This window comes from Setaria viridis, chromosome 5 (assembly GCF_005286985.2).
Source record: "Setaria viridis chromosome 5, Setaria_viridis_v4.0, whole genome shotgun sequence".
In the NCBI taxonomy this organism is placed as follows: domain Eukaryota; kingdom Viridiplantae; phylum Streptophyta; class Magnoliopsida; order Poales; family Poaceae; genus Setaria; species Setaria viridis.
The window spans coordinates 26,844,332-26,904,967 of NC_048267.2; the positions used below are offsets into that span (position 1 = coordinate 26,844,332).

Genomic DNA, 60,636 nt, shown 5'->3' on the forward strand with positions numbered 1-60,636 from the left:
CCGACAACGATTAGACGTACTTAAGCTAGTTTAAGTCGGATAGTTCCACCACAGCTGGTATCAGAGCCATAGGTTGGGATAATCTATAGATATTACTGTTTAAATTTGAGACTCTATTTTAAATGAAGAAAATGTGAGTCATAGGTGGCAATATTATTAATTGTTTGGTTGTTTTGGAGATGCTAACTGTTTGTTGCGTGTTTCTAGTGTTGTTAGCATTGTTATTAGGGAGATTTTGCTATGCCGCCAATTTTTCTACGAGTGGGTATATGTGTCTGAAAGTGCGTAGGAATCGTTGCATCATAATTGCATTGTATGTTTTTAAAACTTTTGGGTTTGATGAGCGCCGTTAGAGCTAACCCCGTTTCTTGCTAGATGTTCCAAGAAGGGTACACCGATCAAGATGGTTGGACCAGGGGACACTATCTAGATAAACCGGGTTTTACACAGTTATTATGGAAGACTCTGTAGGATGTAGGATTCAAAAATCCTCCTAAATATTATTGGAAGGAGGATACTTGTTACAAGCAATATTGTAATGTATATGTACATATCTTGGATGAGGATTCTAATCCAAACTGGCTACTGGATGAAGTAATGGAGTAGGGTTTTGAATTCAACGACACTATTGAGAGGGCAGCCATGACCGCCCTGACTGATTTATGTGAGAAGAATAAGATAGAAGTGAGATCTAGTCCTGCCCGGTATTATCCAATCAAAAATCATGATGACGGCACTTGGAAGCACAGAATAAAAGCTTTGAAGAATTCTTCTAGAGTGGAGCATGATGTCATTGTAGTTGCCTTCTATGATTATATGACTGCAATGTATAATCTTCATCAATCATGCCTGAGGGAATATTATAATCAAAGAAAGAGAAATGAAGAAGCCAAGATGGATGTGTGGGGTGTAAAACATGATATGGAGTTGAGCAAGAAGGTGGCGCTTGCACGTGAACATACTATGGAAAGAGCCATGAGAGAGCAGTCCAGGAAGATAGATGAATATGAAGAAAAATTGAAGGCAGCCCAGGAATACATTGATATTAGCAAGAACACCTCTGAGATGTATCGGGAGTCTGTGGAAGCGAATGTGAGTCGATAGGAGGTCAAGAAATCTTAGCAGTAGGATGAAATACTTTCTCTCTGATTGGCAATGAAGAGATGCAGGCTCAAATGTTGGCACAAAATTGGGCAAATATTCCACCTCCACCGCCAAAAGAGCCACAACCACTAGCCCCTGTAGCAGAAGAAGAAAATGTGGATATTGTGGGTGGTAATGCGGATATGCCTCAGCCAGCAGCTCTAGAAATAGATTTGCATGCTCACAAGAATTTGGAGGGTTTTGATGTGGAGGTGGAGGAGAATTTAGGTTGCATTCAGATGGAGCAGCATCAGTTTGCATGGGCCAATGCAAATGCTGATGGATTTGATTCGGAAGGACATGGTCCCCTAGGACAAGGGGAGGCCAGAGGCAATGATAATGAAGAAGAGGAGGAATAAGAAGAACTGAAGGAGATTCAAGGGAGTTCTGGTACGGACAGTATATCCATGTCATCCTTGTCCTCTTCATCTGATGAGCAGAGCTCAGAGTTCGGGAGTGAGAATTCTGTTAATCAGCCACCACCTCCCGAAGTTGGACCTACTATTCCTCCAGGACAGGCTTTGATGACCGTGGACCACAATATGTTGCACGCTGCGATGGCACGTTTGGGGGTCAATGCCGCATAGTTGGACATTCATCCCTATTTTTGTTGAAGGATGAATGCTAGTTTGTATATATGTAGAATAGGCAGGTCGAGGGTGTAAGATAGTTGGGGATGTTTCTGTATGGTTGAACTCTTGCCCATGTAATATAAATAAGAATGTAAATAAGTATGGCTTGCATGTTGGATGTGATGTTTATATTGACATGCATAAAGTATGTGCATACTTATGAAGAATATTGACAAGCTGCTGAACAGACATTAGTAACCTATTAAAATTTTTGGCAAAATGTCGAATCATAAGGGATATCAAGCTTCTGGGTCGGGGGCCAATGATGAAACTCCACCACCGGCTCCCACACTGGCAGATGCAATTGCCAGTCTTATGAACTCAGGAGCCGAGCAAGCTCGACTGCTAAATATGATTGTCTAGAACATAGAGAATCCGAGGGGTCGTAGGGATCCGGAACGAGGTGTTACCTACACCCATTTCTTGGAGACTCTTCCCCCTATTTTCTTGAAGGCCGAGCACCCAATTGAAGCGAATGAATGGCTTCAAACGATGGCACTCAAAAGACAGAGTTTGACAGAATCCAGCTCCAAGGTGCTGCCGAAACCTGGTGGACTAGCTACCTAGCAAGGCAGCCTGCTGGAAAGGAGACTGTATGGGAGGATTTCAAGGTCGCCTTCCATGCTCAGTTCATGCCCGAGGGTGTTATGAGAATGAAGCTGGAGCAATTCCTAAGGCTTCAGTGGGGGAACCAAAGCTTGCTGGAGTGTACCAGTGAATTTGATCATTTAGGCCAGTATGCTCTGGAGCATGTGAGTACAGAGTCCAAGAAAAGAGATTACTATCTTTAGGGGTTCAATGCAAAGATGCAGGATAAGTTATCCACCTGCACCTTCGCTAACTATAGCTCTGTCGTGAGCGTGGCCATCACCGTGGAGGATAAGATGAGGGTCCTGGACGAATCCCTCAAAGGGGAGGAGTCCTTGAAGAGAAAGAACATTTCTTTCGGGGCCTCAGGGAGTGCTACCCAGCGGATGAGGTTCATCTACCGAGGACCTCCCTAACCATCTTACAGGCCCTCATTCCAGCAGAGGCTACCTTAGCCATGGGTTGCAAGAAACCCAATGAATGCTCATCACCCGGTAAGCTCTCAATTCTCAGGATTTCGAAATCCCACTACTCCAGGAAACCTGAAGCCCTGCTACAATTGCAAAAGGCCAGGTCACTTTGCTTGAGATTGCCGTTTCACCAAGGCTGGGGGAAATATGAATGTGAAAGCTCAGACATCGGGTCAAGGGTCCGGCTAGAAACTTGTCACGAAAAAGTTCTTGAATGCCAAGACTAGGCGGGTTCACTATATGAATGTCGAGGAAATTCTCGAGGGTGAACCCATCATGGCAGGTATGTTCTTTATCAATGATCACCCTACCATGGTCTTATTTGATTCTGGTTCCTCACATACTTTTATAGGTAGAAACTTTGTGAAGCGATATCAATTAGAAGTTCACACACTGAACATTAAATATGCTATTCAAGCCACTAGAGCCACCCAAAACACCAATCAAGTAGTTCGCAATGTGATCTTAAACTTAGAAGGTAATAAAGTTGGTGCACTTCATTTGATTTTGGAAGACTAAGGAATAGATATTATCTTTGGGGTAAATTGGATGAAACAATATAAGGTTTATATTGATGTGGACAATCGGATCCTTAGTTTGAGAGATACACAAGGACATCCGTTCAAACTCCAATTACCCACCCGTCAAAGTTTGGACCAAATGGTTAAGAAAACTAGAGCAGTGACTCTAAAATCTATCCCCGTAGTCAACGAATTTGAAGATGTTTTTCCTGAGGATCTTCCTTGTCTACCGCCGGATAGAACAGTAGAGTTTACCATTGAACTAGAACCTGGTACCGCCCCTATCTCTAGAAGGCCTTACCGGATGCCACCTAAAGAACTAGTAGAATTGAAAGTTCAATTGCAAGGATTGCAAGACAAAGGTTTCATCCAGCCTAGTACTTCAGCTTGAGGCTACCCAACAATCTTTGTCAAAAAGAAGGATAACACTTTGAGGTTATGTGTGGACTATTGTCCTTTAAATGTCGTAACCATCATGAACAAGTATTCATTGCCACGGATTGACTTGTTATTTGACCAATTGGCCGGGGCCAAGGTCTTTTCCAAGATTGACCTCTGGTCTAGTTATCATCAAATTAAGATCAGACCTTAGGATATTCCCAAGATGACATTCTCAACCAGGTACAGATTGTATGAGTACTTGGTCATGACCTTTGGATTGACGAATGCCCTAGCACATTTTATGTATCTTATGAACTCCGTGTTCATGCCGAAGTTGGACAAATTCATGGTGGTTTTCATTGATGATATCTTAGTATTCTCTAAGAGTGAAGGAGAACATGTGGGGCATTTGCGTATTGTTTTGAATAGACTTCGGGAACATCAACTATATGTCAAATTTAGTAAATGTGAATTTTGGTTAAAGAAGGTCCCATTCTTTGGGCATGTCTTGTCAGAAAAAGACATTGAAGTGGATCCCGGGAAGGTCAAGGATATATTGGATTGGAAATCACCAACATCTGTCCATGAGGTGAGAAGTTTCCTTAGGATGGCTAGGTATTACTGAAGGTTCATTTCAAAGTTCTCCACGATTTCCATGCCAATAACTAAGTTACTAAAGAAGGAGGTGAAGTTTGAATGGAGTTCCGGGTGTGAAGAGGCATTCCAATTGCTGAACAAGTTGTTGACCACAGCACCAGTGTTAGCCCAACCTAACCTGGAGAAGCCCTTTGATGTTTACTGTGATGCCTCAGGAACTGGTTAGGATGTGTCCTCATGCAAGAAGGAAGGGTCCTTGCTTATGCTTCTCAACAGCTGAAGCGACATGAAGAACATTACCCCACCCATGATCTGGAACTTGCTGCTGTGGTCCATGCATTAAAGATATGGCGACATTACCATCATGGAAGTGACTGCAACATTTTTACCAATCATAAGAGTTTAAAATACATAGTCACTCAATCGGACTTGAATATGAGGCAGAGGCGATGGTTGGAACTTATCAAAGACTACAAGTTGGAAATCCATTACCATCCTGGTAAAGCTAATGTAGTGGTCGATGTTCTGAGTAGAAAACATCAATGTCACTGCATCACTGTTCAACCCAGCCTCAAGATCTTGTGTAAAGAATTAGAAGACTTGAATTTGGAAATAGTGATGCAAGGTACGCTTCAGAATATTACATTGTATGATACTCTAAAGGAAAGAATAGTAAAAGCTCAAAAAGAGGACCAAGGGACGGAAATACTCCGAAAGCAAATTGCTAAAGGCAAAGTTTCTAGTTTCACCCAAGATGAGAATGGAGCACTGTATTTCAAAGATAGAATAGTAGTTCTCGAGGATATAAATTTAAGGAAAACAATTTTGGATGAAGCCCATCTATCCAGGTTTGCTATTCATCCTGGAAGTAACAAAATGTACCAAGATTTAAAACAAAGATTCTGGTGGGCAATGATGAAGCAAGAAATAGCAAGGTATGTGGCTGAATGTGATACCTATCAAAGAGTTAAGCTAATCCTTCAAAAATTTGCTGGTTTACTCCAACCTTTGGCAATTCCCACTTGGAAATAGGAAGACATTTCCATGGATTTCATAGTAGGATTGCCTACTACTTCAAAAGGGTATGATTCTATATGGGTTATCATTGATTGACTCACTAACCTAGCCCATTTCATTCCTATCAAGACCACATATCGCATGCTAGCTTATGCGGAGCTATAGATTTCTCGGATTGTATCCTTAGACGGGGTACCCAAGACAATCACTTCCGATCAAGGTTCCTTGTTTGTTTCTAGATTCTGGGAACTACTGCATGAGGTAATGGGAGCTACACTTATCAGAAGCTCCGCCTACCATCCTCAAACTGGAGGTCAGACAGAGAGGGTCATCTAGATATTGGAGGATATGCTAAGGGCTTGTGTCATTACCTTCTCAAAGAAATGGGATGAGTGTTTGTCTTTTGCAGAATTCTCCTACAACAGTAGTTACCAAGCTAGCATACAAATGGCACCATTTGAAGCTTTATATGGCCGAAGGTGCAGAACACCTTTGAATTGGTCAGAAGCCGGAGAAAGAGCACATCTGGGGTATGATTTGGTTATGGAAACTGAAGAAAAGGTTCGAAAGATCCGTAAGCATCTTGAAATAGCTCAATCTCGGCAGAAAAGCTATTATGACAAAAGGAGACAACCCTTAGCCTTCAATGTTGGAGACTTTGTGTATCTCCGTGCGTCTCCAATGAAATGAGTGCAATATTTTGGAGTTAAAAGAAAGTTAGCTTCAAGATATATTGGGCCTTATGAAATTCTGGAATAGAAGGGTCCAGTTGCATATAAGCATTGCCGGATCAACTTGCCTCCATACATAATGTATTTCATGTATCTCAGCTTAAGAGATGTTTGAGAATACCAGAAGAGTCATTAGAAAATCAAGAATTAGAACTAGAACCAGATCCGACTTATGAAAAGAAGCCCATTAAAATTCTAGATCAGAAAAAAAGAGATACTCGTAATAAGAGTATCAAGTTTTACAAGGTTCAATGGAAAAATCACACCAAAGATGAGGCTACGTGGGAACAAGTAGAGAGTTTGGAATCTAAGTACCCCGAGCTTTTTGATGGAGCCTGAAATCAGGTATATAGACATGAACAAGTAGTTTGCCCAATTTCTCTTATGAAGATGTAAAAGGAAACTTGTATGACGCATTTTCCTTTCCACTCTCAAGAAAGAGTCTAGCACCCTGAATCTCGGGAAAAGATTCTTTTAAGGAGGGGAGGCTGTAACAACCAGGTTGTTAAAATCTTAAGGATGATCATTAATGTGTTAATGGTGAAATTTGGATGGTAATAAGGTATTATGGGCCAAAGTCAAATTTGACCAAAAATGCAAATTCAAGATTCAAATCTAAAGAAATTTGACAAAAATATAAAGTCAAGCCTTGAAGATATTTAGAATTCAAATACATCAAGTTTGAAGTCCAAATCAAATCATGGGCATCTCAAATTTATAGTCAAATATGGGTTGACTTGAAATCACTATTCACTGTCTGAAAAAGTGCAAGTTTGAAAATAGAAACACCCAACCAACTTTGAAATTCAATTCTAAAAGATTTTTCATTGAAGCTAGGAGATATTTTGGAGCACAAGTGGACTCTGATCTATAGTGAATCTATTGGAGCTATTATTGGCCAGAGAAAACCAAAAATTCATATTTTAAATGGGGTTCAAAGTTTGAAAGTTGTGCAGTTTCAACTTAACTGCTAAACTGAATTAAGGATACAATGTTAGGTATGCAACTTTGAAATGCAATTATGGAACATTTATCATATATACATTGAAAGAATTTGGATCCCAAGTGGACTATGGTGTCCAGCAAACATTTTTAGCATGTTGTCGGACAAATAAAAGAAAGGATTTGAATTTTTCCGGGAACCCAAAGTTTGAATCTTGCACTGTTTGGCTTAACTGACGAAACTGAAAGTCATAGCTGTTTCAGTCCAAGAAGACGTGATCCTCTACAACTTTGCTTAAAGGAAATTCAGGAGCTTGAATTACAAATCGGGCACAAATTGAAGCTGAACTTTCGGGTGAATTGGAGAAAGAAAAAGAAAGAACAGGGCTGGTCGGGTGCCACACAGCTGTTTGCTGTTGGTGGCAAGAGCGGTGCCGTTGTGCCACACGCCAGTAAAGACAAGCAACACGCGAGGAGGTGGCGCTTGGGAAGGCGGTAATTTTTCATATAAAGTACCGCTCTCGCCTACGGTGTTATTTGTTTCACCGCATGCTCTGCTTTTCATCGCGCCCCTGGTCGCCGTTCTACTCCGCCATCGTCCCGCCACCGCCAGCCAGTTCACTCCGCTAGAGCCACCATCTTGAGCTCCTTCAGCCCATCTCGACATTCCTCGTCCAGCCACGGTCCCCATAGCCTCAATTCACCGCCACCTTCTTCCTCGGTTCCACCGCTGCTCGGGTCTGGTAAGGGCGCCACTGTGGAGATGCCTTGTGCTGGAGTTTTGGTCATGGTCCAAGGGTTTGGGTAGGTCACGCTTGAGCTCTAGATGGGTTAAGCCGTGCTTGTTGGCTTGGAGCCTAGTCGGCTTGGTCGGAACCCTTGCGCTGCCGTGCGCTATGCTTCGGCCATGGCCGCTGCCGTGGAGAGCATTGCTCCGGCCATAGTTAGCTCAAGTTGGAGAGCGTGCTGGGTTGCTAGGGTAGTGGCAGAGGCTCCAGTGTCGCTTGTTCCCGTAGGGTTGCCGCCGGCAAGCCTTGCACTGCCGGTCAGTCGAGCGTCGCCGCGCCGCCGTCGGTCTTGTGCTATTTGTTGTCATCGTTCATCCAACCACCACTAGAACACCATCAAGGGGTACGGAAGGATGTCACGAGTCAAGTGAGGGTGTCCCCGTCACTAGGAACCTCGCCGGCGATGAGCTACCACCCTTACCCACCGGCCAACTCTCGGTCAAGGCTGGGGGTTTGGTTTGTTGACTCGGGCCCGCGTGTCGGCGTGTCGGGGGTAGGCTGTGAGTGAGTGAGAAAAGTCAAAACGGGGGGGGGGGGGAGTTTCAGAAGCAGGGTGGAAAATTGCAAAGGTGTTGGTCGATAACGGAAGCTCAGCGCATATCATTTTCACAAATACATTTAGAGAAATGAAAATTGATCCTCATCTGCTATAGCTGACAGAAGTGCCATTGCTTGGCTTCGGAAGAAGGCCGGTTAGAGCCTTGGGGAAAATATCACTATTGGTGTCATTTGGAAACCCAGACAATGCCAAAACAGAACACATAACATTTGACATTGTCGAGATGTACTATCCATACTATACTATCCTTGGCAGAGGGTTCATCAACAGGTTTGATGCAGCAATAAGGCAGTTATTCCTATGCATGAAGATCCCAGCCTTGAAAGGGGTAATCATAGTCTATGGAGACCAGCTCTCGGTCTTGAGATCATTCAAAGCATTGTTTTCCTTCTTCAGCCTCGCGACCTCAGGTTCGATTTCCAAAACCTTTGTGCTACGGCTAAGTGTGTCCTTTTCCTTCTCTTGAAGCCTCTCAACAGCAACCTTACTAGCAATTACAGCCTGCAAAAGAGAAACAACGAAAACCAAATAAAAAACTAAGAAAAACTATGGATTGATAAAACAACTGAAACCTCGTTACTTGCCAAAACAAAACATTATATCCGAGGGTATCTATTATCCTGGCCAAGTGATCAGGGTCAAAACACCACAAGGGCTTCTCGTACTTTGTCAAAACAAAGAGCAGCATATAAGCAGGCAAGCAAAACAAAGAACAAACAAATCAAGGAATAATAAAAATACTAACTTTCATCGTCAAATGCGTTGCCTCATGCATCATCTTCAATAGAAAGCCTAGCTATCGCAAGGACCTGAGGGACTTTATCTTTTTCACTGGCAAACTTTATCTTTTTCACTGGCAACCTGGCCCTCCTCAGGAACCTCGTCAGTATTGGCCTTAGCTTTCCCCAAGGCCGCTTTTGCTATTTCATGTACAACATGGAGTGAGTCCTTAGAACCCCACAACAGCGGTGGATTGTAAGGATCATCATCCTAACCTAATCTAGGCACATGAACAGACAATAGTTTCTCCCTAAGATCGGTGCCAAAAGCTTTGTTATAGCCGGCGACAAATGGAGGCAAAGCGGAACCCTCGGGTAAAGGGTGATCCCTGAGAAGCAGCGAGGGTTCGCTATACACCTCTCCAGCTGCACCAACAGTATTTTGCAATTCCATCGAAAACTTAACAGAGGCACCGCTGGAATCAACAAGGTCTAACTTAGGCAAAAATTTGGCTACATTTTTACCTGTCTCAGCAGGCACTGGATCAGGCTTGTCCATCTTGGCAGCAGTAGCAACCTCGAGGTGTACCTCTTTTAGAGGAGACTTTGCTTTAGCTTTAGGGCGCTGAGATGACGCCAAAGACAAGTCCTCATCCAAAAATCCCTCATCGTCCTCTTCATCCTGGACGCTAACGATTCTAGCCCCCGTTTTCTTGCCGGCCTTCTTCAACTTCAATCTGGCAAGGGCTCCAGTAGCTTCAAGCTCTAGCTTCGTGGCTTCCGACTCAGCCTTGGGATAATGCATTGGAGGCACAGAACTCTTGACAACCCTGGGTTTCTTGCCAAAAATACTTAGCTGTTGGTCAGTAGAGGAGTCCTGGCCAAGTAGGCCTTTCTTCTTGAGAGCTTCGAGGGTAGAGGTCTTGGACTTCTTAGTGACCTCAACCACAAGTAAGGAGGTTGAATCCTCATGTTTCTTCTTCTTTCCTTTACCACCATTCCCACAAAACTCAACGGAGTCAGTCATGCCAACCTCGCGCATCTGCTTGGAGGGCTTGCAAGGTTTGGCGCGAGGTTCGACCTCTATACCCATTTCTTAAAAAATATGGTTCACTCGGAGATCGTGCGTAACAAACTTGCGAGCAGATAAAAATTCACGAATTTCTGGTTTAGGCACAATGTCAGCACCGGGAGGCCTAGCAATACCCTCAGGAAATATCCTTTGCTGACATAGAAATCAATCATATTCTTTGAAACCAAAGACCGCCCGAAGCGCAGGGTTGGAGGGAAATTGTCCTTTCCAGCCATTAGCTTCGATGGATCAGCTTCGACGTTAGAACGTCTTCTCCGCTGTCACTTTCGCAAGAAATCAAAACCTCACCAGCCTCCTGTCCCTCGGCAGCCTTCGGCTTGTTCCTCAGAAAATAATGCACGCATTTGAACAAACCAAGGAGTAGTTAACACTTAACAGGGGAAAAACACAGCCCCTCCTTTGATTATACGTGATAAACGAAAATTAACATACCGAGGTCTGAAATTCTGTAAAGTGCATGTATCGATCATCCAAAGTACCTTTCTCATGAACCCATCAATAGCGTTGGCTCAATTCAAGGCTAAACGACTCTTGAACTTATTCCGTGAAACAAGTAGAACATCATCATGGTCAGACGAGACCTGTGTCCCTTGACAGACTGACTAGCAAATGCTGCAGCTCATGTATACAAGTCTAAATGCAAATAATCCTCACGGCACAATATCTCACTAAAATATAGGAGCCTTTTATTACTGAATTTGATTAATGATGTTGACGCAGAGAATATACAGACGGAGAGTCGTCACGTTGCACAGGTCACTATCGCCATGGCCTATCACACAAGTCACGTCTGTCTACTGATCTGGAAAAAGTCCCATTTGGGTTTGAACCTCCACCACTACTATATAAACCCCTGCATTGCAACTCTTGTGCATGATCAAGTTTGAGCATCAAACCATAAGTGGGGAGGGAGAGAGAGAGAGAGTTCATAGCCTACATCCCCAGCAAAAAAAGAGAAGAAATTAAAGAAAGTGATAGCCTATCCACCTAGTAGCAAATCCACAACACATTACAGAAGCAATGGCCCCCTGGACACAAAACGCGAGCGCCAAGGCTTTGCCAAGCTGTGTATCCAGTGTTATTCGTGAAGACAAGAGGATCCCGAAAGGGTACCTCCCCATAGTGCTTGTTCACGACGAGGAAGGTGGCGCGGAGACGAGGGTGTTGGTGCGTGTCAAAGATCTCAAGGAGCCATGCATGGCTGGGCTGCTGGAGATGGCCGAGCAACAGTTTGGGTACGGCCAACAGGGGGTGCTAAGAGTCCCCTGTGATGCACAGCGTTTTGAGCATGTGGTTAACATGGCACGCAAATCCAAAGCAGCTAGATAAATGATCATTGCTGCGAAACATAGATTGATCATTTAATTGGCTGTAATTACATATTCTACTTATTTATCTTGGACGCATATGTTACTGATGTAAATCCACCACAAATTTCACGTTTAAGAGATGAAATGGACATATATGAGGCACATGTGTGTGTGTTATCCTCTAATGTTTTGTTCTTGCCGTTGGCTATTCGCTGGTGATATTGAATTGGGCAAGGAAAGGCTGACTGCCTGACTTTAACTAACTCTTAGCTTCCTTGGCCAGGAATTTCCTTTTTATTCTACGATATTGTGACCGTTAACAAAACCGTCACAAAAAATCTGCCCGTATATAGGAACAAACTGAGCGTGGCATGTCGTGTTTATCCAAAAAAATAAATTAAACTATCTGAAAAATTCAAATATCTCACGATCAGTTGTGGGTAATATTGTATCATGAAGCATCTTGACATCTTAGATGATCTCTTATAAGGATTTCTTCAACGATTTCCTCAGATTTTTGCACCATTGCATCCAGATCATGTGGATCTCTTCTCTGATCCACCTTACTGCACCCAAGCCAGCAGATATTGCAGACTCTTGAGCTACACCCAACTGCATTTTCCCCGTTGTAAAGGGAGACTCATTATTTTTTAAGAACTTACAAGTATTTTTCCCTTCCCAATTATATCTATTGGTGTTGAATTCCTTTGAGACCAACACGGCGCCCACCATGTTCTCAGCCCAAAACAGCCCACGATGCCACTACCAAAGAAGAAGAAGACCACACCGCAGGAAACCACCGAGGGTGAAAGAGAGCAAGAGAGATGGCTCGTTCCTATAGATCAAGACAACACAGACACCCTGAAAAAAATAAAAAGAATCGAGGCTAGCTTAAGAACAAGAATGTAACAACCAGGTTGTTAAAGGCTTAAGGATGATTATTAAAGTGTTAATGGTGAAATTTGGATGATAATAAGGTATTATGGGCCAAAGTCAAATTTGACCAAAAATGCAAATTCAAGATTCAAATCTGAAGAAATTTGACAAAAATATGAAGTCAAGCCATGAAGGTATTTAGAATTCAAAGACATCAAGTTTGAAGATCAAATCAAGTCATGGGCATCTCAAATTCATAGTCAAAGATAGGTTGACTTGTAATCACTATTCACTGTCTGAAAAAGTGCAAGTTTGAAAACAGAAACACCCAGCCAACTTTAAAATTCAATTATGAAAGATTTTTCACTGAAGCTAGGAGATGTTTTGAAACACAAGTGGACTCAGATCTATAGTAAATCTGTTGGACCTGTTATTGGCCAGATAAAACCAAGAATTCATATTTTAAATGGGGTTCAAAGTTTGAAAGTTGTGCAGTTTCAACTTAGCTGCTAAACTGAATTAAGTATGAAAACATTGTCAGGTATGCAACCTTGAAATGCAATTCTGAAAAATTTATCATATATACATTGAAAGACTTTAGATCCCAAGTGGACTATGGTGTCTAGCAAACATTTTGAGCATTCTGTTGGACAAAGAAAAGAAAGGATTCGAAATTTTTCCTGGAACCCAAAGTTTGAATCCTGCACTGTTCGGCTTAACTAATGAAACTGAATGTAACAGTTGTTTCAGTCAAGAACAGTGTAAACTAGCCAAATTTTGCTTGAGATTTTGGAAGATTTTGAATATAAGGCTTGGGATTTAACATGCAAAATGGAATCCCTGATATGTGAATTACCTTTGGCAGTAGTCATTGGATAAGAAGAAGTGAGTTTGTATATTGGAAATTGGATCCAAAGTTGGAAACAGAGGCTGTTTTGCAAGTTTCTGACAACCTGAATGAGGTGTTGATTGAGCACTGTACTGACAGAAACCTAGCTCGACTCTGGGGCACAAATTCAAGGTGATGGAGTGATCTTTTGATCCCGATGCAAATCAATCAAATGTAGAACACATGATCCTCTACAACTTTTCTTAAAGGAAATCCAGGAGCTTGAATTGGAAATCGGGCACAAATTGAAGCTGAACTTTCATGTGAATTAGGGAAAGAAAAAGAAAGAACAGGGCTAGCCTGGTGCCACACAACTGTTTGCCGTTGATGGCAAGAGCGGCGCCGCCATGCCACGCGCCAACAAAGGCAAGCAACACGCGAGCAAGCATGTCGGTAGGAGGTGGCATTCGGGAAGGTTGTAATTTTTCATATAAATTATCGCTCCCTGCCATCGGCGTTATCTTTTTCACCGCGCCCCCGGTCGCCGTTTTGCTCCACCGCCATCCCGCCACTGCTAGCTAGTCCACTCCGCTAGAGCCACCATCTTAGCTCCTGAGCCCACCCCAACAGTCACCGTCCAGACACCATCCCCACAGCCTCAGTTCACCACCACCTTCTTCCTTGGTTCCAATCGTCGCTCGGGTCTGGTATGGGCGCCGCTGTGCAAATACCTTGTGCTGGAGTTCTGGTCGTGGTCCAAGGGTTTGGGTAGGTCACACTTGAGCTCTAGATGGGTTAAGCCGTGCTTGTTGGCTTAGAGCCCAGCCGGCTTGGCTGGAACGCTTGCGCCGCTGTGCGCCGTTCTTCAGCCATGGCCGCCGCCGTGGAGAGCATTGCTCCAGCCACGATTAGCTTGAGTTGGAGGGCGCGCTAGGTTGCTAGGGTAGTGGCAGAGGCTCAAGCATCACTTGTTGTCGTAGGGTCGCTGCCGGTCAGTTGAGCGCCACCATGCCGCCGTCGGTCTTGTGCAGTTCATTGCCGTTGTCCGTCCAACTACCGCTAGAACACCATCAGGGGGTGCAGAAGGATATCATGAGTCAAGTGAGAGTGTCCCCGTCGTCGGGAACCTCGCCGGCGACGAGCTGCCGCCTTTACCTGCCGGCCAGCTCCCGGTCAAGGCTGGGGGTATGGTTTGTTGACCCGGGCCCACGTGTCGGTGTGTGGGGTGTAGGCCGTGGGTGAGTGAGAAAAGTCCAGAAGGGGAGGGGGGAGTTTCGGATAATGTTTGTTTTAGATTTAGAACAAATAGATTTAAATTCCTGTTTTCATATATAAATCATTATAATTTATAGAATTGTCCAAATTTAGTGAAACAAATTTTATTAGGTGTATTTTATTTTCCTTTATGCATTAAAAATTCTTAAAACCTAAGGTAAAATAATAAAAATTTAAGTATTTATTAATGCCTTTGATTAAGGTATTTAAATAAATACCTAATCTTTATGAAATGAATAAAATTCTGAATAATGTTTATTATTTACAAATAATAGTTAATCCATAGGATTGAAGATTTTCAGATTAGAAATTAATTATAATATTTTTGTAAATAAAAGAAAATGCTTAAGTTAGGTAGTTAAAAGAAATTAAAATTGTGAGTTAATCTTTATGGATAGTTTAGTGTTAGCTTGCAAATTTATCATGAATATAAGTTGTATAGTCTTTTGTTTCAAAAAGTTTGCATCTCTAACTAATGCATGCATCCTATCGTAGACATAGAAGCCCCAGAAGTGGATTTCTTGGAAATCTTTGAAGAACCTCAAGAATTCGAAGAGGTTGTTGAATTAATCCCTTGTGTGGAAGGATCTTCCGAGGATACTAACTTTTTTGTGAATCAAGGCAAGCCCTGGTGCATCTAAGCCTATCTATTTTTAGAAATTATTATTCATGAGTCCAATTATTGATTATTTCCTTATGAATGCATTAAATCTAGGAATTATGGCAACCCATTCTTGTGCATGATCCCAGTTTGTTTATAGGACGTCTTTGCCACCTGTTCAATTAATAAGTAAACATCCTATGCTTAGCAATACTTAGATACTCTTAAAGTAACTTGTGTTACTCAACCCTTAAGGTAAATTTGTCATACATGTTAATCAAGGAAATTAGCATGGAAATTTGGAAATGTGGACAGAAGCTAGAGATGGTAGTTCTGTCTACTAAAGATTAATCTGGTTAATGACCATTCGTTGTTTTATCCAATGATCAAGTAATATTACAAAGTTTCTTACTGTCTCTGGAGATCAGGCCAGACGTGGGGTCCCATGTGGGGGTGCATCCCAAGGTTCGGGTCATTATGTTTCCGATCTTTGGGTACGGCTAATCGAAAGGTCATTATGCGCAACCCGATCAGTTGTGGATTGCTGGTGATCAGGTATCTCCTGTAGGATGTAAATCAGTCCGAATCGCTGCAATCCCTTATTGTTATTTTCAGAAGCACAACAGGGACAACCGAAGAAGAAGTCTCGAAGAACTAGGGTATTTACGGGTCTCGTAATACCCTAGAACAAAACTTAGTTGTATAATTATTTGCCCCTAGACTTGTTTGATGTTCAAAACTCCTAGCAATGGTTTAACTTGCACTGTTAAGTTTGTTTCAATCGATTTGTAATAATTTGTACCTTCGGTAGGTATGTAAAAATGTAATATTTGTTGATGCTTTCCCTTCGTGGAAGCGATCCTGATGTATGGCTAGGATTCACGTCATGGATGTTTCAAGGCGTCCTAGGGACACTCGACAAACTACCAGGCTTACATTGTTTTAAGTGTGTTTCGTATAATTGTTGTTTCGACAACGATTAGAGTGCGTTTCGTATAATTGTTGTTCCGACAACGATTAGGCACACTTAAGCAGTTAGAAGAAAAGAGCCAAGGCGGAGACCTCGAACCAGGCACAAGAAACGACCTACTTGGGGAGGCAAAAAAAGAATTAGCCTTAGTGTTAAAGTAGCTTGAAACACTGAAAAAAGAAACTGAAAGATTTGCTCAAGAATTGGCAGCACAACGGCTAGCGGCTAGCAAAATAGCAAAAACTAAATCAAGCAAAAAAATAAGCTAACGGAACTGCAAGAAGAGTTGGATGAACTGCAATACTTGCACACCACGCCACCACAACCACCACTTCTAGGACAACAGCATGTCATGAACACACACCTATCCCACATGCAAATCCCAACCTCATTAGGCACAACGCCCTAACGATGACAAATGCCTATGTAATAGTTGATAAAATCTCTCCATTCTCCTTGGGCTTGCAAACAGCTCCGTGGCCTACAACCTACAAAGCGGTCACGCTGCCAAAATTCAATGGGCAAAACAACCCTCGCTAGTTCCTCATGACCTACAAAGCTGCTGTAGCATCTGCTGGAGGAGATGATGTGGTTTTAGCCAAGTCCCTAATCATAGCCTGCGAAGGAGTAGCGCTAAACTAGTACTCACTACTTCCAGCGCAGTCAATCTACAGTTGGATAGACCTCAAAACCAAACTAATACAAAATGTCCAAGGCTTCCATCGAGCAACATCAGAGCCGAGCGACCTGTTTCATTGCATCCAGAAAGATAAAGAACCCCTAGCCAATTATGTCAAAAGATTTGTGCAACTAAAATCGCAAACCCCAGATGTGGATGAGAGTGTAACCATAGCAGCTTGCATCAGAGGGCTAGCCCCAGGACCAACAGCTTCGCACCTAACAAGGGAAAAGACAAAAACCATGGAAGCCTTGTTCGCCGAGCTAGAAAGGTATTGCAGGTCGGATGAGGATCACAGAAAAAGAGTGATGGAAAGAAACCGCCAAACACAATCTCAAAAAGACCAAAATTGGCAAGCCTCGAGATACAATTTTGCACAACATCAACAACCATACCCAGCTCAACACGTGCTACCAATCGAGGGTGCTCAATCCTCCCAACAACAAAACCAAGATCATGGTAGACACCCTCATCAACAACAGCAAGCAAATTATGGCAATGAGCAAAGAGGCGGTCACGCCGGAAGAGGAAGAGGTCAAGGCAGAGGGCCTCTGAGGCTACACAACCAAAACAATCAACCTTGAATATTTTATTGCACTTTTCACGGCAAGCAGCTAGATCATGCAACCGACTTCTGCCCAAAAACAAAAAAGACATTCGAAAGAATAGCTGAAGAAAAAAGAGCTGCCGTGGCACCCAAAACCATCCACCATACCTCTTTCTAGCCACAACAACCATACATCCAAGCTTCTCCACATACAAACCCAAATACTAACCTCGCAAACTTTCAATCTACCATGATGTGGCAACATTCACCACAGTTCCAACCCCTTACTCCGCAAGCCTCGCAAGCTGCGAGCTTCGCACCTTCCAAGCCTCTACACGAAATACCGCTACCCCTACCAAACCTACCAAATTAAACACCTAAAGCTGAGCCTAACAATACACAAAACAGCAACCCTAAAGCCTTACCCACCTATAGCATGATAATGCCAATATCTAGAGGATCCTCACAATCAAACACACGGAAACCAATTCAAACGCCCTGCCTACCTACAACATGATAATGCCAATAGCAGGAGGATCTTCTCTTGAGTTTGAAAATAAAAGGCAAAAGCAAAGCTACTTTAGATAAGTAAATTCCATCATCCCCGATGGACCACCAGCCAAGCCGAAATGGGCACACATGCCCATTTCCTTCATAGAAGAGGACTTCAAACTGAAAACAGCCTCGCATAATGATGCAATGGTCATCGAGGCTATCATAGCAGGGTGGAAAATTGCAAAGGTGTTAGTCGATAATGGAAGCTCAGCGCATATCATTTTCACAAATACATTTAGAGAAATGAAAATTTATCCTCATCTGCTACAGCCGACAGAAGTGCCATTGCTTGGCTTCGGGAGAAGGCCGGTTAGAGCCTTGGGGAAAATATCACTGTTGGTGTCATTTGGAAACCCAGACAATGCCAAAACAGAACACATAACATTTGACATTGTCGAGATGTACTATCCATACTTTACTATCCTTGGCAGAGGGTTCATCAACAGGTTTGATGCAGCAATAAGGCAGTTATTCCTATGCATGAAGATTCCAGCCTTGAAAGGGGTAATCATTGTCTATGGAGACCAGCAAACAACCAAGAATATTGAAAAAGGCGCAACCTTGGGCCAAAAAATTGTACATCATTTAATAAGTCCTGACGAGGCTGAGCAATTGGAAAAGAAAAAACCATATGTCGAGCCTAAGAGACAAAGAAAAGGTGAAAGTAAGCGCTAACGGCGAAACCAAAAGAGTGCTGCTATGATTCCATTCTAGACAAAGCTATGATAATTGGGGCTAACCTCAAGCCTAAAGAAAAGAAAACGCTAATTGAGTTCCTAAATAAAAATAAGGATGTCTCCCATGGTCCACAAGTGACCTGCAAGGAGTCGACAGAGATATAATTGAGCACAAGCTAGGAAAAAAGAGGAAGGAAACCAAAAAAACAAAAACTTCGAAAAATATCAGAGGATAAAATACAAGCGATGAAATCAGAGGTTCAAAGACTAATTGATGCAAATGTTATACGCCTAGTCATGTACCCAGAATGGTTATCAAACACGGTCCCAGTCAAGAAGAAGAATGGCAAATGGAGGATGTGTATAGATTTCACTGATCTAAACAAGGCCTGTCCAAAAGATGACTTACCACTAGAGAGGGTTGACAAAGTAGTAGATGACGCTACAAACAGTGAAATATTGTCACTACTTGACATGTTCTCAGGCTACCACCAAGTCCGAATGAAAAAAAAGATGAGAAAAAACAACTTTCATAACCCCATTTGGAACTTACTGCTTTGTAAGAGTGCCCGAGGGGCTCAAGAATGCAGGGGAAACCTTCTGAAGAATGATAGCAATAGTCCTGTGCAAGCAACTCTGAAGAAACATCTAGCTTATGTGGATGACATTGTTGTAAAAATTGACAAACGAGAGAATCATATTCTTGACCTCACATAAACTTTTGCTAACATGAGGGCAGCAAACCTAAAGCTGAATCCAGAAAAATGTGTATTTGGAATTTAGTGAGGCAAGATTTTGGGATGCCTGGTCTCAACAAAAAGCATCAAGGCTAATCTGGACAAAATTTAGGCCCTTGTCGACATTAAAGAGCCAACCTCGGTAAAACATGTGCAAAAGTTGATAGGGAGAATTGCAGCTCTTAGCAGGTTCATCCCAAAAGCTGCTGAACGAAACATGCCTTTATTCCAGGTGTTGAAGCTCCAAGAAATTTGAATGGATGGGAATAGCAGAGCAAAAGCCTTCACGTAGCTAAAAGACTACCTAACAAACATGACAAAGCTATGTTCGCCTGAGCCAAAGTCCCCCTTGCTGCTATACTGCCAGCCTCGAGCTCCATAGTCAACGCTGCTTTGGTGCAAGAAAAAGAGATCGATGGGAAGTCAAAACAAACACTAGTTTATTTCGCATCGGAAGCGCTATCAGGCTCAAAGCTATTCTACTCGGACTTAGAGAAAATTGCCTATGCTTTAATCATGGCAGCACGCAAGCTGAGGCATTACTTCGAGGGTCACAAAATAGTGGTAGTCACAAACCAACCGCTTCATGATCTCTTTAAAAATAGGGAAGCCTCAGGAAGAATAACAAAATGGGCATCAGAGTTATCTGAGTTTGTGGTGGATTTTGAAAAGAGATGCGCAACTGAATCTCAAGTTCTAGCCGACTTCATAGTAGACTGGACATCTCCATTTATTAGCCAAACTGAGATTGAGACTCTTTGGATCATACACTGTGATGGGGCCTGGTGTGACAAGGGGGCTGGAGTTTCCGCTGCCATCACCTCACCATCAAGTGTCAAAATTAGATACGCCGCAAGGCTTGATTTCACAAACAAAGCAAGGTCCACAAACAATACCACCGAATATGAAGCATTACTCTTGGGGCTAAGAAAAATGAGGGCCTTGGGCCAACAAGTATTTGTTGTGAAGACGGACTCAAAAGTAATTCAAGAGCACATTGAGAAAAACAGCGAGGCTAGAGAGCCAGAGCTCGTCAAATACCTAACCGCGGTAAGAGCAATGGAAAAATACTTCAAGGGATTCACTGTACAACACATCCCGAGGGCAAAGAATGATGAAGCAGATAGGCTGGTAAAAGAAGCAACACAAAATCAACATATGCCTCCTGACGTGTTCTACAAAGCTATCTATTCGCCATCAACAAAAGAACCAGCCTTGAAGGCCATAAATGCAATCACCAGATTTGACTGGAGGGCTTCAATCATGGCCTATCTTAGGGGACATTTCGAGCCCCATGATGAGGCTGAGCTAAGCAGAATGAAGCAAAGGGCCAGGGGCTATGCCATCGTGGATGGACAGCTATACAAATCTTGAATATCGATGACTTGGTTAAGGTGTATAACCTTGGAGAGTGGAAAAGGATTACTAGCTGAAATCCACAATGGTTTTTGTGGTTCTCACATAGGAACCAAAGTCATGGTGGGCAAAGCCATAAGGCAAGGTTTCTATTGGCCAATTGCAATCCTTGATGCTTGAAGCTTGGTAAGAAGTTGTGAGGCTTGCAAGAAAAACAGCCAATCAGCAAAAAGCACCTTCACTGCCAGTACAGCTCATACCGCCAACTTGGCCGCTATAAAGATGGGGCATGGACTTGGTATGACTATTGCCAATCGCTCAAGGCAACTGCAAGTTCGCAGTGGTGGCAATCGACTACTTCACCAAATAGATCGAGGCTAAGCCATTGGCAAACATAACCTCGAGCTCTGTGCAAAAGTTCTTTTGGCAAAACATCACCTGCAGATTCAGGGTTCCCAAAGAACTAATAGTGGACAATGGGAAGCAATTCAACTGCAATGATTTCAAGGAGTTCTATGCAAGTATAGGAACTAAGGTAAAATCCTCAATCCAATGGAGCTGTAGAAAAAGCAAATGGCATAATCTTTTCAAGCATCAAAAAATGCCTACTCGATCAAAAGAAAGGAAAATGGGTAGATGAGCTGCCAAGGGTAATATGGTCCCACAACACCACAACATCAAGAGCAACAAGTTTCACACCTTTTTAGCTCTTATATGGCTCTAAGGCAATGACTCCTAAAGAAATAAAGAATGAAAGCCTAAGAGTGGTAAAGATTGAGGCTAACTCAGATAATGAAAAGATCGACAAAGGCATGATAGAGCTTGACATACTACAAGCAGCAAAAAACCTTGACAAGCATCAACAAGAAACGAGAAAGTGGAGGGATAAGAAAGTAGTCAAAAAAGAAATCAAAGTGGGAGACCTGGTTATCAAAAAGAGAAAAATTTGGGAGAACCTCGGGAGGTTGCAAGAAACTTGGGAAGGGCTGTATGTTGTCACTCGAAGCAATAGGCCAGTATCCTTGTACCTCGCAGATCAGCTTGGAGCAGAGCTGCCACACTCTTGGAATGTGGACAAATTACGCAAATACTACCCTTAGTCGCTACACTCATCAAATCCTTCGACTTCTGAATCTACAAACAACGTCGAGGGCACCAAATTTACTTTGTCATATTTACTTTTTCGCAAACGGGCCGTACTCTTTTCCTTACTAGGGGGGCTCCACAACAGAGGCAAGGTTTTTAACTCGGTGGTTGCATGTAAACCTTTTACTTTCTAATGAAATGCAATTCCCCCTATGTCTTGTGATTATCAAACCTCAAAGAGGCTATTAACTTGCGTTTCTGCGCAAGGATCTGCGTTTCTAAGCAACAACACGTTGCATAACCTCACATTTCTATGCGATGAAAACTTGCATTTCTGTGCAAGATCCACTGCAAAACAACAACAAATTGCGGAACCTCGCATCTCTTTGCGATGAAAACTTGCATTTCTGTGCAAGGACTTGCATTTCTGTGCAAGATCCACAGTAAAGCAACAACAAGTTGCGGAGCCTCGTTTATTTCTATACGATGAAAACTTGCATTTTTGTGCAAGTATGAGACAAAAGCAACAACAAGTTGCAACATTCGAACCTCGCACTCATACGCAATGAAGAAATCAGTTCTTATAAAAAATCTACCTAACCTCGAAGATTCATAAGCTTTATGATCGAAGCAACCAAGAGTTGTGACTTCGACCCAACTTTACGTTAGATTTTTAAGTCAACAAAACTTGAGAACAAATTTTTGTTGACTTATCTCCAAGATACCTGAAAACTCAAACTGTAACTTGACCCCTAATCAGAAAGGCACCAACCAACATGTTTCATGCAAAGGAATGAAGAGGGGGTGACAATTTTTTAACAAAAAAGCTCTTCATCCCTTTGCGTGAAAAATACACTAAGACAACGAGACAAATTACTTTTGTTACAAACAAGCGTCGTAAATCTTTAGCTACCGAAGCAAAACCCTCGCACAAAGGAATAGGAGGTGATGTTTTTTCAAAAAAGAAAAATGGTGCTCATTCTTTTATTCTACGAGTTTTGTTAACAAATCAGAAAAGAGTTTTTATCACATAACAAAATCTCGAACCTCGAAATCTCATGGTCCTAAGAGCCAAGGGACTCGAAGCCTCAGAAAACAAGCGTAGCACAGCAACCAAACATAGAACCAACCTCAAAGAAAAATGATTCATAAGGGATAGCGTATGAATCAAAATAAGATGACAAACACAAATAGTTAATAATGTTAAAACAGTTAAAGTTAAACAGCCATCATTTACACCCAAAGTTTACAACCACCAAATACTACAGACGTCAAAAGTTTCATTTCATGGCCTTAAATGCTACAGCAGTCAAATGTTTCATTTCACTTCTAGCCTCGAGCGCTATGCCTCGTGTTGCCCAGAGCCTCCAACCTCACCTACATTCCTCGAGCCCTCTCCCTTGGCCTATTCAAAGTAGAACCAGTTAGAAAACAACCAGAAAAAATGCAAGCTCAAGACCAGAAAACTAAGAGCTTAAACCTTCACAAGTCGATCTTGGGCAACTAGCCTCGCATGATCACGCCCAGAGGTTGCCCAGAGTCGTTTCATGAAATTTTTCTTCACAATTTTAGTATTCTTGGACGTTTCTTGCTCATCAAGCTCCGAGGCTAGGGGAAACTAATTGTTGTGTGCTCCAAACTTTAGAAAGTCGGAACAACCCCCATTCTCCAACAGTTTGAGCATGCCCTCGCAGCAGAAAGAGGTAGCATAATCGCTAGCTCCAGCAATAACCCTAGGCAAATACTCAAACTCTTGATCCATCCAATTGAACATTTCCTTTGCGCCCTTTTCAGTGGGGAAAGGAAGACGCTCAGCACCGAACTCAGCCAGGGCAGCTCTGTATCCATTATAAATCTACGTAAATCTGACCTTCAGAACCTATTTCGCTTCATCAATAAAAACTTTCTGGTCCTCGAGGCTCTTGCCAAGTGTATGAATCATTGTGTCTCTTTCGGCACAAGCTTTCTCTTTCTTAGCACAAGCTTTCTTCAAAGACGAGATAGTTGTTAAGTCCTTCTCTATGGTACTTCACAGCTTCTCCAAAATGCCAAGATTATCTTGTTAATTTTTCTCTAAGCTCTCCACCCTTTGAACGAGGTCGCTGCATATTTTCACAAGCAAATCCTTATTCTTTTGCTAATCAGCATTGGCTTCAAAAAGCAAAGTTTTGAGATCATTCAAAGAATTATTTTCCTTCTTCAGCCTCGCGACGTCAGGTTTGAGTTCCAAAACATTTGTGCTACGGCTCAGTGTGTCCTTTTCCTTCTCTTGAAGCCTCTCAACAGCTACCTTACCAGCAATTACAGCCTGAAAAAGAGAAACAATGAAAACCAAATAAAAAACTAAGAAAAACAATGGATTGATAAAACAACCGAAATCTCGTTACTCGCCAAAACAAAACCTATATCCGAGGGTATCTGTTATCCTGTTGTGGCGGATCCACTTCGGATTTGCTTGGCTAAACATGATTAAGCCGCATGATACGCGACACTCATGCCCAAACCAAGTGACCACGGAGTGCCGTCGGATTTCATCCGATTTAACCACTTGAACAGGACCGAATAGCAAACCCACCCGAAGGTGAGCGGTTCCAGAGAATACAACAAGTCCACCGAGTTAACAAATTAACCATTTAGTTTGACCATAAAACAACATCAGAGTTTACAAGTTTAGAAGAAAAACAGAAAAAGGTAAAACCACTAGCGGAAGCTAACTCGTCGGGGTCGGACATCCCTGGTGAGGCCAACCGGGACATCAGTGATCCCTCTCCTCGCCGTCCGAGGAGGGATCCCACTCAACCGTCCAACCCGGAGGGAGTTGGGGCGGCCAAGTGCCAGCAGAGGGAGGCTCAGAGGCAGCAACTTCACCTGAAAAAGAAGAGCCACAACAAGGCTGAGCTACTAAGCTCAACAAGACTTAACCGACAGGGAGTACGCTTCTCCACTACTTCTAGACATGCAAGGCTTTTTTTTTTGGCTGAGGGGTTTGTTTGCCAAAAGCGCTAGGTGTATCTCTACTTTCAAGTTTTAGCTCAGGTTCTAAGTTCATTATCCAGTCTAAGTTAGCAATCTACTCTAGACAGACATAGAACCAACCGAGGTATATACATTATCATCAAGACCATGTCATCATCAGATTCCTTTATTACTCAGGGTGACATAGCGATCAAGCAATCTCAAACTGTGAGAGGCAGACGAATCGATTCGAGTTTCTTAACCATGCATGGCGAACCTAATCTCACGACAATCGTGCACCACAAGGGTCGCTTCCTGTGTCGGCCGTCCCCATCAATTCCCAGGCGCGTGTCAGGTCCAAACTTCCCTTGGCATGCAATGCTCCACAGTCCCGGTCTCTACCGTACTGTGACCGCACTTGCACCCACATGATGCACCATGGGAACCTCGTTCCAGGGACAGCAGGGGTATAAGCCACGCCCTAGTTCAATCAGGTACTAGGCTTCCCCATCCCATACTAGGTATGAGATTAGTACTTTCAAACACTTGATCACGAACACCACCACTGTCGGGCCTTAGCAAGTTTCATAGACAGACGGGGCGATCAACCGACCACCAAAGAGTTACCCTAAAACCCTGCCCCGTCCATCGTCCTTACAGTTGTAACAGAAGAGAAACAACCAACTCCTACAACTCGCGAGTGACAGGAAATCACTCGGCTTTTACCGTTTCCTATTTAAGCAAAGCATCTACCCGGTCCAACAGCTAGTGTTCAAATCAAGGGAGCTAAGTTATGCATCTATGGTTCCAAACAATTCCTATACGTAAATGCACAAGCATGTTAGAGAAGGCATGCGCAAGTTTGGTAAAATGTAGGGGATTCATGCATCCGGGGCTTGCCTTCGAGCAAGGAGGAGAGAAACTGCTCGTCTGCTTGGGCAGCTTCGGCTTCTAGAGGCAGGAGCTCGGCTACACCTTCGTCTTCTGGCGCCGGGTGCAGCTCGTAGAAACCGTCAGCGAGACGCAGCTCTACATGAATGCAATGCATTGGTTAGCATTTAGACGGTTATTTCAACAGCAACACTTGAAAGTTTGAGCCCAGAAACTTGCGGCAAGTTACAGGAGGGTGGGGAGGTTCAATGGAGTCGATGGAGATCAAGGTATAAGGGTCGGGTGGGGAGGAACTTATGATCTGACCCTTAATCTAGAGGAGTAGATGTGCTAGGGTCCTCAGACTAAACGCCGAAAAGTCCCAAAGTTTTACACATACACCCTCAGTTCAAGGAAAAAGATACAGCCGAGCCCTCGGGCGAGGCGGAGAAAGGTCGGCGGAACAGACAGGGTCGGGCGAGACGGAACCGGGGTCGGGCGGATAGGAGGGGTCAGACGAGGCGAACAAGGGTCGGTAGCTTACCTTCATCTTACAGGTGAGGCTTGGGGTCGGGAAAGAACAGGCTTGGGACAGCGGCGAGGGTATCCGGTGGTATGCCGGCGGCGGCGGTGCTTCTTGTGGATCACAAGCAAACTCTTGTGCAGCACGGGGAGCAGTGGCTGGTGGATTGGGGGAAAGGTGGTGTTTGAGCAGAGAGGAGAGTCCCTCAGACTTAGGTGGGGGCGCTGTGAGCACGAACAGGGAGTAAGAGAGAGGGCAGCGATGGCAAAGGGGAACTCTGGCGGGGCTTCGGCATCCCGTTTTATAGCAGAGCGGAAGAGAGAAGGGGAGCGGCGCGAAGGCCGGGGAAGAAGCGATGGAGTGCTCTGCCGGGGCGGCGATTGAGCGACGAGGGCGGTGGAGCAGGACTTCGGGGATGACACCGGCGGTCATTGGGCACTGATGTCAGGGCGGCGCAGGCGCGGGTTTGCCGGTGGTTGAGATTTGGCGGAGGTGGGCGTCGTCGTGCGGTGGATCTGATGGAAGTGACCCGGGAAACGGCGCTAGGAACGAGGGCGCACAGGTGAGAAGACAAGCGGCTGCGGTCGCGCGGGCGAGCGCGGAGCAACAGATTGTCGGGGCGGAGCTTCTGACAAAGCGGAAAAGGAGCTATCGCTGCCGCGGTCTTGGTTGGCGGAGGAGGAATCGTCGCGTAGCGAGGACCGGGGCGGCGTGACTGTGGAGAGGTGACGGAAAAGACGGGCGGCATCGGGCTCTGCAGCCGGGATCTGGCGATGTGATGATGGGCGCGGGCGGCGAGGTGCTGCAGAAACGGTAGCAGAGGAGCTTCTGCCACGATTGGGGAAGGGGGCGCAAGAATCCATCCGGTCGTGGCCGGCGACGAGGCGGAGCGGCGGGCGTCGGAGGAGTTGAGCCAGGCGGCTGGGGAACTCTGCAGTGGGCATGCAACTCTAGTGCGCCTATCGCGGGGGATCTGGGAGAAGATCTCGTGGGTCCACCGGTCAGTCTCGGGGTCCACGGCTCGAATTGAAGGGCGGCGTTTTGGGATGACTTAGAAAGATCCGATGGTGGGTTGGGGGTCGGCGGGGTCGGAACTGGGGAAAACATGGCGAGGGGTCGGATCGAAGGGGTCGGGAGATCTGGAGGTTGAGCACTTAGGCTTGGAAAACTGAGATAGGTGATAAGGGACTCGGATTAAGATTGACGCGAAGAAGTGCCATTGCTTGGCTTCGGAAGAAGGCCGGTTAGAGCCTTGGGGAAAATATCACTATTGGTGTCATTTGGAAACCCAGACAATGCCAAAACAGAACACATAACATTTGACATTGTCGAGATGTACTATCCATACTATACTATCCTTGGCAGAGGGTTCATCAACAGGTTTGATGCAGCAATAAGGCAGTTATTCCTATGCATGAAGATCCCAGCCTTGAAAGGGGTAATCATAGTCTATGGAGACCAGCTCTCGGTCTTGAGATCATTCAAAGCATTGTTTTCCTTCTTCAGCCTCGCGACCTCAGGTTCGAGTTCCAAAACCTTTGTGCTACGGCTAAGTGTGTCCTTTTCCTTCTCTTAAAGCCTCTCAACAGCAACCTTACTAGCAATTACAGCCTACAAAAGAGAAACAACGAAAACCAAATAAAAAACTAAGAAAAACTATGGATTGATAAAACAACTGAAACCTCGTTACTTGCCAAAACAAAACATTATATCCGAGGGTATCTGTTATCCTGGCCAAGTGATCAGGGTCAAAACACCACAAGGGCTTCTCGTACTTTGTCAAAACAAAGAGCAGCATATAAGCAGGCAAGCAAAACAAAGAACAAACAAATCAAGGAATAATAAAAATACTAACTTTCATCGTCAAATGCGTTGCCTCGTGCATCATCTTCAATAGAAAGCCTAGCTATCGCAAGGACCTGAGGGACTTTATCTTTTTCACTGGCAAACTTTATCTTTTTCACTGGCAACCTGGCCCTCCTCAGGAACCTCGTCAGTATTGGCCTTAGCTTTCCCCAAGGCCGCTTTTGCTATTTCATGTACAACATGGAGTGAGTCCTTAGAACCCCACAACAGCGGTGGATTGTAAGGATCATCATCCTAACCTAATCTAGGCACATGAACAGACAATAGTTTCTCCCTAAGATCGGTGCCAAAAGCTTTGTTATAGCCGGCGACAAATGGAGGCAAAGCGGAACCCTCGGGTAAAGGGTGATCCCTGAGAAGCAGCGAGGGTTCGCTATACACCTCTCCAGCTGCACCAACAGTATTTTGCAATTCCATCGAAAACTTAATAGAGGCACCGCTGGAATCAACAAGGTCTAACTTAGGCAAAAATTTGGCTACATTTTTACCTGTCTCAGCAGGCACTGGATCAGGCTTGTCCATCTTGGCAGCAGTAGCAACCTCGAGGTGTACCTCTTTTAGAGGAGACTTTGCTTTAGCTTTAGGGCACTGAGATGACGCCAAAGACAAGTCCTCATCCAAAAATCCCTCATCGTCCTCTTCATCCAGGACGCTAACGATTCTAGCCCCCGTTTTCTTGCCGGCCTTCTTCAACTTCAATCTGGCAAGGGCTCCAGCAGCTTCAAGCTCTAGCTTCGTGGCTTCCGACTCAGCCTTGGGATAATGCATTGGAGGCACAGAACTCTTGACAACCCTGGGTTTCTTGCAAAAAATACTTAGCTGTTGGTCAGTAGAGGAGTCCTGGCCAAGTAGGCCTTTCTTCTTGAGAGCTTCGAGGGTAGAGGTCTTGGACTTCTTAGTGACCTCAACCACAAGTAAGGAGGTTGAATCCTCATGTTTCTTCTTCTTTCCTTTACCACCATTCCCACAAAACTCAACGGAGTCAGTCATGCCAACCTCGCGCATCTACTTGGAGGGCTTGCAAGGTTTGGCGCGAGGTTCGACCTCTATACCCATTTCTTAAAAAATATGGTTCACTCGGAGATCGTGCGTAACAAACTTGCGAGCAGATAAAAATTCACGAATTTCTGGTTTAGGCACAATGTCAGCACCGGGAGGCCTAGCAATACCCTCAGGAAATATCCTTTGCTGACATAGAAATCAATCATATTCTTTGAAACCAAAGACCGCCCGAAGCGCAGGGTTGGAGGGAAATTGTCCTTTCCAGCCATTAGCTTCGATGGATCAGCTTCGACGTTAGAACGTCTTCTCCGCTGTCACTTTCGCAAGAAATCAAAACCTCACCAGCCTCCTGTCCCTCGGCAGCCTTTGGCTTGTTCCTCAGAAAATAATGCACGCATTTGAACAAACCAAGGAGTAGTTAACACTTAACAGGGGAAAAACACAGCCCCTCCTTTGATTATACGCGATAAACGAAAATTAACATACCGAGGTCTGAAATTCTGTAAAGTGCATGTATCGATCATCCAAAGTACCTTTCTCATGAACCCATCAATAGCGTTGGCTCAATTCAAGGCTAAACGACTCTTGAACTTACTCCGTGAAACAAGTAGAACATCATCATGGTCAGACGAGACCTGTGTCCCTTGACAGACTGACTAGCAAATGCTGCAGCTCATGTATACAAGTCTAAATGCAAATAATCCTCACGGCACAATATCTCACTAAAATATAGGAGCCTTTTATTACTGAATTTGATTAATGATGTTGACGCAGAGAATATACAGACGGAGAGTCGTCACGTTGCACAGGTCACTATCGCCATGGCCTATCACACAAGTCACGTCTGTCTACTGATCTGGAAAAAGTCCCATTTGGGTTTGAACCTCCACCACTACTATATAAACCCCTGCATTGCAACTCTTGTGCATGATCAAGTTTGAGCATCAAACCATAAGTGGGGAGGGAGAGAGAGAGAGAGTTCATAGCCTACATCCCCAGCAAAAACAAAGAAGAAATTAAAGAAAGTGATAGCCTATCCACCTAGTAGCAAATCCACAACACATTACAGAAGCAATGGCCCCCTGGACACAAAACGCGAGCGCCAAGGCTTTGCCAAGCTGTATATCCAGTGTTATTCGTGAAGACAAGAGGATCCCGAAAGGGTACCTCCCCATAGTGCTTGTTCACGACGAGGAAGGTGGCGCGGAGACGAGGGTGTTGGTGCGTGTCAAAGATCTCAAGGAGCCATGCATGGCTGGGCTGCTGGAGATGGCCGAGCAACAGTTTGGGTACGGCCAACAGGGGGTGCTAAGAGTCCCCTGTGATGCACAGCGTTTTGAGCATGTGGTTAACATGGCACGCAAATCCAAAGCAGCTAGATAAATGATCATTGCTGCGAAACATAGATTGATCATTTAATTGGCTGTAATTACATATTCTACTTATTTATCTTGGACGCATATGTTACTTATGTAAATCCACCAAAAATTTCCCGGCGACCCGCTAAAAAATTTATTTCAAAATCTTTTGACCGTTGAGCTCCTGAAAATGTTTTCCTTCCCGGCGACCCCACCGTCCCGGCACCCAACGCCGGCAGTCACCCAACGCTGGCAGTCAACTTTTTCCTCCCTCCGCAAATTTCACCGCATGCTCGTCAAATCTGTCACGTGTGCCCAACCGTTTCCGCATTTTTCGCCGACTCTCCCTCTCTTTTCTTCCCTTTTTCCCCTTCCCCTTTTTCCTCTTCTCTTTTCTTCTTTTCTTCCTTCTCTTTCTTCCTTCTTCTTTCTTCCTCCTTTCTCCTTCTCCCTTTCCTTTCCTTCTTGGCACACCCTCCCGCGGCTCCCTGGCACCTAGCGCTTGGCACCAGCGCCTGGGCCCCACACGGCGCCCGCCCCCCACCCGCCTGGCGCCGCACTTGGCCGCTCACCCCGCTCGCCCGGCTCCGCACGGCGCTCGCCCCAGCGCACACGCCGGTCACCGGTCGCTAGTCGCCACTCGCTGCCGCACGCCACGCCTGCCGCCATCCCTGTGTGCTCCCTGTGCTTCTCGTCGACCGAGCCGACCCCACCACGCCATCCTCGTGGACCTCCGCTCCGGCATGCCACCGACCGGGATTCCCGGCCTCCATTGAAGCCCCGCCGCCCGTCGAGCCCCCACCGCCCCCTGCGCGCCGCTCACCCCACCCCCCTTCCGCCGGCTATAAAAACTGCCCGAGGCCAGCCTCCTCCCCCACCAAGAGCTCGCCGCCCCCTCCCTGCTTCCCTGCGCGCCACCCCAACCTCCGCCCGAGCCACCTCCCTGCCCGCCACCGGCGCCCCCTCTCCGGTCAACATCCTCCCGAGCTGAGGCCTCAAATGGGATCCCCTCATCCTCCTCTACCTCCCCCACCACTCGGCTCGCCGCCGGCGAGGTCCGGCTGGCCGACCCCCCCACCGGTTTCCCCTCCTCTCCCATCTCCCTATCACGGTCCAAGGAAGAAGAAGGCCCCAATTTTGATCTAACCCCCTGATTCCCCTTATTCACAAACCAGACCTCCCACCTCTCTCAAAGAAATCTCACGAATGCGCCCTTCCACCTTCCAGAAATAATTACAAATAGGTCCATGGTTCTCGCAGTTTAGTCCTAAACCTTATTTTAAGCCCCTAACACTCCGTTAACTCGTCATTTCATGCGCCAAACTTCCTCCAATTGATCCAAAATTCAACCACGGCCTCCTCCAATATACTTCTACCGAGGCATATCCAAATTTCATGAAAATACTCATTCCTTCAATTTTCCGTTCGCATTCTCTGTTCGTAGCTCAACGGGTAAAATTTTAATTTTCTTTTATTTATTGTGTGCTCGATTGTGTGTGACGTAAATTGCGGAGTACCCAAGGAGGAGCACAAGGAGGAGTTTGACCACGAGCCCAAGCCCGAAGACTAGTACCGCGAGCAGGAACCCCCGGAAGGCTTTGAGAACGGCAAGTCCAATCTCACCCTTTGATGCATATTTATCCTAAATTTTCAAACACAACCTATTGACCTGTTTTATAAATTGCATATTGTTTTACCCCTGAAATATGGTTGGATAGCCACCCCTTGATTGTTATGATTATTCCTTGCTTGTCCTATAATTATCTCTAGATATGACTTGTTCTGTTTGGATGATAATTACTGCTAGAATGCTTAGGACCTTGTTACTCAATTCAACCATGACTACAATCTGTTTTGTTAAAGAGTAAAGGTGTGAGTGTTTTAAAATGGGAAAATTGGTTTTTCGGAAATGAAGGAAAGAAATGCTTAGATGGGATGGATGGATGTTTCTTGTGTGAAATGCCAATAAATTGGGCTTGTACCTTTGTGGTTGAGCAAGGTTGGGAGGTATCCATCTTGTCAAGGTTAAGGACCGAGTTGATGTGTCATCTTGCCTAACCCAACCATCGTGCAACCACTCGACCGTTGTATGTGGCAACGACTTAGTATAAATCCCACTAGCTAGTCTACTAGTCATCAGGAGAGCTGGTGAGCAGCGGGAGACCATGGAAAAGGAGTAAGATCTTTGTGACTTAGGTTCCGGTTAAGATCTTGTTGGTAGGTCGTTAACCCCTTGGTTGCTTCCATGTTGACTAGTCAATCTTAGCTAAGGTGGGTAATGGCTTTGTTAGGATCTGCACCGGCACTAAGGTGATCGTGTTGTGGTACCCTACTTGTTGGAAAAGTGTACAACCTCTGCGGAGTTAAAACCTATCTGGGTAGTCATGTCCACGGCATTGGACGAGTTACGACTTGGTCACATAACTAGTACTTGGAGATGGGTGATTTTCATTGTGTGTGTTGGATTTCGGAAGTGTCCGACAGTTGTGCCATGAGCTATTGCAGATGAGGAGTCCAATAGCATTAAAACTTGGATCCTTTGTGTAGGATCAACCCCACTTAATGATTCGATTACTAAGAGAAATGCTTTGCGAAAACTCTTTTGAGAATGAACCCTTGCATGTGTTGAAAATCTAGCTTTACTGCAAATAAACCTTAAACCTTATCCTTGATATATCCGGTGCATACTCTTGTTTGTATCCCCCTCCGTGGATGGGGTTGGACTTGTTGAGTACTTTTGTACTCACCCGTGTTTTATTGCTTTAGAGGGAGACCCAGACTTCGTCGCCAAGGATTTCGAGTAGGAGGTCATTTCAGCACCCAACGCTGCCTGTGGTGTTGGCCTTGCAGAATGCTTCCGCTGACGCTTAGTTCCGATTGCAGCCCGGAGTCCGACTGGACTGCAACTTGGATCTGTATCATTGTTGGTTTAGTTCTCCTTTGGGTGTGGCTTGCCCGCCCGCTCCTTCGAGAGCTGTACGGTTTTTGAACCATTTGTTGAATAAATGTGTTATCAGCCTCCTAGGATTGATATTTGTATCACATTTAGTCTCTACTTATATGGGGACGCTTCGTATGACCATGGAACCAGGTTTAATTAGTAAGCTTTGTTTTAGCTCTTGTGCTTGCACGATACCAGCAACGTATATAATAGTTTAGCTTGCTTTATTTGTTCCATATATATGATGATTGGTGTACTTTAATTATCTTTGTTTGCTTGCTTGTATGTTTGCCTTGGATGCTTATGACGAGTAGGAGAGTAGGACATGAACTTTTGAGAGCAAAACTTTGAAGACTCTGAGCACAAGCAGTTTGAGGAAGGTATATGAAATCAATTTTTGCATGTTGTGCCTAATATGACGGGGGGCCAATGTAGAGACACGGTCACGTTATATGGCCAAATGTGGTTGTAACTATTTCTCTCTAGAGACTCACTTTTGCAAAAATAAAAAGGTATATATGTAATGAGTACTTAACTAGAAGGAAATATATTAAGTCAAAGTCCTATGGTTTCCTAGCAAACATGTAGATCCTTTGAGGGTAATGAAAAATGTAATGGTTTCCTAGCAAAAAAAAAACTCTATGAGTTCCAAAAGAAAATAATATAATTGTTTCAGCATAGAAAAACACAGGCCTTCTACTAGTATATATTAAAAACACAAAGTGCATGACTATGACTTTATGATGACTTGCACTAGATTTGGGAGATGGAATGGGATGATAATTTGAGCATCTAGGTTTTGTGTTTCAGACAAGTTTGATAGAGAGGGGTTCAATTTTGTTCAGCCTCATAAGTTATATATGAAGGACAGAGATGGATGTGGACAGTGTTTTATTCGGTTGTCACAACGGATTTCCTTTTAATTTTATCGATTCCTCTTTTTTATCCAACATAACAATTCTTAATAACAGGAGGACGGATACATTTTTTCCCCTTCAAGTTTCAATTGGAGCTCTCACCGAAACCCATATTACATGATCCAATTAACCTGATTGTACACATATACAAGAGTAGCTATCCAACCTTCCACCGTGCGGTCAATTCCAGTCATTTCTAATAAAGTTAATTAGCTAGTTAGCATCGTGGCTAGCTACTACCTCACAAGTCACAACGGCCAGGATGATGTTCCAATTTCAGTGAAAAAATTGTGAAAGAAGCAATGAATGCATGAAGGAAACAACTCCTACGTGAGCTCAAAATCGGCAGCTTCAGCTGAACATTGTGAAGATACACGGTTGTTATCTCCATTTCTGACAGCGGTGACAATAAATAGCTGTATATCCTTTCAGTCCTATTGCAATGTCTGTATGATTGCTCATTGCCATCAAACACCAACCAAATTAGCTAAAATGATATGTTGGAGGAAACCAACAATTTCGACACACAAAGGCAAGATCCTACTGCTTTCTCATTTTGTTTATGAATAGATGAGGAATCAGAAACTAACGGCAGGTTAGGCATGCATGGCCGAGATTCTACCCATTTTCTTATTTTCTACATGAATAGATAAATAGATTGTTTGTAATAGTGGTATTTTTTGTTGAGAAGTGCTATCTAGTGCAAGTTTAAATTAGATTGTAAACTTGTCTCCATCTGAACGCAGAACGGCATAACGGCATATTTTTTTTCCAACGGATACTTGAGGTTTTATTTATGTAACTTAAGACATATGTCTTGCTTTCCTATTCAATGCATTTAACTTTTTTTCTCGATGAAGCAGACTGATATGAACCCATGGATTGAATCCCGAACTTTTGATGAGAGAAGAGGGATAACTCGATTTGGGGATGGAAATAACATTCGCGGTCCGACTACAACCATCCAAGGATGTTACGCCTTAACAACCGATACACCACCTCCAATGGTCGTCGCAATCTTGTGGAGCACGATCAACCAAACCACTAGAATAATTTCTGCAAACAATCGAGGAACAAGCAAAAACAAGTAGAACAAGCAACTCAATTGCAAATATGGAGATAAAAATAATTCTGAAATTACAAAGTTGGGGTTTTGAATCGAGTAGAACGGATGGTCTAGTCGACACACGCATCTACAAGGAAGTTGGACTTGGTACCAATCAACTTCTTTAGACCTCCATGCATTCCATGTGTGTTTAACACTCTTTTTGATTTATGTATGTATTTCTAAAAATGACAATGAACACACATCATGGTGCAACATCAATTCATCAAATGTATCAAATACAATCATAATAAAAAATTATTTCACCTTTGAATCAAAACTTGCAAATGTGGTTGTATCTGAGAAGGTGATGTCCTCATCATTCTCCCATTCTTGGCTGCAAGTCATCCTCAACTTGCTCCAATGACATTCAAAGGTACTTGCTTTGATGTTGGAACACGGAGCGACAGCTATGCTGCACGGCCACAACTAGCAATGCTCCCCTTCTCCGGGCTGACCCTATTGCATAAAGGATAAACTAGGAAAACTTTGCAAGATATTATTAGTATTAGTGCAACCTCCTATTTGATCATGGTATTGTGGCCCAAAAGGATAATTCAGATTAAAGCAAATATAAACTCTATGCACCAAATATTCTCCTTTGCTACCATATTTGCCAATTGCATAAAGCGAACAATAATTAAAACTTGGCAAACCAAAATCGAATTTAAGTTCCTCTTTTAGAAAATTTAGATTACAAAGAATTTCAAATTCAATATAACCTAATGTGTTAAAACATGATAGGAGTTTCAGCTGTTCCTTCTTGCTAGCAAGGCAATGAACATGTGTAGAAACGACATGTACATCATTCAAAATAGATTTAACATGTTCATGCTTGAGTTGTGTTTGTGGTATACAAGAAACATTTTCAAACAACTCCTTATCAATATGAGAAAAGTGTTATGTTCATGGCAAGGCATACTCAACAGGAAGTTGCACTAAAACCCATGCAAGGCTAGCATCAGTAGTGGGCCATTGCAGAGTATTGTAAGCATACTCACAAGGAGTGTTTTTAGCATCGAATGTGTTGCTTTGCTTGCTATCCTTCGAAGTGGTAGGTGCTGCACAATCATTCTTTTCGCAGTTTAGCAACGGGTGTAGTTACTCAATTTGTTCAATGCACTCAATGGAATTGTTCCCATCCTCCTGCAAAATGTCATGGACAACAAGAGGAACAAGAGAATGCTCTATCTCTAGTTGTGGTGATGAAATCAGAGAAGACATATCACACAAGTCTTCATTATCACAAGGTACGGCAAGCAAATCACATTGCAACATAAGCAAATCAGCAGCAAATTCCACTATTTTGTGCTCTTGATTAGGATGTGTAGTGGAGGAAAAAGGATTACAATGGGTCACATTGTGCTGACATGTATTCCTAGATAATAAAATCTGATTTTTAGCTTTACGAGCAAGCAAAAATAAGATAGAGAGGTGGTTATAAGTTTCAGAAATCAGGATGGTTTGAATTTCAGAATTGAGCCCTCTCATAAACCTACTCATTATACCTTTCTTGCACTCGTCTAAACTACCAAACATGGCACAAATCATAAAGATATGATGGTATTCTTTCACAGTCCTACTACCTTGCTTCAAGTTATCTAATTTTGCAAGCAAATAATCATCATAATATGCAGGAATGAATGCATCTCTAAAAAGAAAGTTGAAGTCTTCCCAAGATTTTGGAACATTGTTGTGCCTACAAATGTGTTTCCATTCTAGCAAAGCATATTCAGTCAAAACATTAGAGGCAATATAAATCTTTTGTTTCTCAGACAGGTCATGCTCATCAAATTCATTATCTACTTTTAGCTCCCAATCAATATAAACTTTAGGATCAAACTTACCATCATATAACGGCAAGTGTTGAATGACATCCTCAATATGAGGGTCTAGTTTCAACAGCTCAAAAGTCTCCGTATCACCTGCCATGATTAGTAGAAAAGAAGAAACACAAAAATAATATGTATCCTCCTGTCAACTACTAGGATGTGTCGGTTGTAATTCTCTCAAACTCAACTTGTTTAAAACAAGCCCTTACAAGTTCTTACCAAGCCAAATAGGAGGTGACGGCAACCAACAAGTCTGCAACCGTGAAGCGAAGTGTATCGGTGTCACAGCAACAAAAACCTATCAAGCTGTAGTCGAATATGTGGAGCTGTAGGTCGGCTGAAGCAAGGGAAAATACTAGCACCACATTAGTCACAAAAGCAATCTGAGTAATTGTTCAACAGCGATACTGTACTGGTCCTAGGCTAGACCATGCTAGAGACGCAAGCCTGGACACAAAAAAAAGTCACAAAGCACCACTGAAATAAAACAGGAACAAAAGGAACAGCCCCTATTTTTTTCTTTGTTTCTATTTTTTCTTTCCTTTCCTATTTTTTCTTTCTTTTTTACACAATTACAGCAACAACAACTAGTCTGGAATTCATGACAAACTGAACCAAATTGGAATCTTGATAGATATGAAATCAACAAACAGCAGTGGCAACGGTGGAAGCGATCAAAACATGACAAGAACTCAAAACTCTAAAAGACTAGACACTAAGACCAGCAACTTGACACAACCGATGCAACCAAAGACTCAACAAGCCCTAACTAAGCAGCACTAGTAAAAGGCTCAAAGGGTCTTTAGGATTAAGAAAAACTAATCTACTAATTTTTTGGCTTTTTTTTGGACAGTAAGAGACTAAAAATAGCAAAGAACTTGAAGTCTCTCACCGATCAACCTTACTCTGATTACCAACTGATATGAACCCATGGAGTTGAGTCCCGAACTTTCGACGAGAGAAGGAGGATAACTCGAGTTGGGGATGGAGATGACATTCATGATCCGACTACAACCATCCAAGGATGTTGCACCTTAGCAACTAATACACCACCTCAATGGTCGTTCCGATCTTGTGGAGCACGATCAACCAAACCACTAGGGTAATTCCTACAAGCAATCGAGGAACAAGCAAGAACAAGTAGAACAAGCAACTCAACTGTAAATATGGAGATAAAAAACAATCTGAAATCACAAAGTTGGGGTTCTAAATCGAGTAGAACGGATGGTCTAGTTGACACACGCGTCTACAAGGAAATAGCAATGGCTAAACTTACATCTAAACAAAGCTCAAGTGTTCCTGGTGGCGGCAAAGGGGAATAAGAATAAGGGATGATGACCACAAGGGTGCTGGGGTCATGCTTCAACCTTAGGACGTGTCCCAAATGGATCCAACTTGATACACAGCCCATTGATAGTAATTTGATCATTGCAGCTGTCTCAGAACAGATATGGACATGAGTCTAGATCCATATGAAAATAGACTTTATAAGGATTCCATGAAGTATTTGAATGCCCCAATCTGATTCTGTATGCGACCGTGGTGACTATCACAAGTTGGTATTGTTCTGCAGTCCGAATCCAACTCCGAAACGTGTTGGATTTAATCTATTTCTTTCCTTGGGCCAAAAGTGACGTGGTGGCCCTGTGGGGAGTGCTGGGAATTCTTGAACTTGGTCCCTAATCAACTTCTTTGGATCTCTATGCCTTCCATGTGTGTTTAACACTCTTTTTGATCCATGTATGTATTTCTGAAAATGACAATGGACACACATCATGGTGCAGCATCAATTCATCAAATGTATCAAATACAATCATGACAAAGAATCATTTCACCTTTGAATCAAAAGTTGCTAATGTGGTTGTATCCGAGCAGGTGATGTTCTCATCACAGACACTTAATGGTTTCAATTCATACAATTTCCTTATTGTTATTACAGATAATACAATGCTACATTTTTTTCAAAAATTTCTTGTAGTTGAAAATATTTAGACTGTCGATATGCAAATTCTTTCTGGACCCAAGCCAATTGGACCGTCAACTGGTAGAGCGAAAGTGCGAAATGCACCACATGGTCAGACGACGTATCCCTTGACTGCCTAGCAATTGCAATAACCCATGTACACATCTAAATGCATAGTTTTCACTATAATATAGGAGCCTATTATTACTAAAAAAACCCATCAATTTACCCAAGTCACTATCACCATGCACGATAGGAAAACTGAGCATTCGTCCCAAGGTTCAGTACCAGCTGTGTATTAGCCCAGTACTAATGTGAGCATTAGTACCGGACCTAACGGCTAGTCCTTGAGGAGCCCCCATGAGCCCCTTTAATACCGGGTGGGGGTTTCACCCGGTACTAAAGGTCACAAATTAGTACCGGTTGAAGCCTCCAACCGGTACTAATGTGCCTGAGAGCCTTTAGTACCGGGAGGAGGCTCCACCCAGTACTAATTGGTGGGTAGGGACCCAAAATTTGAGCTTCACTAGATTGAAGTCCGCATGCGTCCGCTCCTCTCCATCCGCTCGTGACTCTCCCTCTTTCTCCTGAATGGCCTCCCTCTTTCTCCCTTCTCCCCCTGTCCCTTCACTTCCCCCGATCGCTTCTTCCCCCGGTTCGCTCCTCACTGAATGTTGGCTATACATCTATGGGCCCACCAGAAGGTTTGGACAGTCCTAGATATGGGGTTGTACACCGAGACATGTCAGACATGGAGACTACGATGTAGGACAGCGTGGTCTATGTGGATTGACAAGAACTAGTCGGGGATTAGGAAACTACTCGTAGATATTAGAGTAGGACTTTCTAGTCGAATCCGATAGTATTCTTGTAAACAACCGACATGTAACCCTACCCCTAGCAATATAAGGCGAGGCAGGTACCCCCTCCAAATAAGTTTAATTAATACAACACAATCAACACACAGGACGTAGCATATTATGCGATGTAAGCAGCCCAAACTTGCCTAAATCGTGTGTTCGAGTTCATGTTCGAGTTCCTGATCTTGGCGAGCCCCACGCATAAAACACTACCTCGGGTACCCCCTCAATAGGTTGCCGAGTCTAAACACCGACAGCTGGCGCGCCAGGTAGGAGCTCTTGCTAAAAATGGCAATGGGTAAAACCTGCGCGGATATACGAACCACAAACCCGCACCCGTGACAATATATCCGTGCCCGTACCCGCGCCCGCGCCCGCCACCCGCCACGGGCAGCACTATGCGCCCGCGCCCGCTATCCACAGGCATATTTTGCCCGTGGGCATGCTCGTATACAGACTCGGGAGGGTGGGTGGCGGCCGGGCGAGCATGCCGGGACTATCCGCGGGCGGCGGCCAGGACTCGGAGGGCGGGCGGCGGCCGGGCAGGTGGCGGCTAGGACTCGGGAGGGCGGGCAGCGGCTAGAACTCGAGAGGGCGGGTGGTGGGCCATCGGGATTCGGGACTTCGGGAGGGAGGGGCGGAGCGGAGGGCTGCGGCGCTGGCGTGCTGCGCCGCTACACCTGCGGGCCTGTGCCGCCGCGCCTGCGGGCGGCCGGCGGCGAGCCTACGGGGCAGAAGGAGCGGGAGGCCGGGGGATTTGGGGTCTGGGGGCTAGGGCGGCTATGCGGCTGTGACTGTGAGTCACTCAGGAGGTGAGGAGGATGAGGATTAAGGAACCCTAGCAAATCCAGGCGGCCAGGCCCACATGTCATGCGGATTTGCGGGTATGCGGGCACGGGTAGTGTATTTTCATACCCGCAAATTTTTTACCCACGGGTATAAAATAAAACCCACACCCGTGCCCGTGGGTACAAAATGGTACCCGTATCCTCACCCTAACCGATTTTCACCCGCGGGCATGTGGGTAATCTGTGCCTGTTGCCATCTTGAGCTCTTGCCAAGAATCCACTAGCGAACGCAATGGCTCAAGTCATCATCAAGCCCACCATCACGTTCAAAGCGGGCGCGACATTCATCTTTGGCTCCTGGATTTGCGTCGTAGATAGTGCTAGAAACTTCCACCACCACATTACGCCAGCCCTGGAGGAGAAGCACTATGACATCAACCTTCATCGCCAAGCTTTGGAGGATTTCGTTGAGAAATTCAATGAAATTTTTGACCTATTCCGAGGCTCAGGGGATGAGTTCAAGTACAACTCAAATTCTCCCAGTAGTCGGATTGGCTCCCACAAGCTGGCGCTTAAGCCATCGTGCGAATCGGTCTACAATACAAGTCAATTCTCATTCGGACTATGAAACTTGGGTGTTGTCTACCAAGACACCCTGTCCAGATCACAATTCAACTCGGATTTGATCGCGAACCTTGACTACTACTCGGATCCAGATGAGGAGACTCCTTTAACAGGTCCACAGCAGAGCTTGGTTATCACATCTACTCCACAAAATAGATTCATCTACTGGCACGATATGAAGCCACTTGCTCTTGCCAAGGACAATGAGTCACACCTTGTCGCTTACCTTGACACCCTCCCATACCAGGTGGGTATCCCACTGTCGCCAATCTACGAAGAAGATGGCTCCACAGAGATCATCAAATCAAGTTCGGGTAGTTTCTCTCCGAAGTGGGAACTCCTCGCCATCATTGATGCACAAGGAGGCGATGGTGAAGAACTGCCAGAAAGGAATCCGCGACATGAACATCACCCAGACAACATCTCGCAGGATGAGCTCACCGCCAACGTAGAAGGGGAAGAGATTGAAGCTCAAAGGAATCGACAACGAGAAAGAAACGCTGCAAGAGCAGAGCGTCACCACCGCCTTGCATCTGACCTACCCATCATGAACTTGGACCATGCATTTGAAACAGTTCAATCGCATCAACATCAAACTCCTCTCGCCACTATTGCATCCATTGACCTGATTATTCGGGCAATGCCACAAACCAAGTACACTAGGCAATTACCTCTGTTGGTGGAAAGGGTGTATGAGCAACTCAATCAACAAAGTCCAATACACTCGGTTCAACACACCTCATCTCAGCATGGTAGTAGCCATAGACCAAGTCAAAATGAGGATGCCAGACCAGGTTGAAATGAGGCTCACAGAATTGAGGGCCCTAGACCAAGCTAGAACAGGGCAGAGGGTAGACGGGTGGGACTCACAGGAGGCCGTCAAGTATGTGACTTCTGTCAGAAGATCAACAATAGCCACGACGCCCGTACAATCATTGAAGGGCACCGCCGCAAGCGTGAACAAAAAGTCATGTACTTGGGAGAGGATTCTGACAGGTTTTCCACCTTCTCAAAACAAGTATGAAAGATAGTTCTACCTGACAAATTCAAACCATTGGGTATCACCAAGTACGACGGCAAGCAGGACCTAGTCCAATGGCTGCGGTGCTACTCATAGTTAGTCCAGGCGATGGGAGGAAATGATGACACCAAGGTCATCTACTTCCCCATCTACATGGAGGCAAGGCCACTCACATGGCTCGAGTCTCTGGAGAAGAACTCCATCAACACGTGGAGTCACCTCAAGGTGGCATTCACGAACAACTTCATAGGGGCAATGCAGCGTCCTAGCAATAGGATCAACTTGTCTCAAGTCAAACAGCAACAAGGTGAGACACTAAACAGCTATCTACAATGTTTCTTTGACAAAAAGGTCACTATCGTGGACATCATGGAGCAGGATGTTATAGACCGCTTCCAGAACGGTCTATATGACTGCCGGATGTTCCAAGATTTTGGCAGGAGACACCCGGAAGATATCAAATCTCTCAAAATCATGATACAAGCCTAGGTAGATGAAGAAGATAAGGAGATCGAGAGGTTCGAGTCTAGTTGTTACAGAGGCTAGAACAACAATAATCAGAGTAATGGCCAACACAATGACAAGAATCGCAACGATCGCCCCAACAATGACAACCGAGGCAACTACCTGGGTGGTCAAAATCACAAGAGGAAGCCAAACAATACTGTCGCAGCGATGTCCCAGTCTTCCAAGAAAGGTGGCAGGAATCAAGAAAGGGCTCCATTCAAAGAGCTCCTGAAAAAGTAGTTCCCGTGGCACCCACACACTAAGCACCCTACGATGGACTGCTATAGCATGCGCAGAGTCATGAAAGATCTGCTGGAACCTTCTGGAGCAAAGGACAAGGGCAAGGCCGAAGAAGACAAAGACAATGGCGACAACAGTAAATTCTAGAACCCATCCAACTCCGTCAACATCATCTTCGACAGCACACCGGGTACTGCTACAAAACGGTCCCAGAAATTAACCCTCCGAGAAATTATGCCCATTGAACCAGCAACACTTACATTCCTCAAGTGGTCTGAGGTGCCAATCACCTTTTCTAGGAAGGATACTAGACTAGTTTCTCCGACCCAGGATGCTACCCTTTCGTTCTTGACCCAGTAGTCGCAGACTCTCGACTTACCAAAGTACTCATCGACGGCGGCAGTGGTCTCAATGTACTTTTCGCAAAAACTTTGAGGAAGATAAACCTCGACGTTACAGATATGCTTACCCCAATGAACTCTCTGTTCTACGGCATTGTGCCAGGCAACGCGGCTGTACCCCTTGGTCAGGTGGTTTTGCTAGTTACCTTCGGGACAAAAGAGCACTACTGAATAGAGTACATCCGGTTTGAGGTGGCTGATTTTGAAACCTCGTATCATGCTATCCTCAGAAGACTTGCCTTCGCTAAGTTCATGGCTATCGTGCATTACGTGTACCTAGTACTCAAAATGTCGGGACCCAAGGGAGTACTCTCCCTGCGGGGAGTGTCGGTGTTTTAGACCGGCAACCCGCCTAGGGAGTACCCTAGGTGGTCTTTTGTGCGGTAAGGGCCGTCGAGAATCAAGGAGTCGATGGTGACGCAAGGAACATGATTTAGACATGTTCGGACTGCTAGATCGCGTAATACCCTATGTCCTGTGAGTTGGTTGTATTAATCTTGGATGAGTAGGAGTTGTTTTTGAGGGGGTCCCTGCCTGCCCTTATATACTCGGGAGGGTAGGGTTACAAGTTTGAATCCTAGTCCGGTACGATTACAGAGTTCTACTCGGTGTAGACCGAGTAGTTTCCATATGCACACCTAACTAGTCCGAGTGGGATACGCTTCCTATCGCGTAGCCCCCCTAGTCTTGATTGTGTCCAAGTACGCCCCTTAGTGGGCCGCATAGGACCTACTCGTGGGCCTGGGATGCATGCCCGAAAGCGGACAATCACGAGTTTTGGGAGTATTCGCTCATCCACGGACCAATGGCTAGGTTGAGCGTGCCAACAGGATGTTACTGGAGGATCTGAAGAAAATACTACACGACATTGGTAATACCAAAGCGGGCAAGTAGCCCAAGGAGCTACCCACTGTCCTCTGAGGGCTTCCCACACAGCTGTGCAAGCCTACAGGGTACTCACTCTACTTCCTGGTCTACGAATAAGAAGCCATCCTCCCTACCGCCGTCATGTGGAAATCTCCAGTAGTCGAACAATACAAGGAAGGTGCGGCAGAAGAAACAAGGCATCTAGACTTAAACAGTCTCGAGGAAGCTCGCTGCGCAGCACTCGTCCAGTCAGCAAGATACCTTGAGGAATTCGCTACTATCATGATCGCAACATCAAAGAACATTCGTTCAATGCAGGCGACATGGTCCTAAGGCGTATTCAAGACACCAAGGGGTTGTACAAGCTAAACTCGCCATGGGAGGGTCATTTCATCGTCTTCAAGGTCACTGGACCTGGGTTGTATAGGCTCCAAACTCTCACTGGCGAAGAAGTCAACAACTTGTGGAACATCAAACACTTGTGTCGATTCTACCCATAGTTTACATATTCATGTAAATTGGCCATTAGCCTCAGTTGTACAATTACAAATTAATAAAGCAGAGTTATTTTTGTCATAAAACGACTTGTCTCTGCCCGTTCGCGGCTTGCAAAAGCAAGTTCACAGAGCTATTCAACTCAGTGGCTTGTATTCACAAGTCTGCACAAAGATATTTTTGAGTTATTCAACTCATTGGACACGATGGTCCAGCAGTGACATGCAAAAGTGAGCCTGTGATCAAAAATTGTGAGCTAGTTAGCTCCTTGGACAAATCTGGTCATCGACGGTCTCTACAAAAGAAGCCATTAGTAAGCTTGGAAGTTATCTATACTACCTGAGTTCTAATCTGGACAGGTCTATCTAGTCGCAGCTTGTAATAATCTAGACAGGTCTATCTAGTCGCAACTTGTAATAACAAGTCTGTAGTTCTAGGTCTTTGGAGCATAACACCCAAACAACCCAGAGAGATTGCAAAGGTAGGCTCCAGCTAATGAAGTCTTGAAGAAGTCTACTCGTCTAAAGAGTTTGACTACCCAGATACCCGAGTACTAGCACTCCACAGAAAGGGGTTGCATCCTAAGTGTACTCTACATCACATATCTGAAGAGGCTCACAATAGTAGCATTGTGCGCAGACACTCACGACTATCACACGAGCAACTATCAGGGTAGTTCAGGAGATACACTAAAACAAAGAATTCAGACAAGTTGACAAGCAATAAAATTTATGATAAGACTTCAAATAATTTACGTTTGATTTCATGGCATGTTTATATTACAATGATTTCATGTTCTTACATAACAAACTACTTAAGGTCTATTTGATCGGCTACCTCCTTAGCAATGGGAGCCACCTCTTACAAGTACTGTTGAAACTGCTCATCAGAGCAGTCTTGTGTAATTCCCTCCGCAACTGGAGCCAAGTTAGCTTGCAGGTAGAAGAATTTCACCATTGCCAACAGTTGCTTCAAGACGGACTCTGCCATCTTCTGGATGTACCTGGTGATCTACACAAGAGCATCCTTGAGTACTTCCGCCAATGGGCGGGGCTCCACACCTTCCGTCGGGGGCTCCACCATATCAGCGATGGGCTGAGCGGCTTCTGATAGCTCCATCAAAGCAAGCTTGGTTGCCTCTAACTCAGCCATGCACTCCTAGAGGGACATCATGGCGTCCACCAGACTGACTTCTCCATCAACGCGCATCTTGTGCTCCTTCTCTAGTCGATGCTCCAGAGTCTCGTATAGAGTGGACAACTTGTCGTGTTGATCCGTCACTCTATAGTATGAGTTCTGCCAGTCCGTGATGCAACCTTGGAAATCTTCTTTTCCGTTCTAGAGCTCTGCAAGACCAAACACAAATAACAACTTAGAACCATCAAGTACAAATTAGTGCTTGAAGCCTAGTAGGAGATGACAAGTTACCTTCCAACTGATGCTTCAGCGTCTTGTTGCGCTTCCGGAGTCAATCCTTCTCCTCCGTGGTTCTCTGGCCGAGATTCCGATACTCCGTAGCCTAGCCATCTTACTTCATGAGTAGCTGGGAAGAGTACTACTACTCTTTGGCAAACTCTTGTTCAACTGCTTGCACTCGCATTATGGTATCCCCGTACCCTTGGATCATTTCTGACTTCTGGTAGGAGCGCTCAATCAATTTTTGCAGAAACAGAGCAAGTACTTGTATAAGTAACAAGTACCAATTTCAAGTCGAAGAAAACTGCACAAGTGAAACTTACCACTGTGTACTCGCCTACACAGCGATGCATCTCCATGACCACGGCCTCCACCTCTATGGTGGTCAGAGGGTCAGCAAGAAGCTAGATCCTCTCTAGGTCCACCCCTTTAGATATCCATGGTTCCTCATGCTCTTCGGCGATTGGCGCACCAAGAGGAACTAGTGCTTGGCTAGTTGAGGCACCAGCTTACGAAGATGAGAAGGTGGCCATGATGCGGCTAGTAGATGGTCCCGCCTCAGAAGGTAGGATAGACGCCAACACTTGAAGAGCCCCGGCAGCTTCTAGCTCAGGGGTTACAAGCGTAGCCTCGACTCTAAAAGTAGTTGCCACCTCTGCCTCAGTCTCCACCTCCGGCTCGGGGGCTACCAACGTCACCACCACTGCGGAAGTAGTCCCCGCAATGGGCTCGGCCATCGGCAGCTCGGGGACTGGCACTACAGCAACATTAAGTGATGCAATTACATCATGCATGAGCATAGTGACAAGGGATACAGCACCTGGAGCTATTTCTAGTGCAGGCTACTCCTCTGGTGGTGGAATTAAAGGCGCCAGGACAGGGTCTTGGGCTGAGCAGCTACTGTCATCAGCTGTGGACTTTGTGCTTGGTTCTCCAATATCCACGTTGGTGGATTTCCTGAAAATGACAAGTGTCAAGATACATTGCAAAACAAAGATAGGTCACAATCAGTACTCAAATACTAACTTTGTGGACTACCTTATCTTCAAGGAACGATCTCCCCCCAAGCGTGTGTACTTGACGGTGGGCGACGGCTTCTTCGGCACGATCTGCTAGATCGCAATTTGATCCTCGCTAGCCTCGATCACCGTCTCCTCTTCTTGAGTAATCTGCGCACCGGTGGGATTGACCCTAGTGACAGGTGGCTCCTCGTCATCATCCAAATCAATGACCTCCTTGATCACCGGCAGCTCCTGTTGCACGACTTCAATAGTCATCTTGACCGTCTTTGTGTAACGACCTTGGTTAAATCAGCCGAGTTAATCTAAATCTGAGTCCCTAATTCCGCTAACTAGGCTCTTCCTGAGCTTAAGCGCTCCAAAAACCGGTTCTTAGTCCCGACCCCTGAGAACCCACCAAAACCGCCGGTTCCTTTTGAGTCCCCAAAGGCAATGTTCCTTTCAATCTTGGAGCTGTGGAACAACTGAGACTGACTGGTGGACCCAAAATCTTTCCTGGATCTCCCGAGGCAGACGCACCCGAGCAGCATGCACCGCTTCAGAGCTTCCCCGCCGCGTGGCTTGATCTCTCCGACGCCCGCCGCTTCGCCCAGTCGCCGGTCGCGACAGGATGGATCCACGCGCCCTCATCCCCAATCGCAACGGAAGCCCCTCTGCAACCCTTTCTGCTTTGCCTCATCTCGCTCGCGCCCTCGCCGGCCGCGCCAAGGTACCCCGTCGCCGCCGTGCAAGAGTTTTGCCGCAGCTGCGTCAGACCGCCTCGCGACTCACGCCCATCATCTCGCCGGATCCTCGGCTACAAGACCCGATGCCTTCCGGTTTTTCCGTCACCTCTCCACAGTCGCGCTGCCCACGAGCACTCAACGACGATACCTCTCTGGGCAAGGGCGGCCGGCGGCACGAGGGGGCTAGCGAAGCACATTGCATGGGCGGACAACTGGGCGATGTCACACCCGGTTTTAAAGGTAAAACCGAATGCTACCTATATGTATGCCAGGATCAATTTTCATACATATAGTGACATCATTAGTGAATAACAACAACAGTATCACGTAAAAAGATACAAAGACTTACAAAACCATCAAAGATATACAGCTTAATTATGGAAACGGAGGCTCCAAACTTCACAGGCAAACGACTGGGGGTTGCGTACGCCTAGAACTCAACATCATCTTCACCACAACTTCACATCAGCATCTTCTTCTGAGCAACGTTGGTTATAGCAAGGGTGAGCACTTGTCGTACTCAGCAAGTGTGAGGAGAATATGAATGCAAGGGTTAAACAAGGAAAGGCTGACTGGTTGACTGCATTAAGCATTTTTAGTTGGTCAAATTTTATTAGCACCTGATTACTAAGGTATAAGTATATACCAACCCACAATTAATATAAACATAAATATAAGCCATAAGCATATGGCACAACCATAACCATAGCATAAACCACAATTTAAATCCATCTTCAAGTATATTACTCATGTGAGGGTCCAGGCCGCTCTTAACCGTGAGCACGGCTGATCGATCAGTTTTACACTCTGCAGAGGTTGCACATCTTTACCCACAAGTCGCGTAAAAGTTCAAAAGAACTTTAGACCCAACCACGCTTGTGCTGATCAGGCACAATACCACACTTCCGAGGTGTGATTGCATAGGGACACTACGAGGCCTTTACAAAGATTCGCTAGCAATGTGGTAACCCGCTAAGGTTTCAGGTCGAAGCGAAACATAGCAGTCCCCTAGAGGGTATAGTGTCTTAGCCAAGCCCACTTCCCAAGAGAGCGAGTGCTATATCCCATCAACGCCTCCCCTCTTGCCCTTTCGGTAAGGTTACCCCAAACTAGAGTTTCTAATTATTCAGCTAAGACCAGAGCCATTTAGTCTTGTGGTAGCACTGTTTTCCTGGATGGTCGCTCCATGTTCCAATTAAATATGGTAATCTTGTATTAACAAAAGGTATATCATAAATAGAATAAGTTCACCATGTTGTTCGTTAGAACCACCATAACCCAAGTATAGCAGCTAAGCATAGCTACCCAACAGAAAGGTAAACCCAGGTTGGCAAGAAATAATCATAAAAACTAGGCAAACCTTAATAGGACCCATCAAATTTAATGCAGGCATATGCAATAGTGATTAAACAAAGTTATTGGGACAAAAGCACAAGGACACACTTGCCTTTCTCCAGCAACAAGTTACTTCTTACTGCTCTTTGGCTCTTGCTCTCTTCAAACTCTTAATCTTCAAAGCTTTCGAACAGCGATCCTTCTACTCGAAGCAATCACCGGCACAATCATACAAGCAAACAAACAAATACAACTAAGAGCAGTACACCAAAACAAAAGACAGACTTTAAAAGAGCGTATTAAAAGAACATGGCTCGGTTCTAGGATTACGCGGACGCAGGAATGCTTCCAACGGAACTATGGTTGAAAAGATAAAGCTATCGAGAGTTTTGAGTTAGCAAAGGAAGATAAGAGTTACAAGCTTTGTTTATTTTAGTTGAGAAAAGCAATGTAAAGATATTTCACAGAAATATCCTTAGTTAGAATTAATCAAGTCATATTTATATTTTCATAAGAAAAGACGGTGTAAAGCTTAGTCCAATTTTATTTATAAATATTTTAGTACAATTTATGCAAATTAAACATTTAATTTAAAAATAAGATACATGTAGACATCTAAGCGTATAGCTTTACATCTCGAGTTCAACTAAGTAGATTAAATTAAAAACACATTTATATTTATATTAGCCAAATTAATATTTAATTATGAAAACTCGAGATATAACCTATACAGATTTTATTTAGAAAACAAATTGAATAAACATTAATCAAATTGAATTTAATTTATGAAACGCCGAGGTATAACTCTAAGTGGCTTTTAATTGAAAGAATTATTTAGATAGGCATTAATCCAATTAACTTTAGTTTATGAAAAAACGATATATAACCTAATTGGCTTTTATTTAGAAGAGGGTATGAAGTAGGTATTAATCAAATTAACAATTATTATGAAAAACGATGTTTAACACTAAATAGATTTTATTTAGAGAAGAACTCGTTTGTCAAGCATTAATCAATTTTAATATAAATTTTATTTTCAAAAACATGTGTGAAGTAAAACATTACCACTAACGTGTAATTTACATCATTATGAATCTAACGCAACTTGAACGGACAAAAACGGAATTTAAACGTAGAAGCTATGGGTTAAACAAGGTTGTAGGGACCTAAACATAATTAACCGTAGACTTGGAGGGTTAGCAAGGAAAATTTGCAAGACACCAGGAATAGTGCTCGCGAAAAGGTGAAAACTCGGGGTTAGGTCTGCAAAAGGTCAAGGCTTGGATTAGATTGAAAGAATGCAAGAATTACAGGGGCCTCACTGAAAGATTTACAAGACACAAGAATTGAGAAAAAGAAAACAGGAGAGGTCAGGGGCTAGATTGAAAAGTGGCGCCTCATCTTCTTCCTCACGCCAGGAGCAGTGCAGCTCCTGGCCGGCGGCCTGCTGGCGTTTCGGCGCGGCGGAGGCCCGGGCGGGTGGTGCTGGCGGCGGTGGCCGGGCTAGGGGCCAAGGGCACGGCCAGTGACGGCGCACAGGCGGCGCACGGCACGCAGCGGCGTGCGAGCGAACAGAAACAGGCGGAGGCCATGGCCATGGTTACTGTTGCACAGAAACAGGAGAAATAGAGAGGAAGATGGAAAGCTAGAAACGAAGCCCGATCTCGCGCATGAACGGCAAAATGGAACGATATCGTCGAGACGAACAAGATGGTGTGCTCACCTTCGGCTAGAGATGAACAATGGTGGCGGAAAAGCTCGCCGGAGTTGGGGAAGACGACGGAGCCGACATCGGATTCACGTAATCCACCCCACCACGGCGTAGAGCTCGAAGAGAGGAAATCTGTGGTGGTGTCGGTTTTCGCCGGAAATCCACGGTTTCGCCAGAAAAGCTCGCCTGAGTTTGACGAAGACCGAACTTTGACTTCAGATCTACGGAGTTAGGAGAGGTAACTCGTGGAAAGGTTTGTAGATCTGAAATCCTCGCGTCGAGACGAACGTGGTGATATGTATATAGGCCACACTCGAAAAAAGATATTTTCGAGTTGACTTTTTATTTTCGGAATTTCTAATTTTATTTATCTGCGCGCGAAAACAATTCCAGAAATAACTCGACTCGTTTTCTAAAGCGAGAAAAATACCTAGAAAATTCCGAAAAATCTGAGATAAATCTCAGAGATGGATTGGGACACAAAGAATCCAAATAAAATACTTGGAGCTCGTGAAAAGGATTCTAAAGCCTTCCAAAAATTGGATTTAGCTCTAGGAAAAGGAGAATAAATTCCAAAAAAAGATGGAAAATCCTCACAAGGGTCTGGGCAACGTCTAAACGCATTTTTCAAACTTTTGCACTCAAGAAACACCAAGATGCAGCGACATGAATGCACAAACATAGAACAACATTATTTAATTTATAAAAGCAAACAATTATTTTTCTTATACTAAATTTCATGTAAAGAAAAATAAATGTTGGGAAAATTTTAAAATTATGAGAAAATTATTGTTTATTTATTCTTTTTATTCACATCCTGAAATTCGGAAGTTTCAGGGTGTGACAGGCAAGGGGGTCGTGGAGGAGGTGAGGCGGCGAGGATGAGGGCCGGGACCAGGCTCGACCGACGAGAAGGAAGGGCAGTTGGTGGTGATGAAGACGAAGGGCGGTCGCCGGTGACGTAGGGGCGGCGGGGACAAGGGCTGGGACTAGGCTCAACCGACGAGGAGAAAGGGCGGCCGGCAATGATGAGGAGGAAGGGCGACCGGCGATGATGAGGAGGAAGGGCAGCCGGCGGTGACACGGGGGCGGCGGGGATGAAGGCCGGGACCAGGCTCGGCCGACGAGGAGGAAGGGCGGCTAGCGGGGACGAGGAGGAAGGGTGGCCGACGGTGAAGCGGGGGCGGCGAGGACGAGGGCCGGGACCAGGCTTGGCCGACAAGGAGAAAGGGCAGCTAGCGGGGACGAGGAGGAAGGCTGGCCGGCGCTGATGCAGGGGTAGCAGGGACAAGGGCCAGGATCAGGCTCGGCCGACGAAGAGAAAGGGCGGCTAGCGGGGATGAGGAGGAAGGGTGGCCGGCGATGATGCGGGGGTGGCTGGGTGGGATCCCCAAATTAGTATTGGTTGGTATAAACAAGCGGTACTAAGGCCCTGTTTGGCATGGCTCCAACTTCGGATGGAGCTGCTCTACTCCAGAACTCCAGGTGAAGCCAGCTCCACTCTAGAACTCCAGAAATAAAATGGGGTGTTTGCCTAGATGGGTGCTCTCAGCTCCAAAAAAGACCGATTTCAATGTGAATTGCCATTGTTACCCTCCAATTCAGGTCCCACTTGTCATCCTCCCTATCCCATCTCTTCTTCTTCCCCTAGATAGTTTTCGCACCGGATAATTTTCGCACTACGCGTATCTGGGAGGCGGCCGAGCGCGGATCTGGCGGTGGCAGCGTGGGGAGCGTGCATAGAATCAACCGAGCAGATCACTGAACCATCACGAACAAATTGAACTGATTACCTTATCCGAGAATGGGAAAACAAATAAAAAAAGCATCGCAAACAAAACAGAGTAACAGATCTGAAGAATTCGTGCATCGCATGCATACTGGAGCTTCCCGACGGGGAAGATGCTGCGGCTGTCGGCGGGCGCGGACCGCACGCCAAGGAACGCGCCGTTAGTGAGGCCGCCCACGGCCGGCGGCATGATGAGCACCTACTGCAGGATCTTGGCCCCCAGAGCCATGAGGCTCCCCTCCTAGACCGCGATCCCGGCTACCACGGGCTGGAGAGCAGCATGCGTCCGCGGGAGGCGGCGACGGCGTCGCCGGGCCTCACGATGGAGATGGGTGGCGTGGCGCCCACGGCGTCGACCCCAGTGACACCGTTGGGGAGGACCACGCGTCCGCCGACGAGAACGACCCATTCCTCCGGGCCGCAGAACTCCTCCGCGACGTCGCCCCAATTGTCGTCCGGTGGACCTCTCCGATGCGCCCGATGACCGGTGGGTGCCGACGCCACCCCAAGCTCGCGGCGCTCTCCTGGGCACCCACCTGCTGTGGCGGCACCGCCGTCCCTACGCGAGAGGAGGCGAGAGAGGCGGGCAACAAGGCGACGGGCAGCGGGGCTGGGCAATGACGGGCGGTGACGGGGCTTGGGCGGCGGGGCTAGCGGCAGGAACACGCGGGTGGGGAAATGAGGCGCGGGTGGGGGCTCGCGAGGAATAGATTGAAATGTTTTTTCTGTGTAACTAGTGGTAGTGGTGGGTAATTACCCACCAACTCCATAAGGAGGTTCAAAAGAGGTGCTCCAAAACTCCAGTTCCATTTGTACTACAACTCCATGGAGTTGGCTGCTCCACGGAGTTTTGGAGTTAGGGTGTTTGGCTGGATTTTTTGGTGGAGTTCGCTGGAGTTCGGGAGTGAAGCCATGCCAAACAGACCCTAAAGACCCTCATTTAGATCTGGTACCTTTAGTATCGAAATAGCAATATTGGTTGCACAACCGGGTAACAAGGGGGTTTTTGTACCCGGTACTAAAAACGCATTCCCAGCACTAGTGGCCTATCACACAAGTCACGTCTGTCTACGAAAAAGTCCTACTTGGCTTTGAACCTCTGATCCACCACTATATGAACCACCAGTGCACGGCATCCCTTGTGCATCATCAAATCATAAGTTCATAGCCTATACCCCCACAAAATTCAAAAAAAAAAAGCCTATCCACCAAGCAAATCCACAACACACGTAATAGGAAACGATGGCCCCTTGGACAGTGAAGGCGAGTGCCATAGCCTTCCCAAGCTGTGTGTCCGGAGTTACTCGTGAGTACGACAAGAAGATCCCGAAAGGGTACCTCCCCATAGTGCTGGTTCGCGGCGCCGACGACAAAGGTGATGCAGAGACGAAGGTGCTGGTGCGTGTCAAGGATTTCAAGGAGCCTTGCATGGCTGCGTTGCTGGAGATGGCCGAGCAGCAGTTCGGGTATGGCCAGCAGGGGGTGCTGAGGGTCCCCTGCGACGCACAGCGTTTCATGTGGTTAACATGACACGCAAATCCAAAGCAGCTAGCTAGATGAATGGTTATTTCTGCATCCGCGCGGTTGCTGTGGAACGTAGATTTATCATTAAATCGGCTTTACATTGTAATTTGACTTGGACGGATATGTTATCAGCGATGTAAATCTACCTTAAGTTTTATGTTTATTAAGAGATGAAATGGACATATGAGGTAGCTAGCTGTTGTCCTCTAATGTTTTGTTCTTGCCATTGGCCATTGTTCGTCCTTGCTGTCACTGTCGGGGGGTTTTAGCCGGTTTTCCCTCAATTAACCCTGCGTGTATATGAGGTTTTTGTGCCCGGTTTTGCTCTCATTTATCGATTTTTCTTCTCAGTGAAATCTGGACTTTTTTTTTTCGAAGGTTTCTTAAAAAAAAATAAACTGATGTGGCACCACTAATCGTGTTCTCATAAGTGGAAGGAATGAACAAAGAGTTTGGAACCCTAATAAACTCGTTCAGATAACACTCCAAAACATAATCTTTACCGACTGTCCTGGTAAGCAGCAGCCTCTTACTGACCAGAAAATGGTAGGGAGCCGTGTCTCTTCTTCATGAACGAGTGAAAGAGATGGTCGGTTTAGTTGCCGTATGGTAAGGTACAACCTTGCCCGGGCGTTAACTAAACTATTTGTTAATTAAAGCATCTCCATCAAGATTGAATCAATACTTGTACAATTGAACTCTTTGGTTTGCTACATCTAATGTCAATTAAGCAAACTATCGACAACAACAGCAGTTTTTGACCTCTGTTTGGCAAGGATTTGCTCATGCGAAAATCTTAGCTCATTTGGAACATAAAACCAAATAGTGGTTATATGAATGATGTGCTTAATAAAGAGTACATTTTTATTGTAATTTCAGATAATTGAATGCAACAATTTTCAAACTTTTTTATAACTGAAAATCTTTAGACCGTCGATCTGCAAAGGGATCCCATCCGCAAATTGTTTCTGGGCTAGTAGGCTAATTGGACCGTCAACTGCCCCGAGGAAACACCGACCGCCGCTTCCAGCTCCGGCCCAGTCCACTCTGTGTCACCCCCCTCCCGTCTCGTCGCCGTCGAGATGCTTCGGGGTCCCGCCGCCGCCCTCCTCCGCCGTCTCGCCCCTCGCGTCTCGGGCGGTGGCTGCGGCGGCGCCACTCACCGGCGCCTCCCTCCACCCATCGCCCCCTCCCTCCTCGCCCGCTTCTCGTCTACCCCGACCACCTCCTCTTCCTCACCGCCGCCTCCGTCCTCCGCCGCCGGCCGCGACGAGGAGGCGGAGGACGAAGTCCTCCCGGACCCCTCCAATGGTGATGCCGGCGCCCGGCTCAGCATCTCCGTCGACCGCTCCGGCCTCTACAACCCCCCAGGTTCGCTTCGCCTCTGTCTCTCACTCCCACGCCACGCGCGCGATTGTCTGGGTTTAGGTTTTCTGATGGTGGATGGTTTGTCGATGTGGCAGAGCACTCGCACGAGCCGTCGTCAGACTCCGAACTCGTCAAGCACCTCAAGAGCATCATAAAGGTGCCTGCATTTGCTTCTCTGTTAATCTCTTTTGATCGCAATGCGGAAATGTGAATCGGTCATTTTGATGTGATTGTGGTGTTGCTAGTTTCGGAGCGGGCCGATCAGCGTAGCCGAATACATGGAGGAGGTGCTGACGAACCCGCAATCTGGATTCTATATCAACCGTGATGTGTTTGGGGAAGGGGGGGATTTCATTACCTCGCCGGAGGTCAGCCAGATGTTTGGAGAGGTAAGGGGTACTCACTAATTGATTGCTTTGACAATACTAATATGAAGGGTATCAATGTGCTGTATTTAACTACTTAATCACAATGCAACCATAAAATGCATGATGTTTTTTTTGAAGTTGACAAGGTGCTGATGAAATTCATAAACTAATTTGTGCTGCTACTGCATTTTCTGTGTTGTACGCAGTATTACTCATCAATATTGATAGTATAAGTTCGGTATACATCTACAGTGGTTGTTCTAAAACTGCTGAATTGTTTACTTGGTTAGTTGTTTTTCTGCTACAAAGTATTAGATGAGAGCACCTAATGGCGTTTATTTGCCTCAGATGATTGGTGTATGGGCCATGTGCCTCTGGGAGCAAATGGGACAGCCAGAGAAGGTGAATCTGATTGAGCTTGGCCCAGGACGAGGAACCCTCTTGGCTGATTTACTTCGTGTATGTTTTCTATCTTGCTTCTATCAGCTATTGAATTTCCATGTCCATTTCTTAGTGGATGTCTCCATTTCAACAGGGTTCAGCAAAGTTTGTTAATTTCACCAAAGCGCTCAACATTAACTTGGTTGAGTGCAGCCCTACATTGCAAAAAATTCAGTATGATACTTTGAAATGTGAAGATGAACCTGTTGATGATGGCAAAAGAACAGTTAGCAAGCTTTGTGGAGCCCCTGTTTGTTGGCATGCCTCCCTCGAACAGGTTCCTTCAGGATGTATGAGGCTCTTTTCATTTAGAACTGGCTCTTTCATCAACAGCTTTTTTTAATTATGATCTCTATACTAGAATGTTGATATTGTCAAACATTTTTTTTATCATCACCATTCATCTTAAGTTATATTAGGTGAAATATATGACCCATTTACTACATGAGATTAGTGAAAATTGTACAGTCTTGTAATATTATTGCGGTACAGGATATACCTACATATATGAGATGGAGCATCAGTATGGGTTTTGGTTTATGAAACTGCAGTATGCCTCTCTAGCAAATAGCAGCGATAACAGCTATTGGTATCAACTTACTGTGAAATTTTTAGTTTCGAAGAGAATAAGACTTAACCCCACTCTTGTAGCTAAGGTAGAGTTGAGGCTTGAGCCCAAATGTTGGTACACCACAGAAATCACCTCAAAGCATCTATCTCGCCATTACTGATCTGCTAGTTTAGTTACTTTATGCATGGAATATGCATAATATTTAATCTGCTGATGTCTAAGCTCTTTGTTTCAAGTATCAGGCAGTTTTTTTCCCATTTGAAACTGTTTACCTTCAATCCTTCATGTATTTGGCTTTCTTCAAGTTCGTTTCTTTTACACTTCTTGATGGGGGTTTCTTATATTTCTCTTATCTGTGACTGTCATATATGCAGTGCCAACCATAATTATTGCACATGAATTCTATGATGCCTTACCAATCCATCAATTTCAGGTTTGTGTCCGTAGTTAATTATAATTGAGTTCTTATGGGGCTTATCCACTCACTGGCCAAGTATTTTGTAGTCACTGGACTGAATAATCAATTTTTTTTGGCAGAAAGCATCACGTGGCTGGTGCGAAAAGATGGTGGATCTTGCAGAAGACTCCTCGTGAGTTTTACCAATTGCATTTATGTGTTCTTAACCTTAAGGAAATGTGTAATGCTTACTTTGTAGCAGGTTTCGCTTTGTTCTGTCTCCCCAGCCTACAGCCTCTTTAATTTACCTCTCCAAGCGTTGCGGATGGGCTAGCTCTGAGGAGCTTGAGAAGGTTGAGCATATTGAAGTCTGCCCCAAGGCAATGGAGCTTACTGAACAAATCGCAGATAGAATTAGTTCGGATGGCGGAGGTGCTCTTATTATTGACTATGGCAAAAACGGAATAGTATCCGATAGTCTCCAGGTTTGGATTTTTAAAATCATTTCATTATACCTGACATAAACTAAGTGTGTTATTGACTGTTTAGTACAACTGTAACATGAAGTCTTGAAGCCTAATAACTAGTCTTTGTTGATTTTGTAGACACAATACTATCTACAGCCACAAAAAATGGTGTTTGTTATATGTGCAGTTACACTTGCTGTTGTTATTGATGTCTCTGAATATAGAGATTGGATACATGGATAATGATGTTTGAATATTTGTGTTGAAACGAACTTTCACAGTAGTGATGCTATTAGGTTGTGTAAATATAGTACATTAGCATTTAGTGATCAAAATTGTGTTTTGGGGACTGTTGATTCCCAAAACTATTTTTTTAGACTGGAAGGAGTAATACATAAAGTTCAGGCCCTGAACTTATGCATTATTCGATACACAAATTGTTACTCTTATTGAGCTTTTATTGTCATATCTTGTGTGATAGCACAAAACGTACTGGAAGAATTGTTTGGGCACTAACTACAATAAATGCAGGCAATCCGTAAGCACAAGTTTGTCCACATATTAGATGACCCTGGCTCTGCTGATCTTAGTGCCTATGTCGACTTTGCTTCAATCAGGCACTCTGCTCAGGAAGCTTCAGGTGCGCTCTATGGTCATCAACATTTCTACTAATATTGATCATGCTCAGACAATTTTCTTACATGTTTTTTTCACAATTTCTGCAGATGATATCTCAGTCCATGGACCAATTACTCAATCTCAATTCTTGGGTTCTCTTGGTATCAACTTCAGGGTAGAAGCTCTCCTACAAAATTGCACTGAGGAGCAGGCTGAATCTTTGCGAACGGGCTACTGGCGTCTAGTTGGAGATGGGGAAGCCCCATTCTGGGAAGGTCCCCAGGGCCAGACGCCCATCGGAATGGGCACCAGGTACCTGGCCATGGCCATTGTCAACAAGAAGCAGGGCACGCCCGTTCCATTTGAGTGAAAAAAAAAACAGGCATAGCTTTCCTTGTTTAGCGGATCCACTAGTGACAAATAACTGGACTGTGCTGTAGTAACTCCCATTGCATTGTCGAGGGATTTTGATGATCAGTCCAGACAAGGACAATTTCAGCTCAACTTTCTTCGATCACACAAAACATCACGTCATCATGATGTATGCTACTTTGTTTTCCCCTTTTTTTTTCTTGCACAAGTAAAGATGTGTCGTACTGTACCTACTCGATTGAACCTGTTCATAATTGTGTTGACCTCTTGCCATTCTAATGTTCTCCCCTTGTCAAAAATGTTGTGTTGTGCATGTCAGCGCCTGCTATGATTCCAAGTGCGCAGCCTTGAGGAAGCAGCGTGCTGTGCATTGTTGGCCTGCAGAGTCAGCCTGTTTAGATGGCCTCTGTTTCGGAACTTTGCTGTTGCCCTTTTGCCGCTTGTCTCCACAGGAGCCATAGATTAGCATTGACCCGTGCAACGCGGCGGCTTTGCTTGCATTTGATCAAAAAGAACCCAGCATGCGTCAATGCATGTCTATCAACTACGCTACCAGTTCCAAGTCATCTAGTCGAGACTCAAGAATGCATACTAAATTGACAGGAAATTTGTACACTTCAAAGTCTGCGAAATTCCGGTCAATTTAGTATTTCTCCGGTACCAACTACGCATACTCTTTTGACATCGTGAAACCGAAGCCACCGTAAGAAATTTTTTTTAAAAAAAAACTACACGTAGACTCTGATCGGCATCTGCGTTATTTCTATTCGGTCGTGTATTGCCGACGGATCAGTGACCGGTAATGCATGCAGCTGTCGGAATCCGTCTACACGGAGCCTGTCGTCGGTAAAGATGGAGAGACCACACGGCAATTATTTGACAACGCGGATAAAGGCCGAGGGAAAGAAAAGGGGGTGCTGAAAACGGCCTGAAACCGTCCACGGGCGCAAAGAGCATCAACCGAACCGTCGATGGAATGTTATTCTATGCTGAACGTCACGACTTGAGCGAAGCATCCTTCGCCTAAACAACGTCTGCGTCACCCCGTGTGTGAAGACGGACCCCCGGGAAAGGAAGCTGCTCCATCGTTTCCTTTTGCTTCACATCCCATGACTACGACTAATGACAATTGATGATGTTACTGCGAAAATGGCGCGTTGTTTGAGCCCCACAATAACGACATGTGTATATAGTACATGCCTTTCCCACATATTTATATGGGTTGCTAATGCTACTCTCAATAAGAGTTTCATTCTCAATGAAATAAGATGCAATGTTAACAATTTCGATGATATAGCAAGGAATTAATGAAGAAAAGAGGAAAGGAGTCGTATCCAACATCAAAGTCAAACAATGTACTGTACGAGGTGTTTCATCCACAAAGATGTCTCTGCTGCTTACGTGGTATGAAATTTTCTATTAGGAATGGTCTAAGTGCACTACTTTCACAAGATATCGTATGAGGTCATTTGGACTTCTTTTTTTTTTTTTGCAAACGGTGAGTGTCGGAAGGCACTGGTCAACTGTTCCAAAAGAGGGCGCACTATCCAAACTTGAGTGGCGATTTAGCGCCCGATTGTATACTATAATCACTGGTACATTTTGCGAACTTTAATACAAGGACCTCTCCAATGTGTGATTCTTAATTGGTCCTATGTTTTTCTCTTTCTTATGGAACTAGATCTTATACACTGTGAGGCT

General features: G+C 44.9%; 1 protein-coding gene and 1 long non-coding RNA gene across 3 annotated transcripts; one reads left to right on the forward strand and one right to left on the reverse strand.

The window, feature by feature from the left end:
- Positions 1–40,584: 40,584 nt before the first annotated feature.
- LOC117856013 (uncharacterized) lies at positions 40,585–51,390 on the reverse strand. Of its 2 annotated transcripts, XR_011898153.1 has the most exons (4): positions 51,033–51,390; positions 47,269–49,511; positions 46,243–47,187; positions 40,585–46,160 (listed from the first exon to the last, which is right to left on the reverse strand). It is a non-coding gene; the product is annotated as an uncharacterized lncRNA (long non-coding RNA). The 2 variants fall into 2 exon arrangements; XR_011898152.1 differs by having other exon boundaries at positions 46,243–49,511.
- A 3,955-nt stretch (positions 51,391–55,345) lies between these two features.
- On the forward strand, positions 55,346–59,214 carry LOC117859051 (uncharacterized). The gene is made up of 10 exons (XM_034742224.2): positions 55,346–55,704; positions 55,797–55,858; positions 55,947–56,090; positions 56,418–56,528; positions 56,605–56,800; positions 57,456–57,514; positions 57,619–57,671; positions 57,741–57,963; positions 58,477–58,585; positions 58,671–59,214. Exons 1-10 carry the CDS (start codon positions 55,416–55,418, stop codon positions 58,931–58,933), a joined length of 1,509 nt encoding a protein of 502 aa, XP_034598115.1. The 5' UTR covers positions 55,346–55,415; the 3' UTR covers positions 58,934–59,214.
- Positions 59,215–60,636: the final 1,422 nt, after the last annotated feature.

What these genes read in the sequence shown, in the direction of transcription:
- LOC117859051 (XM_034742224.2), top strand. Translation starts at nt 55,416, where the DNA reads ATGCTTCGGGGTCCCGCCGCCGCCCTCCTCCGCCGTCTCGCCCCTCGC. An exon ending in CGGCCTCTACAACCCCCCAG is followed by an intron (nt 55,705 to 55,796) that starts GTTCGCTTCGCC and finishes TCGATGTGGCAG; the next exon opens with AGCACTCGCACGAGCCGTCG. An exon ending in TACCAATCCATCAATTTCAG is followed by an intron (nt 57,515 to 57,618) that starts GTTTGTGTCCGT and finishes TTTTTTTGGCAG; the next exon opens with AAAGCATCACGTGGCTGGTG.